This window comes from Mytilus trossulus, chromosome 11 (genome assembly GCF_036588685.1).
Source record: "Mytilus trossulus isolate FHL-02 chromosome 11, PNRI_Mtr1.1.1.hap1, whole genome shotgun sequence".
Classification (NCBI taxonomy): domain Eukaryota; kingdom Metazoa; phylum Mollusca; class Bivalvia; order Mytilida; family Mytilidae; genus Mytilus; species Mytilus trossulus.
Window position 1 is genome coordinate 67,929,176 of NC_086383.1, and position 52,870 is coordinate 67,982,045.

General features: G+C 31.5%; 1 protein-coding gene across 1 annotated transcript; it reads left to right on the forward strand.

The window, feature by feature from the left end:
* The first annotated feature begins 28,710 nt into the window (after nucleotides 1-28,710).
* Nucleotides 28,711-50,889, forward strand: LOC134691460 (translation initiation factor eIF2B subunit delta-like). The gene is made up of 12 exons (XM_063552000.1): nucleotides 28,711-28,828; nucleotides 32,622-32,962; nucleotides 34,970-35,048; nucleotides 37,414-37,600; nucleotides 39,178-39,292; nucleotides 39,647-39,723; nucleotides 40,100-40,202; nucleotides 41,121-41,254; nucleotides 42,221-42,312; nucleotides 48,241-48,326; nucleotides 48,740-48,920; nucleotides 50,643-50,889. Exons 2-12 carry the CDS (start codon nucleotides 32,630-32,632, stop codon nucleotides 50,849-50,851), a joined length of 1,596 nt encoding a protein of 531 aa, XP_063408070.1. The 5' UTR covers nucleotides 28,711-28,828; nucleotides 32,622-32,629; the 3' UTR covers nucleotides 50,852-50,889.
* Nucleotides 50,890-52,870: the final 1,981 nt, after the last annotated feature.

Consider the following 52,870-nt stretch of genomic DNA (forward strand, 5'->3'; position numbering starts at 1 on the left):
CACACTGTAAAAGTTTCTTTGAGAAAGCGCAGGTGGGATTTTTTTTATTTTCATTTATGTTCTAAAAGAAATGCACTACGAATTAATTGTGTTCTCGGACCTAAGAGGTGAAATCTGTAAATATAGAAATTGTACTCTGGCAACTTCCCTAAATGATTTGATGGTATCAACTTGTCAAATAGCATGAAACTAAAGGATTTAAACTTTTATTTTATAGAATTTCTGCAAAAATGACAAATTTTGGCATTTGATGGTCAAAATAGGCATTTTATAACTTTTCCAATATTGATGCATAAATGGCATCCTGACTTTCTATCTGACAGGTTTTTATGTGTCAATATTTGTGTTTCTATGCCTTTATCTGCTTCTTTTACTTATTTATGAACTCTGAATCTACAGAAAAGAAGTTTATCTCAGATAAAATGTGCAAAGTGTGTTGTATAAATGACCCTTGTCTAACGCCTTGTTTGGATGAAGTCAATAGTGGGAAGCTTGGTATATAAAATTTGATGTCCATATTAGAGACCTCACTAAATTTGTATCAAATGCACTTTACAATGTCTATTGTACCTGTTCCATTTCACATAATATATTTCTTTTCTTCTGTAGGATAGCAAGTGGTTTAAATATAAGCCTGTTGAGAATAAATTGCATGCAAGTTTTTCCCTAAAAAGGCAAAAATCTTTGTTTCAGCCCATACTGCTTGTAAGAAAAGTTAATTGTAAGAGTCTTTTTGTGCTCAGATTTGTTGTATCATGTCACATGAGTATAGAAATGATAAAAAAGACACAAATTTTTATTTTTTATAGCCTCAATATGCATTTTTTAATGTAAATATGTGGCACGGCCTAAATTGACCCTAATTTTTTTCCAGTCTTACTTGGCCTAAGACCCTTTTAAACTAATATGATATGTTATTTGTAACTTTTCTTTCCATTTAAAGTACTTTAAATACATATGTGAGGATTATTTATAACCAACAAGCTTCACAAATTTAAAATTGCTGGAAAATATTACATCTTTATGTAAGGTCCCCCTTCATTGAAAAACCTAAATTTTTAGGCGCGGGCTGATATAAATTTGACTTTTGAATAATTATGCCAAGTCTGATAAATCAAATGAGTACTCTATTGCTTTTAGTACATGATAAGTTATATATGAAGGCATTTAAAAAGAATTTTTTTGCAATATTTTAATTTTTACCCAAATGTTGATAGTTGAAATTTTTCAATTTTAACGTCAAAATTTTACACGCAAAGATGAGTATAGAACTTAACTGAATGTCTATAATATACATCCTATTGTCATGAAACTTTGTAAGCAGTGTTATAATACATTAAACTTTGTTCATACCAAGTTTTTTTAAGATTTGTCAACTCTTTCTACCCTATTAAATAGGTCCGGGACCACCATTGTCGTCCCTTGATTTTCGTTGTTCACAAATATAGTCCCTAGTGTTGACAGTGGGTTACTTGCCATTAATTTTTATACCCCTTCCAAATTTATTTCTCCATGTTCAATGCCTCAAATTGCAAGTAGGGGGATGAAATTACACTGTAAAAAAATTTGGGTCCAGAATTTTAAAGGAAAGTAGTGATTTGGTCCAGCTGAAAAAGGTTGAAAATGAGCACTTCGGAAGCTGTCAAAAGATTTCAAGACGCCCTAAACATAAAATTGTCCATATTTTGAGTTAGAGGCGATGAAGTTTTCTATAAATTTGATATGATTTGTCCCAAAAGTAGTACAACACACTGTAAAAGTTTCTTTGAGAAAGCGCAGGTGGGATTTTTTTTATTTTCATTTATGTTCTAAAAGAAATGCACTACGAATTAATTGTGTTCTCGGACCTAAGAGGTGAAATCTGTAAATATAGAAATTGTACTCTGGCAACTTCCCTAAATGATTTGATGGTATCAACTTGTCAAATAGCATGAAACTAAAGGATTTAAACTTTTATTTTATAGAATTTCTGCAAAAATGACAAATTTTGGCATTTGATGGTCAAAATAGGCATTTTATAACTTTTCCAATATTGATGCATAAATGGCATCCTGACTTTCTATCTGACAGGTTTTTATGTGTCAATATTTGTGTTTCTATGCCTTTATCTGCTTCTTTTACTTATTTATGAACTCTGAATCTACAGAAAAGAAGTTTATCTCAGATAAAATGTGCAAAGTGTGTTGTATAAATGACCCTTGTCTAACGCCTTGTTTGGATGAAGTCAATAGTGGGAAGCTTGGTATATAAAATTTGATGTCCATATTAGAGACCTCACTAAATTTGTATCAAATGCACTTTACAATGTCTATTGTACCTGTTCCATTTCACATAATATATTTCTTTTCTTCTGTAGGATAGCAAGTGGTTTAAATATAAGCCTGTTGAGAATAAATTGCATGCAAGTTTTTCCCTAAAAAGGCAAAAATCTTTGTTTCAGCCCATACTGCTTGTAAGAAAAGTTAATTGTAAGAGTCTTTTTGTGCTCAGATTTGTTGTATCATGTCACATGAGTATAGAAATGATAAAAAAGACACAAATTTTTATTTTTTATAGCCTCAATATGCATTTTTTAATGTAAATATGTGGCACGGCCTAAATTGACCCTAATTTTTTTCCAGTCTTACTTGGCCTAAGACCCTTTTAAACTAATATGATATGTTATTTGTAACTTTTCTTTCCATTTAAAGTACTTTAAATACATATGTGAGGATTATTTATAACCAACAAGCTTCACAAATTTAAAATTGCTGGAAAATATTACATCTTTATGTAAGGTCCCCCTTCATTGAAAAACCTAAATTTTTAGGCGCGGGCTGATATAAATTTGACTTTTGAATAATTATGCCAAGTCTGATAAATCAAATGAGTACTCTATTGCTTTTAGTACATGATAAGTTATATATGAAGGCATTTAAAAAGAATTTTTTTGCAATATTTTAATTTTTAAAGCCCCAAATGTTGATAGTTGAAATTTTTCAATTTTAACGTCAAAATTTTACACGCAAAGATGAGTATAGAACTTAACTGAATGTCTATAATATACATCCTATTGTCATGAAACTTTGTAAGCAGTGTTATAATACATTAAACTTTGTTCATACCAAGTTTTTTTAAGATTTGTCAACTCTTTCTACCCTATTAAATAGGTCCGGGACCACCATTGTCGTCCCTTGATTTTCGTTGTTCACAAATATAGTCCCTAGTGTTGACAGTGGGTTACTTGCCATTAATTTTTATACCCCTTCCAAATTTATTTCTCCATGTTCAATGCCTCAAATTGCAAGTAGGGGGATGAAATTACACTGTAAAAAAATTTGGGTCCAGAATTTTAAAGGAAAGTAGTGATTTGGTCCAGCTGAAAAAGGTTGAAAATGAGCACTTCGGAAGCTGTCAAAAGATTTCAAGACGCCCTAAACATAAAATTGTCCATATTTTGAGTTAGAGGCGATGAAGTTTTCTATAAATTTGATATGATTTGTCCCAAAAGTAGTACAACACACTGTAAAAGTTTCTTTGAGAAAGCGCAGGTGGGATTTTTTTTATTTTCATTTATGTTCTAAAAGAAATGCACTACGAATTAATTGTGTTCTCGGACCTAAGAGGTGAAATCTGTAAATATAGAAATTGTACTCTGGCAACTTCCCTAAATGATTTGATGGTATCAACTTGTCAAATAGCATGAAACTAAAGGATTTAAACTTTTATTTTATAGAATTTCTGCAAAAATGACAAATTTTGGCATTTGATGGTCAAAATAGGCATTTTATAACTTTTCCAATATTGATGCATAAATGGCATCCTGACTTTCTATCTGACAGGTTTTTATGTGTCAATATTTGTGTTTCTATGCCTTTATCTGCTTCTTTTACTTATTTATGAACTCTGAATCTACAGAAAAGAAGTTTATCTCAGATAAAATGTGCAAAGTGTGTTGTATAAATGACCCTTGTCTAACGCCTTGTTTGGATGAAGTCAATAGTGGGAAGCTTGGTATATAAAATTTGATGTCCATATTAGAGACCTCACTAAATTTGTATCAAATGCACTTTACAATGTCTATTGTACCTGTTCCATTTCACATAATATATTTCTTTTCTTCTGTAGGATAGCAAGTGGTTTAAATATAAGCCTGTTGAGAATAAATTGCATGCAAGTTTTTCCCTAAAAAGGCAAAAATCTTTGTTTCAGCCCATACTGCTTGTAAGAAAAGTTAATTGTAAGAGTCTTTTTGTGCTCAGATTTGTTGTATCATGTCACATGAGTATAGAAATGATAAAAAAGACACAAATTTTTATTTTTTATAGCCTCAATATGCATTTTTTAATGTAAATATGTGGCACGGCCTAAATTGACCCTAATTTTTTTCCAGTCTTACTTGGCCTAAGACCCTTTTAAACTAATATGATATGTTATTTGTAACTTTTCTTTCCATTTAAAGTACTTTAAATACATATGTGAGGATTATTTATAACCAACAAGCTTCACAAATTTAAAATTGCTGGAAAATATTACATCTTTATGTAAGGTCCCCCTTCATTGAAAAACCTAAATTTTTAGGCGCGGGCTGATATAAATTTGACTTTTGAATAATTATGCCAAGTCTGATAAATCAAATGAGTACTCTATTGCTTTTAGTACATGATAAGTTATATATGAAGGCATTTAAAAAGAATTTTTTTGCAATATTTTAATTTTTAAAGCCCCAAATGTTGATAGTTGAAATTTTTCAATTTTAACGTCAAAATTTTACACGCAAAGATGAGTATAGAACTTAACTGAATGTCTATAATATACATCCTATTGTCATGAAACTTTGTAAGCAGTGTTATAATACATTAAACTTTGTTCATACCAAGTTTTTTTAAGATTTGTCAACTCTTTCTACCCTATTAAATAGGTCCGGGACCACCATTGTCGTCCCTTGATTTTCGTTGTTCACAAATATAGTCCCTAGTGTTGACAGTGGGTTACTTGCCATTAATTTTTATACCCCTTCCAAATTTATTTCTCCATGTTCAATGCCTCAAATTGCAAGTAGGGGGATGAAATTACACTGTAAAAAAATTTGGGTCCAGAATTTTAAAGGAAAGTAGTGATTTGGTCCAGCTGAAAAAGGTTGAAAATGAGCACTTCGGAAGCTGTCAAAAGATTTCAAGACGCCCTAAACATAAAATTGTCCATATTTTGAGTTAGAGGCGATGAAGTTTTCTATAAATTTGATATGATTTGTCCCAAAAGTAGTACAACACACTGTAAAAGTTTCTTTGAGAAAGCGCAGGTGGGATTTTTTTTATTTTCATTTATGTTCTAAAAGAAATGCACTACGAATTAATTGTGTTCTCGGACCTAAGAGGTGAAATCTGTAAATATAGAAATTGTACTCTGGCAACTTCCCTAAATGATTTGATGGTATCAACTTGTCAAATAGCATGAAACTAAAGGATTTAAACTTTTATTTTATAGAATTTCTGCAAAAATGACAAATTTTGGCATTTGATGGTCAAAATAGGCATTTTATAACTTTTCCAATATTGATGCATAAATGGCATCCTGACTTTCTATCTGACAGGTTTTTATGTGTCAATATTTGTGTTTCTATGCCTTTATCTGCTTCTTTTACTTATTTATGAACTCTGAATCTACAGAAAAGAAGTTTATCTCAGATAAAATGTGCAAAGTGTGTTGTATAAATGACCCTTGTCTAACGCCTTGTTTGGATGAAGTCAATAGTGGGAAGCTTGGTATATAAAATTTGATGTCCATATTAGAGACCTCACTAAATTTGTATCAAATGCACTTTACAATGTCTATTGTACCTGTTCCATTTCACATAATATATTTCTTTTCTTCTGTAGGATAGCAAGTGGTTTAAATATAAGCCTGTTGAGAATAAATTGCATGCAAGTTTTTCCCTAAAAAGGCAAAAATCTTTGTTTCAGCCCATACTGCTTGTAAGAAAAGTTAATTGTAAGAGTCTTTTTGTGCTCAGATTTGTTGTATCATGTCACATGAGTATAGAAATGATAAAAAAGACACAAATTTTTATTTTTTATAGCCTCAATATGCATTTTTTAATGTAAATATGTGGCACGGCCTAAATTGACCCTAATTTTTTTCCAGTCTTACTTGGCCTAAGACCCTTTTAAACTAATATGATATGTTATTTGTAACTTTTCTTTCCATTTAAAGTACTTTAAATACATATGTGAGGATTATTTATAACCAACAAGCTTCACAAATTTAAAATTGCTGGAAAATATTACATCTTTATGTAAGGTCCCCCTTCATTGAAAAACCTAAATTTTTAGGCGCGGGCTGATATAAATTTGACTTTTGAATAATTATGCCAAGTCTGATAAATCAAATGAGTACTCTATTGCTTTTAGTACATGATAAGTTATATATGAAGGCATTTAAAAAGAATTTTTTTGCAATATTTTAATTTTTAAAGCCCCAAATGTTGATAGTTGAAATTTTTCAATTTTAACGTCAAAATTTTACACGCAAAGATGAGTATAGAACTTAACTGAATGTCTATAATATACATCCTATTGTCATGAAACTTTGTAAGCAGTGTTATAATACATTAAACTTTGTTCATACCAAGTTTTTTTAAGATTTGTCAACTCTTTCTACCCTATTAGGTCCGGGACCACCATTGTCGTCCCTTGATTTTCGTTGTTCACAAATATAGTCCCTAGTGTTGACAGTGGGTTACTTGCCATTAATTTTTATACCCCTTCCAAATTTATTTCTCCATGTTCAATGCCTCAAATTGCAAGTAGGGGGATGAAATTACACTGTAAAAAAATTTGGGTCCAGAATTTTAAAGGAAAGTAGTGATTTGGTCCAGCTGAAAAAGGTTGAAAATGAGCACTTCGGAAGCTGTCAAAAGATTTCAAGACGCCCTAAACATAAAATTGTCCATATTTTGAGTTAGAGGCGATGAAGTTTTCTATAAATTTGATATGATTTGTCCCAAAAGTAGTACAACACACTGTAAAAGTTTCTTTGAGAAAGCGCAGGTGGGATTTTTTTTATTTTCATTTATGTTCTAAAAGAAATGCACTACGAATTAATTGTGTTCTCGGACCTAAGAGGTGAAATCTGTAAATATAGAAATTGTACTCTGGCAACTTCCCTAAATGATTTGATGGTATCAACTTGTCAAATAGCATGAAACTAAAGGATTTAAACTTTTATTTTATAGAATTTCTGCAAAAATGACAAATTTTGGCATTTGATGGTCAAAATAGGCATTTTATAACTTTTCCAATATTGATGCATAAATGGCATCCTGACTTTCTATCTGACAGGTTTTTATGTGTCAATATTTGTGTTTCTATGCCTTTATCTGCTTCTTTTACTTATTTATGAACTCTGAATCTACAGAAAAGAAGTTTATCTCAGATAAAATGTGCAAAGTGTGTTGTATAAATGACCCTTGTCTAACGCCTTGTTTGGATGAAGTCAATAGTGGGAAGCTTGGTATATAAAATTTGATGTCCATATTAGAGACCTCACTAAATTTGTATCAAATGCACTTTACAATGTCTATTGTACCTGTTCCATTTCACATAATATATTTCTTTTCTTCTGTAGGATAGCAAGTGGTTTAAATATAAGCCTGTTGAGAATAAATTGCATGCAAGTTTTTCCCTAAAAAGGCAAAAATCTTTGTTTCAGCCCATACTGCTTGTAAGAAAAGTTAATTGTAAGAGTCTTTTTGTGCTCAGATTTGTTGTATCATGTCACATGAGTATAGAAATGATAAAAAAGACACAAATTTTTATTTTTTATAGCCTCAATATGCATTTTTTAATGTAAATATGTGGCACGGCCTAAATTGACCCTAATTTTTTTCCAGTCTTACTTGGCCTAAGACCCTTTTAAACTAATATGATATGTTATTTGTAACTTTTCTTTCCATTTAAAGTACTTTAAATACATATGTGAGGATTATTTATAACCAACAAGCTTCACAAATTTAAAATTGCTGGAAAATATTACATCTTTATGTAAGGTCCCCCTTCATTGAAAAACCTAAATTTTTAGGCGCGGGCTGATATAAATTTGACTTTTGAATAATTATGCCAAGTCTGATAAATCAAATGAGTACTCTATTGCTTTTAGTACATGATAAGTTATATATGAAGGCATTTAAAAAGAATTTTTTTGCAATATTTTAATTTTTAAAGCCCCAAATGTTGATAGTTGAAATTTTTCAATTTTAACGTCAAAATTTTACACGCAAAGATGAGTATAGAACTTAACTGAATGTCTATAATATACATCCTATTGTCATGAAACTTTGTAAGCAGTGTTATAATACATTAAACTTTGTTCATACCAAGTTTTTTTAAGATTTGTCAACTCTTTCTACCCTATTAAATAGGTCCGGGACCACCATTGTCGTCCCTTGATTTTCGTTGTTCACAAATATAGTCCCTAGTGTTGACAGTGGGTTACTTGCCATTAATTTTTATACCCCTTCCAAATTTATTTCTCCATGTTCAATGCCTCAAATTGCAAGTAGGGGGATGAAATTACACTGTAAAAAAATTTGGGTCCAGAATTTTAAAGGAAAGTAGTGATTTGGTCCAGCTGAAAAAGGTTGAAAATGAGCACTTCGGAAGCTGTCAAAAGATTTCAAGACGCCCTAAACATAAAATTGTCCATATTTTGAGTTAGAGGCGATGAAGTTTTCTATAAATTTGATATGATTTGTCCCAAAAGTAGTACAACACACTGTAAAAGTTTCTTTGAGAAAGCGCAGGTGGGATTTTTTTTATTTTCATTTATGTTCTAAAAGAAATGCACTACGAATTAATTGTGTTCTCGGACCTAAGAGGTGAAATCTGTAAATATAGAAATTGTACTCTGGCAACTTCCCTAAATGATTTGATGGTATCAACTTGTCAAATAGCATGAAACTAAAGGATTTAAACTTTTATTTTATAGAATTTCTGCAAAAATGACAAATTTTGGCATTTGATGGTCAAAATAGGCATTTTATAACTTTTCCAATATTGATGCATAAATGGCATCCTGACTTTCTATCTGACAGGTTTTTATGTGTCAATATTTGTGTTTCTATGCCTTTATCTGCTTCTTTTACTTATTTATGAACTCTGAATCTACAGAAAAGAAGTTTATCTCAGATAAAATGTGCAAAGTGTGTTGTATAAATGACCCTTGTCTAACGCCTTGTTTGGATGAAGTCAATAGTGGGAAGCTTGGTATATAAAATTTGATGTCCATATTAGAGACCTCACTAAATTTGTATCAAATGCACTTTACAATGTCTATTGTACCTGTTCCATTTCACATAATATATTTCTTTTCTTCTGTAGGATAGCAAGTGGTTTAAATATAAGCCTGTTGAGAATAAATTGCATGCAAGTTTTTCCCTAAAAAGGCAAAAATCTTTGTTTCAGCCCATACTGCTTGTAAGAAAAGTTAATTGTAAGAGTCTTTTTGTGCTCAGATTTGTTGTATCATGTCACATGAGTATAGAAATGATAAAAAAGACACAAATTTTTATTTTTTATAGCCTCAATATGCATTTTTTAATGTAAATATGTGGCACGGCCTAAATTGACCCTAATTTTTTTCCAGTCTTACTTGGCCTAAGACCCTTTTAAACTAATATGATATGTTATTTGTAACTTTTCTTTCCATTTAAAGTACTTTAAATACATATGTGAGGATTATTTATAACCAACAAGCTTCACAAATTTAAAATTGCTGGAAAATATTACATCTTTATGTAAGGTCCCCCTTCATTGAAAAACCTAAATTTTTAGGCGCGGGCTGATATAAATTTGACTTTTGAATAATTATGCCAAGTCTGATAAATCAAATGAGTACTCTATTGCTTTTAGTACATGATAAGTTATATATGAAGGCATTTAAAAAGAATTTTTTTGCAATATTTTAATTTTTAAAGCCCCAAATGTTGATAGTTGAAATTTTTCAATTTTAACGTCAAAATTTTACACGCAAAGATGAGTATAGAACTTAACTGAATGTCTATAATATACATCCTATTGTCATGAAACTTTGTAAGCAGTGTTATAATACATTAAACTTTGTTCATACCAAGTTTTTTTAAGATTTGTCAACTCTTTCTACCCTATTAAATAGGTCCGGGACCACCATTGTCGTCCCTTGATTTTCGTTGTTCACAAATATAGTCCCTAGTGTTGACAGTGGGTTACTTGCCATTAATTTTTATACCCCTTCCAAATTTATTTCTCCATGTTCAATGCCTCAAATTGCAAGTAGGGGGATGAAATTACACTGTAAAAAAATTTGGGTCCAGAATTTTAAAGGAAAGTAGTGATTTGGTCCAGCTGAAAAAGGTTGAAAATGAGCACTTCGGAAGCTGTCAAAAGATTTCAAGACGCCCTAAACATAAAATTGTCCATATTTTGAGTTAGAGGCGATGAAGTTTTCTATAAATTTGATATGATTTGTCCCAAAAGTAGTACAACACACTGTAAAAGTTTCTTTGAGAAAGCGCAGGTGGGATTTTTTTTATTTTCATTTATGTTCTAAAAGAAATGCACTACGAATTAATTGTGTTCTCGGACCTAAGAGGTGAAATCTGTAAATATAGAAATTGTACTCTGGCAACTTCCCTAAATGATTTGATGGTATCAACTTGTCAAATAGCATGAAACTAAAGGATTTAAACTTTTATTTTATAGAATTTCTGCAAAAATGACAAATTTTGGCATTTGATGGTCAAAATAGGCATTTTATAACTTTTCCAATATTGATGCATAAATGGCATCCTGACTTTCTATCTGACAGGTTTTTATGTGTCAATATTTGTGTTTCTATGCCTTTATCTGCTTCTTTTACTTATTTATGAACTCTGAATCTACAGAAAAGAAGTTTATCTCAGATAAAATGTGCAAAGTGTGTTGTATAAATGACCCTTGTCTAACGCCTTGTTTGGATGAAGTCAATAGTGGGAAGCTTGGTATATAAAATTTGATGTCCATATTAGAGACCTCACTAAATTTGTATCAAATGCACTTTACAATGTCTATTGTACCTGTTCCATTTCACATAATATATTTCTTTTCTTCTGTAGGATAGCAAGTGGTTTAAATATAAGCCTGTTGAGAATAAATTGCATGCAAGTTTTTCCCTAAAAAGGCAAAAATCTTTGTTTCAGCCCATACTGCTTGTAAGAAAAGTTAATTGTAAGAGTCTTTTTGTGCTCAGATTTGTTGTATCATGTCACATGAGTATAGAAATGATAAAAAAGACACAAATTTTTATTTTTTATAGCCTCAATATGCATTTTTTAATGTAAATATGTGGCACGGCCTAAATTGACCCTAATTTTTTTCCAGTCTTACTTGGCCTAAGACCCTTTTAAACTAATATGATATGTTATTTGTAACTTTTCTTTCCATTTAAAGTACTTTAAATACATATGTGAGGATTATTTATAACCAACAAGCTTCACAAATTTAAAATTGCTGGAAAATATTACATCTTTATGTAAGGTCCCCCTTCATTGAAAAACCTAAATTTTTAGGCGCGGGCTGATATAAATTTGACTTTTGAATAATTATGCCAAGTCTGATAAATCAAATGAGTACTCTATTGCTTTTAGTACATGATAAGTTATATATGAAGGCATTTAAAAAGAATTTTTTTGCAATATTTTAATTTTTAAAGCCCCAAATGTTGATAGTTGAAATTTTTCAATTTTAACGTCAAAATTTTACACGCAAAGATGAGTATAGAACTTAACTGAATGTCTATAATATACATCCTATTGTCATGAAACTTTGTAAGCAGTGTTATAATACATTAAACTTTGTTCATACCAAGTTTTTTTAAGATTTGTCAACTCTTTCTACCCTATTAGGTCCGGGACCACCATTGTCGTCCCTTGATTTTCGTTGTTCACAAATATAGTCCCTAGTGTTGACAGTGGGTTACTTGCCATTAATTTTTATACCCCTTCCAAATTTATTTCTCCATGTTCAATGCCTCAAATTGCAAGTAGGGGGATGAAATTACACTGTAAAAAAATTTGGGTCCAGAATTTTAAAGGAAAGTAGTGATTTGGTCCAGCTGAAAAAGGTTGAAAATGAGCACTTCGGAAGCTGTCAAAAGATTTCAAGACGCCCTAAACATAAAATTGTCCATATTTTGAGTTAGAGGCGATGAAGTTTTCTATAAATTTGATATGATTTGTCCCAAAAGTAGTACAACACACTGTAAAAGTTTCTTTGAGAAAGCGCAGGTGGGATTTTTTTTATTTTCATTTATGTTCTAAAAGAAATGCACTACGAATTAATTGTGTTCTCGGACCTAAGAGGTGAAATCTGTAAATATAGAAATTGTACTCTGGCAACTTCCCTAAATGATTTGATGGTATCAACTTGTCAAATAGCATGAAACTAAAGGATTTAAACTTTTATTTTATAGAATTTCTGCAAAAATGACAAATTTTGGCATTTGATGGTCAAAATAGGCATTTTATAACTTTTCCAATATTGATGCATAAATGGCATCCTGACTTTCTATCTGACAGGTTTTTATGTGTCAATATTTGTGTTTCTATGCCTTTATCTGCTTCTTTTACTTATTTATGAACTCTGAATCTACAGAAAAGAAGTTTATCTCAGATAAAATGTGCAAAGTGTGTTGTATAAATGACCCTTGTCTAACGCCTTGTTTGGATGAAGTCAATAGTGGGAAGCTTGGTATATAAAATTTGATGTCCATATTAGAGACCTCACTAAATTTGTATCAAATGCACTTTACAATGTCTATTGTACCTGTTCCATTTCACATAATATATTTCTTTTCTTCTGTAGGATAGCAAGTGGTTTAAATATAAGCCTGTTGAGAATAAATTGCATGCAAGTTTTTCCCTAAAAAGGCAAAAATCTTTGTTTCAGCCCATACTGCTTGTAAGAAAAGTTAATTGTAAGAGTCTTTTTGTGCTCAGATTTGTTGTATCATGTCACATGAGTATAGAAATGATAAAAAAGACACAAATTTTTATTTTTTATAGCCTCAATATGCATTTTTTAATGTAAATATGTGGCACGGCCTAAATTGACCCTAATTTTTTTCCAGTCTTACTTGGCCTAAGACCCTTTTAAACTAATATGATATGTTATTTGTAACTTTTCTTTCCATTTAAAGTACTTTAAATACATATGTGAGGATTATTTATAACCAACAAGCTTCACAAATTTAAAATTGCTGGAAAATATTACATCTTTATGTAAGGTCCCCCTTCATTGAAAAACCTAAATTTTTAGGCGCGGGCTGATATAAATTTGACTTTTGAATAATTATGCCAAGTCTGATAAATCAAATGAGTACTCTATTGCTTTTAGTACATGATAAGTTATATATGAAGGCATTTAAAAAGAATTTTTTTGCAATATTTTAATTTTTAAAGCCCCAAATGTTGATAGTTGAAATTTTTCAATTTTAACGTCAAAATTTTACACGCAAAGATGAGTATAGAACTTAACTGAATGTCTATAATATACATCCTATTGTCATGAAACTTTGTAAGCAGTGTTATAATACATTAAACTTTGTTCATACCAAGTTTTTTTAAGATTTGTCAACTCTTTCTACCCTATTAGGTCCGGGACCACCATTGTCGTCCCTTGATTTTCGTTGTTCACAAATATAGTCCCTAGTGTTGACAGTGGGTTACTTGCCATTAATTTTTATACCCCTTCCAAATTTATTTCTCCATGTTCAATGCCTCAAATTGCAAGTAGGGGGATGAAATTACACTGTAAAAAAATTTGGGTCCAGAATTTTAAAGGAAAGTAGTGATTTGGTCCAGCTGAAAAAGGTTGAAAATGAGCACTTCGGAAGCTGTCAAAAGATTTCAAGACGCCCTAAACATAAAATTGTCCATATTTTGAGTTAGAGGCGATGAAGTTTTCTATAAATTTGATATGATTTGTCCCAAAAGTAGTACAACACACTGTAAAAGTTTCTTTGAGAAAGCGCAGGTGGGATTTTTTTTATTTTCATTTATGTTCTAAAAGAAATGCACTACGAATTAATTGTGTTCTCGGACCTAAGAGGTGAAATCTGTAAATATAGAAATTGTACTCTGGCAACTTCCCTAAATGATTTGATGGTATCAACTTGTCAAATAGCATGAAACTAAAGGATTTAAACTTTTATTTTATAGAATTTCTGCAAAAATGACAAATTTTGGCATTTGATGGTCAAAATAGGCATTTTATAACTTTTCCAATATTGATGCATAAATGGCATCCTGACTTTCTATCTGACAGGTTTTTATGTGTCAATATTTGTGTTTCTATGCCTTTATCTGCTTCTTTTACTTATTTATGAACTCTGAATCTACAGAAAAGAAGTTTATCTCAGATAAAATGTGCAAAGTGTGTTGTATAAATGACCCTTGTCTAACGCCTTGTTTGGATGAAGTCAATAGTGGGAAGCTTGGTATATAAAATTTGATGTCCATATTAGAGACCTCACTAAATTTGTATCAAATGCACTTTACAATGTCTATTGTACCTGTTCCATTTCACATAATATATTTCTTTTCTTCTGTAGGATAGCAAGTGGTTTAAATATAAGCCTGTTGAGAATAAATTGCATGCAAGTTTTTCCCTAAAAAGGCAAAAATCTTTGTTTCAGCCCATACTGCTTGTAAGAAAAGTTAATTGTAAGAGTCTTTTTGTGCTCAGATTTGTTGTATCATGTCACATGAGTATAGAAATGATAAAAAAGACACAAATTTTTATTTTTTATAGCCTCAATATGCATTTTTTAATGTAAATATGTGGCACGGCCTAAATTGACCCTAATTTTTTTCCAGTCTTACTTGGCCTAAGACCCTTTTAAACTAATATGATATGTTATTTGTAACTTTTCTTTCCATTTAAAGTACTTTAAATACATATGTGAGGATTATTTATAACCAACAAGCTTCACAAATTTAAAATTGCTGGAAAATATTACATCTTTATGTAAGGTCCCCCTTCATTGAAAAACCTAAATTTTTAGGCGCGGGCTGATATAAATTTGACTTTTGAATAATTATGCCAAGTCTGATAAATCAAATGAGTACTCTATTGCTTTTAGTACATGATAAGTTATATATGAAGGCATTTAAAAAGAATTTTTTTGCAATATTTTAATTTTTAAAGCCCCAAATGTTGATAGTTGAAATTTTTCAATTTTAACGTCAAAATTTTACACGCAAAGATGAGTATAGAACTTAACTGAATGTCTATAATATACATCCTATTGTCATGAAACTTTGTAAGCAGTGTTATAATACATTAAACTTTGTTCATACCAAGTTTTTTTAAGATTTGTCAACTCTTTCTACCCTATTAGGTCCGGGACCACCATTGTCGTCCCTTGATTTTCGTTGTTCACAAATATAGTCCCTAGTGTTGACAGTGGGTTACTTGCCATTAATTTTTATACCCCTTCCAAATTTATTTCTCCATGTTCAATGCCTCAAATTGCAAGTAGGGGGATGAAATTACACTGTAAAAAAATTTGGGTCCAGAATTTTAAAGGAAAGTAGTGATTTGGTCCAGCTGAAAAAGGTTGAAAATGAGCACTTCGGAAGCTGTCAAAAGATTTCAAGACGCCCTAAACATAAAATTGTCCATATTTTGAGTTAGAGGCGATGAAGTTTTCTATAAATTTGATATGATTTGTCCCAAAAGTAGTACAACACACTGTAAAAGTTTCTTTGAGAAAGCGCAGGTGGGATTTTTTTTATTTTCATTTATGTTCTAAAAGAAATGCACTACGAATTAATTGTGTTCTCGGACCTAAGAGGTGAAATCTGTAAATATAGAAATTGTACTCTGGCAACTTCCCTAAATGATTTGATGGTATCAACTTGTCAAATAGCATGAAACTAAAGGATTTAAACTTTTATTTTATAGAATTTCTGCAAAAATGACAAATTTTGGCATTTGATGGTCAAAATAGGCATTTTATAACTTTTCCAATATTGATGCATAAATGGCATCCTGACTTTCTATCTGACAGGTTTTTATGTGTCAATATTTGTGTTTCTATGCCTTTATCTGCTTCTTTTACTTATTTATGAACTCTGAATCTACAGAAAAGAAGTTTATCTCAGATAAAATGTGCAAAGTGTGTTGTATAAATGACCCTTGTCTAACGCCTTGTTTGGATGAAGTCAATAGTGGGAAGCTTGGTATATAAAATTTGATGTCCATATTAGAGACCTCACTAAATTTGTATCAAATGCACTTTACAATGTCTATTGTACCTGTTCCATTTCACATAATATATTTCTTTTCTTCTGTAGGATAGCAAGTGGTTTAAATATAAGCCTGTTGAGAATAAATTGCATGCAAGTTTTTCCCTAAAAAGGCAAAAATCTTTGTTTCAGCCCATACTGCTTGTAAGAAAAGTTAATTGTAAGAGTCTTTTTGTGCTCAGATTTGTTGTATCATGTCACATGAGTATAGAAATGATAAAAAAGACACAAATTTTTATTTTTTATAGCCTCAATATGCATTTTTTAATGTAAATATGTGGCACGGCCTAAATTGACCCTAATTTTTTTCCAGTCTTACTTGGCCTAAGACCCTTTTAAACTAATATGATATGTTATTTGTAACTTTTCTTTCCATTTAAAGTACTTTAAATACATATGTGAGGATTATTTATAACCAACAAGCTTCACAAATTTAAAATTGCTGGAAAATATTACATCTTTATGTAAGGTCCCCCTTCATTGAAAAACCTAAATTTTTAGGCGCGGGCTGATATAAATTTGACTTTTGAATAATTATGCCAAGTCTGATAAATCAAATGAGTACTCTATTGCTTTTAGTACATGATAAGTTATATATGAAGGCATTTAAAAAGAATTTTTTTGCAATATTTTAATTTTTAAAGCCCCAAATGTTGATAGTTGAAATTTTTCAATTTTAACGTCAAAATTTTACACGCAAAGATGAGTATAGAACTTAACTGAATGTCTATAATATACATCCTATTGTCATGAAACTTTGTAAGCAGTGTTATAATACATTAAACTTTGTTCATACCAAGTTTTTTTAAGATTTGTCAACTCTTTCTACCCTAAGAGGTGAAATCTGTAAATATAGAAATTGTACTCTGGCAACTTCCCTAAATGATTTGATGGTATCAACTTGTCAAATAGCATGAAACTAAAGGATTTAAACTTTTATTTTATAGAATTTCTGCAAAAATGACAAATTTTGGCATTTGATGGTCAAAATAGGCATTTTATAACTTTTCCAATATTGATGCATAAATGGCATCCTGACTTTCTATCTGACAGGTTTTTATGTGTCAATATTTGTGTTTCTATGCCTTTATCTGCTTCTTTTACTTATTTATGAACTCTGAATCTACAGAAAAGAAGTTTATCTCAGATAAAATGTGCAAAGTGTGTTGTATAAATGACCCTTGTCTAACGCCTTGTTTGGATGAAGTCAATAGTGGGAAGCTTGGTATATAAAATTTGATGTCCATATTAGAGACCTCACTAAATTTGTATCAAATGCACTTTACAATGTCTATTGTACCTGTTCCATTTCACATAATATATTTCTTTTCTTCTGTAGGATAGCAAGTGGTTTAAATATAAGCCTGTTGAGAATAAATTGCATGCAAGTTTTTCCCTAAAAAGGCAAAAATCTTTGTTTCAGCCCATACTGCTTGTAAGAAAAGTTAATTGTAAGAGTCTTTTTGTGCTCAGATTTGTTGTATCATGTCACATGAGTATAGAAATGATAAAAAAGACACAAATTTTTATTTTTTATAGCCTCAATATGCATTTTTTAATGTAAATATGTGGCACGGCCTAAATTGACCCTAATTTTTTTCCAGTCTTACTTGGCCTAAGACCCTTTTAAACTAATATGATATGTTATTTGTAACTTTTCTTTCCATTTAAAGTACTTTAAATACATATGTGAGGATTATTTATAACCAACAAGCTTCACAAATTTAAAATTGCTGGAAAATATTACATCTTTATGTAAGGTCCCCCTTCATTGAAAAACCTAAATTTTTAGGCGCGGGCTGATATAAATTTGACTTTTGAATAATTATGCCAAGTCTGATAAATCAAATGAGTACTCTATTGCTTTTAGTACATGATAAGTTATATATGAAGGCATTTAAAAAGAATTTTTTTGCAATATTTTAATTTTTAAAGCCCCAAATGTTGATAGTTGAAATTTTTCAATTTTAACGTCAAAATTTTACACGCAAAGATGAGTATAGAACTTAACTGAATGTCTATAATATACATCCTATTGTCATGAAACTTTGTAAGCAGTGTTATAATACATTAAACTTTGTTCATACCAAGTTTTTTTAAGATTTGTCAACTCTTTCTACCCTATTAGGTGAAATCTGTAAATATAGAAATTGTACTCTGGCAACTTCCCTAAATGATTTGATGGTATCAACTTGTCAAATAGCATGAAACTAAAGGATTTAAACTTTTATTTTATAGAATTTCTGCAAAAATGACAAATTTTGGCATTTGATGGTCAAAATAGGCATTTTATAACTTTTCCAATATTGATGCATAAATGGCATCCTGACTTTCTATCTGACAGGTTTTTATGTGTCAATATTTGTGTTTCTATGCCTTTATCTGCTTCTTTTACTTATTTATGAACTCTGAATCTACAGAAAAGAAGTTTATCTCAGATAAAATGTGCAAAGTGTGTTGTATAAATGACCCTTGTCTAACGCCTTGTTTGGATGAAGTCAATAGTGGGAAGCTTGGTATATAAAATTTGATGTCCATATTAGAGACCTCACTAAATTTGTATCAAATGCACTTTACAATGTCTATTGTACCTGTTCCATTTCACATAATATATTTCTTTTCTTCTGTAGGATAGCAAGTGGTTTAAATATAAGCCTGTTGAGAATAAATTGCATGCAAGTTTTTCCCTAAAAAGGCAAAAATCTTTGTTTCAGCCCATACTGCTTGTAAGAAAAGTTAATTGTAAGAGTCTTTTTGTGCTCAGATTTGTTGTATCATGTCACATGAGTATAGAAATGATAAAAAAGACACAAATTTTTATTTTTTATAGCCTCAATATGCATTTTTTAATGTAAATATGTGGCACGGCCTAAATTGACCCTAATTTTTTTCCAGTCTTACTTGGCCTAAGACCCTTTTAAACTAATATGATATGTTATTTGTAACTTTTCTTTCCATTTAAAGTACTTTAAATACATATGTGAGGATTATTTATAACCAACAAGCTTCACAAATTTAAAATTGCTGGAAAATATTACATCTTTATGTAAGGTCCCCCTTCATTGAAAAACCTAAATTTTTAGGCGCGGGCTGATATAAATTTGACTTTTGAATAATTATGCCAAGTCTGATAAATCAAATGAGTACTCTATTGCTTTTAGTACATGATAAGTTATATATGAAGGCATTTAAAAAGAATTTTTTTGCAATATTTTAATTTTTAAAGCCCCAAATGTTGATAGTTGAAATTTTTCAATTTTAACGTCAAAATTTTACACGCAAAGATGAGTATAGAACTTAACTGAATGTCTATAATATACATCCTATTGTCATGAAACTTTGTAAGCAGTGTTATAATACATTAAACTTTGTTCATACCAAGTTTTTTTAAGATTTGTCAACTCTTTCTACCCTATTAAGAGGTGAAATCTGTAAATATAGAAATTGTACTCTGGCAACTTCCCTAAATGATTTGATGGTATCAACTTGTCAAATAGCATGAAACTAAAGGATTTAAACTTTTATTTTATAGAATTTCTGCAAAAATGACAAATTTTGGCATTTGATGGTCAAAATAGGCATTTTATAACTTTTCCAATATTGATGCATAAATGGCATCCTGACTTTCTATCTGACAGGTTTTTATGTGTCAATATTTGTGTTTCTATGCCTTTATCTGCTTCTTTTACTTATTTATGAACTCTGAATCTACAGAAAAGAAGTTTATCTCAGATAAAATGTGCAAAGTGTGTTGTATAAATGACCCTTGTCTAACGCCTTGTTTGGATGAAGTCAATAGTGGGAAGCTTGGTATATAAAATTTGATGTCCATATTAGAGACCTCACTAAATTTGTATCAAATGCACTTTACAATGTCTATTGTACCTGTTCCATTTCACATAATATATTTCTTTTCTTCTGTAGGATAGCAAGTGGTTTAAATATAAGCCTGTTGAGAATAAATTGCATGCAAGTTTTTCCCTAAAAAGGCAAAAATCTTTGTTTCAGCCCATACTGCTTGTAAGAAAAGTTAATTGTAAGAGTCTTTTTGTGCTCAGATTTGTTGTATCATGTCACATGAGTATAGAAATGATAAAAAAGACACAAATTTTTATTTTTTATAGCCTCAATATGCATTTTTTAATGTAAATATGTGGCACGGCCTAAATTGACCCTAATTTTTTTCCAGTCTTACTTGGCCTAAGACCCTTTTAAACTAATATGATATGTTATTTGTAACTTTTCTTTCCATTTAAAGTACTTTAAATACATATGTGAGGATTATTTATAACCAACAAGCTTCACAAATTTAAAATTGCTGGAAAATATTACATCTTTATGTAAGGTCCCCCTTCATTGAAAAACCTAAATTTTTAGGCGCGGGCTGATATAAATTTGACTTTTGAATAATTATGCCAAGTCTGATAAATCAAATGAGTACTCTATTGCTTTTAGTACATGATAAGTTATATATGAAGGCATTTAAAAAGAATTTTTTTGCAATATTTTAATTTTTAAAGCCCCAAATGTTGATAGTTGAAATTTTTCAATTTTAACGTCAAAATTTTACACGCAAAGATGAGTATAGAACTTAACTGAATGTCTATAATATACATCCTATTGTCATGAAACTTTGTAAGCAGTGTTATAATACATTAAACTTTGTTCATACCAAGTTTTTTTAAGATTTGTCAACTCTTTCTACCCTAAGAGGTGAAATCTGTAAATATAGAAATTGTACTCTGGCAACTTCCCTAAATGATTTGATGGTATCAACTTGTCAAATAGCATGAAACTAAAGGATTTAAACTTTTATTTTATAGAATTTCTGCAAAAATGACAAATTTTGGCATTTGATGGTCAAAATAGGCATTTTATAACTTTTCCAATATTGATGCATAAATGGCATCCTGACTTTCTATCTGACAGGTTTTTATGTGTCAATATTTGTGTTTCTATGCCTTTATCTGCTTCTTTTACTTATTTATGAACTCTGAATCTACAGAAAAGAAGTTTATCTCAGATAAAATGTGCAAAGTGTGTTGTATAAATGACCCTTGTCTAACGCCTTGTTTGGATGAAGTCAATAGTGGGAAGCTTGGTATATAAAATTTGATGTCCATATTAGAGACCTCACTAAATTTGTATCAAATGCACTTTACAATGTCTATTGTACCTGTTCCATTTCACATAATATATTTCTTTTCTTCTGTAGGATAGCAAGTGGTTTAAATATAAGCCTGTTGAGAATAAATTGCATGCAAGTTTTTCCCTAAAAAGGCAAAAATCTTTGTTTCAGCCCATACTGCTTGTAAGAAAAGTTAATTGTAAGAGTCTTTTTGTGCTCAGATTTGTTGTATCATGTCACATGAGTATAGAAATGATAAAAAAGACACAAATTTTTATTTTTTATAGCCTCAATATGCATTTTTTAATGTAAATATGTGGCACGGCCTAAATTGACCCTAATTTTTTTCCAGTCTTACTTGGCCTAAGACCCTTTTAAACTAATATGATATGTTATTTGTAACTTTTCTTTCCATTTAAAGTACTTTAAATACATATGTGAGGATTATTTATAACCAACAAGCTTCACAAATTTAAAATTGCTGGAAAATATTACATCTTTATGTAAGGTCCCCCTTCATTGAAAAACCTAAATTTTTAGGCGCGGGCTGATATAAATTTGACTTTTGAATAATTATGCCAAGTCTGATAAATCAAATGAGTACTCTATTGCTTTTAGTACATGATAAGTTATATATGAAGGCATTTAAAAAGAATTTTTTTGCAATATTTTAATTTTTAAAGCCCCAAATGTTGATAGTTGAAATTTTTCAATTTTAACGTCAAAATTTTACACGCAAAGATGAGTATAGAACTTAACTGAATGTCTATAATATACATCCTATTGTCATGAAACTTTGTAAGCAGTGTTATAATACATTAAACTTTGTTCATACCAAGTTTTTTTAAGATTTGTCAACTCTTTCTACCCTATTGGTGAAATCTGTAAATATAGAAATTGTACTCTGGCAACTTCCCTAAATGATTTGATGGTATCAACTTGTCAAATAGCATGAAACTAAAGGATTTAAACTTTTATTTTATAGAATTTCTGCAAAAATGACAAATTTTGGCATTTGATGGTCAAAATAGGCATTTTATAACTTTTCCAATATTGATGCATAAATGGCATCCTGACTTTCTATCTGACAGGTTTTTATGTGTCAATATTTGTGTTTCTATGCCTTTATCTGCTTCTTTTACTTATTTATGAACTCTGAATCTACAGAAAAGAAGTTTATCTCAGATAAAATGTGCAAAGTGTGTTGTATAAATGACCCTTGTCTAACGCCTTGTTTGGATGAAGTCAATAGTGGGAAGCTTGGTATATAAAATTTGATGTCCATATTAGAGACCTCACTAAATTTGTATCAAATGCACTTTACAATGTCTATTGTACCTGTTCCATTTCACATAATATATTTCTTTTCTTCTGTAGGATAGCAAGTGGTTTAAATATAAGCCTGTTGAGAATAAATTGCATGCAAGTTTTTCCCTAAAAAGGCAAAAATCTTTGTTTCAGCCCATACTGCTTGTAAGAAAAGTTAATTGTAAGAGTCTTTTTGTGCTCAGATTTGTTGTATCATGTCACATGAGTATAGAAATGATAAAAAAGACACAAATTTTTATTTTTTATAGCCTCAATATGCATTTTTTAATGTAAATATGTGGCACGGCCTAAATTGACCCTAATTTTTTTCCAGTCTTATTTGGCCTAAGACCCTTTTAAACTAATATGATATGTTATTTGTAACTTTTCTTTCCATTTAAAGTACTTTAAATACATATGTGAGGATTATTTATAACCAACAAGCTTCACAAATTTAAAATTGCTGGAAAATATTACATCTTTATGTAAGGTCCCCCTTCATTGAAAAACCTAAATTTTTAGGCGCGGGCTGATATAAATTTGACTTTTGAATAATTATGCCAAGTCTGATAAATCAAATGAGTACTCTATTGCTTTTAGTACATGATAAGTTATATATGAAGGCATTTAAAAAGAATTTTTTTGCAATATTTTAATTTTTAAAGCCCCAAATGTTGATAGTTGAAATTTTTCAATTTTAACGTCAAAATTTTACACGCAAAGATGAGTATAGAACTTAACTGAATGTCTATAATATACATCCTATTGTCATGAAACTTTGTAAGCAGTGTTATAATACATTAAACTTTGTTCATACCAAGTTTTTTTAAGATTTGTCAACTCTTTCTACCCTATTAGGTGAAATCTGTAAATATAGAAATTGTACTCTGGCAACTTCCCTAAATGATTTGATGGTATCAACTTGTCAAATAGCATGAAACTAAAGGATTTAAACTTTTATTTTATAGAATTTCTGCAAAAATGACAAATTTTGGCATTTGATGGTCAAAATAGGCATTTTATAACTTTTCCAATATTGATGCATAAATGGCATCCTGACTTTCTATCTGACAGGTTTTTATGTGTCAATATTTGTGTTTCTATGCCTTTATCTGCTTCTTTTACTTATTTATGAACTCTGAATCTACAGAAAAGAAGTTTATCTCAGATAAAATGTGCAAAGTGTGTTGTATAAATGACCCTTGTCTAACGCCTTGTTTGGATGAAGTCAATAGTGGGAAGCTTGGTATATAAAATTTGATGTCCATATTAGAGACCTCACTAAATTTGTATCAAATGCACTTTACAATGTCTATTGTACCTGTTCCATTTCACATAATATATTTCTTTTCTTCTGTAGGATAGCAAGTGGTTTAAATATAAGCCTGTTGAGAATAAATTGCATGCAAGTTTTTCCCTAAAAAGGCAAAAATCTTTGTTTCAGCCCATACTGCTTGTAAGAAAAGTTAATTGTAAGAGTCTTTTTGTGCTCAGATTTGTTGTATCATGTCACATGAGTATAGAAATGATAAAAAAGACACAAATTTTTATTTTTTATAGCCTCAATATGCATTTTTTAATGTAAATATGTGGCACGGCCTAAATTGACCCTAATTTTTTTCCAGTCTTACTTGGCCTAAGACCCTTTTAAACTAATATGATATGTTATTTGTAACTTTTCTTTCCATTTAAAGTACTTTAAATACATATGTGAGGATTATTTATAACCAACAAGCTTCACAAATTTAAAATTGCTGGAAAATATTACATCTTTATGTAAGGTCCCCCTTCATTGAAAAACCTAAATTTTTAGGTGCGGGCTGATATAAATTTGACTTTTGAATAATTATGCCAAGTCTGATAAATCAAATGAGTACTCTATTGCTTTTAGTACATGATAAGTTATATATGAAGGCATTTAAAAAGAATTTTTTTGCAATATTTTAATTTTTAAAGCCCCAAATGTTGATAGTTGAAATTTTTCAATTTTAACGTCAAAATTTTACACGCAAAGATGAGTATAGAACTTAACTGAATGTCTATAATATACATCCTATTGTCATGAAACTTTGTAAGCAGTGTTATAATACATTAAACTTTGTTCATACCAAGTTTTTTTAAGATTTGTCAACTCTTTCTACCCTATTAGGTGAAATCTGTAAATATAGAAATTGTACTCTGGCAACTTCCCTAAATGATTTGATGGTATCAACTTGTCAAATAGCATGAAACTAAAGGATTTAAACTTTTATTTTATAGAATTTCTGCAAAAATGACAAATTTTGGCATTTGATGGTCAAAATAGGCATTTTATAACTTTTCCAATATTGATGCATAAATGGCATCCTGACTTTCTATCTGACAGGTTTTTATGTGTCAATATTTGTGTTTCTATGCCTTTATCTGCTTCTTTTACTTATTTATGAACTCTGAATCTACAGAAAAGAAGTTTATCTCAGATAAAATGTGCAAAGTGTGTTGTATAAATGACCCTTGTCTAACGCCTTGTTTGGATGAAGTCAATAGTGGGAAGCTTGGTATATAAAATTTGATGTCCATATTAGAGACCTCACTAAATTTGTATCAAATGCACTTTACAATGTCTATTGTACCTGTTCCATTTCACATAATATATTTCTTTTCTTCTGTAGGATAGCAAGTGGTTTAAATATAAGCCTGTTGAGAATAAATTGCATGCAAGTTTTTCCCGAAAAAGGCAAAAATCTTTGTTTCAGCCCATACTGCTTGTAAGAAAAGTTAATTGTAAGAGTCTTTTTGTGCTCAGATTTGTTGTATCATGTCACATGAGTATAGAAATGATAAAAAAGACACAAATTTTTATTTTTTATAGCCTCAATATGCATTTTTTAATGTAAATATGTGGCACGGCCTAAATTGACCCTAATTTTTTTCCAGTCTTACTTGGCTTAAGACCCTTTTAAACTAATATGATATGTTATTTGTAACTTTTCTTTCCATTTAAAGTACTTTAAATACATATGTGAGGATTCTTTATAACCAACAAGCTTCACAAATTTAAAATTGCTGGAAAATATTACATCTTTATGTAAGGTCCCCCTTCATTGAAAAACCTAAATTTTTAGGCGCGGGCTGATATAAATTTGACTTTTGAATAATTATGCCAAGTCTGATAAATCAAATGAGTACTCTATTGCTTTTAGTACATGATAAGTTATATATGAAGGCATTTAAAAAGAATTTTTTTGCAATATTTTAATTTTTAAAGCCCCAAATGTTGATAGTTGAAATTTTTCAATTTTAACGTCAAAATTTTACACGCAAAGATGAGTATAGAACTTAACTGAATGTCTATAATATACATCCTATTGTCATGAAACTTTGTAAGCAGTGTTATAATACATTAAACTTTGTTCATACCAAGTTTTTTTAAGATTTGTCAACTCTTTCTACCCTATTAGGTCCGGGACCACCATTGTCGTCCCTTGATTTTCGTTGTTCACAAATATAGTCCCTAGTGTTGACAGTGGGTTACTTGCCATTAATTTTTATACCCCTTCCAAATTTATTTCTCCATGTTCAATGCCTCAAATTGCAAGAAGGGGGATGAAATTACACTGTAAAAAAATTTGGGTCCAGAATTTTAAAGGAAAGTAGTGATTTGGTCCAGCTGAAAAAGGTTGAAAATGAGCACTTCGGAAGCTGTCAAAAGATTTCAAGACGCCCTAAACATAAAATTGTCCATATTTTGAGTTAGAGGCGATGAAGTTTTCTATAAATTTGATATGATTTGTCCCAAAAGTAGTACAACACACTGTAAAAGTTTCTTTGAGAAAGCGCAGGTGGGATTTTTTTTATTTTCATTTATGTTCTAAAAGAAATGCACTACGAATTAATTGTGTTCTCGGACCAATTATTTCTTAAATATTCGGAGCAGACTCCATTGTACCAATCTGATCTATTTTACCGTTTGGACAAATAAAATGTTTTTCGTTCATTGTTTTACATAAATATGGCCGTTAGTTTTTCGTTTGAATTGTTTTACATTGTCTTATCGGGTCCTTTTATAGCTGACTATGCGGTATGGGCTTTGCTCATTGTTGAAGGTCGTACGGTGACCTATATTTGTTAATGTCTGCATGTGTCATTTTTTGTCTTGTGTGGATAGTTGTCTCATTGGCAATCATACCACATCTTCTTTTTATATTAACCAGAACTGTAAACTTAACTTTTATTTTTAGCAATACTTACTAAGTTTATGTGCTTCTGTCTGTCTTTGTTTGGAAGTTATGAAGTTGGAAGACATAAGTCAAAATTAAAACGTAAGAATGCACGTTTTTACTATGGCTTTCTAAAAACGGACTTTATCAGCGCAATACCTTAAGAACTTAAGATTCTCATGTTTCTTAAATAATATAGATATTGTGCTTTATTTCATTAATAAATTAAAAATAAAAATGTAAATTGAATAGAAACCATTTGTTTAATTACATTTTAATTGCAAAAGCAATCGGTTTTCTTTTATAATAATCCTACTCTATGCACTGCAAATGCACTAGCTCATATATATACATTCAGTATGGCGAGGCGAATGGACTACTGTATTTCTAGCATGTCAGTGTTCAGTGGCGGATCCAGAGGGGTCCTGGGGTTGACCCCCTTTCTTGGACGATCAATGCATTTGAATGGGGACATGTGGTTCTATTAATTTGTGTTGTAGTGGATCAGCCAGTCGATTATTATAATAAAGACTAGAAAACGTGTCAGTTCCGTAAGGAAATCTTGACAATTCCCACAAATCGATAGAGCTTTTATTCTACAACATTTAAAATTTCTTAACATGCATAAACAAGAAATATTTCGAATCGTCTGTGAAAACCACAATAATCACAATTCTAAAGACGCAATGTTTTGCATATTTTGTTATATAACGTCAAAATCGTATGTAGGGACATTTTATCGGACATTATAGACTAAAATTTTATCTGAAACTGTTTCAGTCACATTAAAATCATGAAAAAACAAAATTATGTATTAAACCCTACGTCAAATAAGGTTTGAATGGGACAAAATGTAAAAAAAAAACCTGATTATTGCATGAGGCAAAAGTGTGAGCTTTATACAAAATACTAACTAGAATAATAATTATTTTCTTACATCATAGTGATTACTCGGTATTCCCTTTTTTGGGGGACAATTTAGAACAAAACAGCTGCGCCATGAGCGCATGATACGCCAGTCTCATTTCATTCAAAGAATAAATTTCAATAACTTCTCCATTTCATATCAGAAATTCATAATTTTAAATCAAAAGGAATCTTTAAAACATCAATAGATATATATATAAACCAAAGTTTCATGAGAACTAAAGCATTTTTGTTTAATTGTCCAAAAACAGGGAAGTCTCCCCTTTTTAAATGGACAAAACGGCCGCAATTACTCGAAAACATTATGATGTAAAAAAAAAACAAAAAACATTGAGTTATAAAGTACGAAATGCTGACGACGACGGACGGACGGACAATGGTATACCGTGCCTTTAATATGTACCGTAAACGCCGGACATATAAAAAAGACGGAAAATTTTCGTGCATGGAACACATAATTTTATATCATCTTGATCTCTTTTTATCTGCCCTTTCCAAGAAAAATCGAATTATGACGTGCTTGTTCTAAACGAAACTATTATATTATTGGTGGAATTTTTATATATGTTTTACGGTATTCAGATTTATCCAAAACTTAAAGTGTAACGCGGGACAAGGACGATCCACATATGTGGCGAGTTATAATAATTCACTAGTTACGTCAAAGTGAGAACGTGTCTGAGGAGTAAATAAAATAACATATTCATAACTATAAAAAAATTAAAAGCACTCAAGCAGTAAATTGTAAAAGATAATTAATCAAATTCACCACCATGATTTTCATGTTATTTGAAACATACTGGCAGTTCATAATTCTAACAAGTTGACTGTTCATTACAATCAATAGTATCATAAACGTACGTTTCATTTATGAATGTTAACTAATTTTCGGTATTCAACGTTTAGAAACTGTTCAGTGTTTACTCGTTTATTTCATCAGGTTGAATTTGACTTTGCAGAAAACAGGTAACTATAAAATAGTTGATTATTTCGTTCTTGGTCTAAATAAAAAACGATATTTTACGGGTAATAACGGAGTGGGGTGAAAGATTCCAACTGTCAGACGAGACATACATATGATCACATATTGCCATTTGGTACCTCATTTGGACAGCAAACATTTTGCACCAGTATGCTAGTAGTCCCCAGTACAATATACATTTTTTTGTTATACTTTTCACAGGATATTCTGAACAGAGCTGTTCAAATCAATCACTTAATATTAAATTAAGGTTCATAATAACAAATGAGGGGAATAGGAATTATTAATATCATAATCAGGGGGGTCTCATTGGGGGTTCTGTTTCGGATCCTGCTTACTGTTTTGTCAGATTCCCTTATCCCGTGTACACTATGTATGTAAGCAATTGTCTTTCCTTTTATATTATTTTCCGTTTAAATTTTCACAGCACAATAATTGGACTTTAGATTTATGTGTCACGCTTTCAAAAAATTGTCAATCCCATATCACGCTTAGACCCCAATGACTCCCGGATCACATGCTTTTAGGCTCTGGATTTTCAGATTGATGCTTTGAAGTCTGGGATGAATTCTTTTTTCGAAATTTGAGGATATCAGGATTTAATTTTCTTTAAATTCTAGATCTTGTGATGCCATGTTTTTAAGCTTTGGATTTCGGGAACAGTACCCTTCCTACCCCCCCCCCCCCCCCCTTTTTACAAATGGACAAATATTTAGATATAGGATATGGCTGTATTTACACCTCATAAACCACTCTGTGTACAGACTAACCTGTGCAGTTTTGAAAGTTGTATTAAGGCCTGGCATCCATATATATATGTAAAAGTTGAATGCATTTTGTGTTTCAGAAAGATAAAATCAAGATTCTGACATTGTTCTGATCGGCTTTTTTTTCCTGCAGAAGGAGTAAAAATTTATAACTATGATAACAAACATCTAAATAGCATTTGATACTGTCTGTCCACTTAGTTACAACCTTTAACTTGCCTATAGTTGTTTAGAATTATATTGTCTGTCCATAATTGTCCATGCCAAACAAGACAATCAACATGATCAATACAAACTAAATATTTATTACCTGAGAGGGAGGATCTCAAAGTTGTATCCCATTTTTTTTTACACTACACCTTCTGCAGGAACTAAAAAAATTGCCCATAAATTTGAGTTAAGCATTTTAGAAGTTGTTGGACAAGTTGATTTTCTTGCAACTTGTCCATCTAAAGATGATGATGTATAGGCCTGAATCATATAATGACTTTTTAATTTAAGCAAATGCGAAGAAAATTTAGATTTAAACATGTTAAAAATAAAATGTAAATTCAATTACAAAGAAAATGTTTAACAAGTTCAACACATGTATGCTAAAAAATTGTCAATTTATGCAAATGAATAACACTCATTTTAAACAAGGGCAAGGTTTTACTCTTAATCGTAAACCCGAACATAATTTCATGCCAAATACAAATAATCAACACAGTACAAGAATTCAAGTTAACATTTTGGCATGGTTGGCCACAGCTTAAATTTCGTAGACAATATATTTAATTTTATACTAGAAAAGTAGAAATTTCTGTAGCCCACACAAAATTTTAGGGGCCAATGATGAGTCAGAGCCCCTGCTAATTTCATACCCTGCAATAATCAACCATATTCAATGAATCACTTTTGTAGTTTAAAAGTTATTACTCAAATATTAACTGCAGCTTAATAATCATGGTAATCTGAAGAAATTTTGTATCCTAATTTCCAAATTGATTATTTAGTTTAAAATCAAATCTATACATTTGGCTTTACCGCTTATTTTAAAATCAAAGATCTCTGCATGTTGCATGATGTAATATGAGGCAGGTGTTAGATGTGAAAGGGGATGATGACAGTACTCTTTTAGAATACTTCTGATTTCCCATTTACAACAGACTTATATTATATCTTTCTTTTGAACGAAAGAAACAGTTAGAAAATATCATTGTAGTTTGTAGATATAGAAAAGTAAAAAAAATATATAATAAAATCAATCAGGAGTTGTCTCCCATACACTTAGGACTATTTTGTAATTTTTCCAGGTCACAGTGGCTCTCAAAATAACTTTTTTTTGTCAATAACATGGTTAATAATTGTTAAACTCAGATTGTGAATATATCTTTTACATCATTTACATTGTATTTAACATGTTTAACTCATGTAACGTGTAACCAGGTGTTTATATCCAAAACGTCCGTTCCAGTCAATACTTTAATCCAAATTGTCCGCAAACAATACGGGAATTCATACTAAAAACTACAACTATCTACTTTACGCACAATGAACTAAAATATACACACCTGACTCTTTGTCGAAATAAAGTAACAATGGACAATTATATATATATATACAAATATAATACAATAAACCAGCCTGTCCTCAAGATAGAACGATGTGTCACCTAGAGACAATATAGCTGGTACAACTTGTCCTCCGAATGGGACAGTCTGTCAATACAAGACAGAGCGGTCTGGTACAACTTGTCCTCCGAGTGGGACAACCTGTCACTAACAGACAGAGCGGACTGGTACAGCCTGTCCTCCGAGTGGGACAGTCTGCCTTGTCAATCCATTCAACTTGTACGTTTACTTTGTACCCAGTGCAAAGTGTCCTTTGAATATTAAGGCTCTTACTAGCGCTTAATATAACCAACGTACATGTGTTCGCTCTGTTGACTTGAGACGTCTCATCGACAGCCAACCGACAGCCTCGAGTGCTGTTTTTCACTCTCTTATATACCCCACGGTGACTATACTATTTACTTGATAGGGGTGTTCTCTAAATGTTACCCTAACAGACCATAGAGAGTCCCTTACCATTACCCCTATAACTTTCGACCCTGCCACTAATTTTTCGCCAAACGTCTAGATCTGCCTAACCCTCTGCATAAAATATGATTATACATGTATAATACAAAAAAAGTCTCCAGAATCATAACGATAACGACGAATAAACATTACACTCTTTTAACTACTTTTATTTTCTAAATCACTTCTCTAAACTTGTGTTTTTTTTTATTTTAATTACCCCCACTATTTTCAACACCCCTAAAAAGTGAAATTTTGGTTGCTAACAGTAAAATTTTATTACATAATCTGTAAGATTAAATCTTGAATTTTACAGGGAAAAAATGCCAATACTGGTATTCATGGTATTACTGGGAAAATCTGTTATGAAACTGGAAGTTTATTTTTCATGTAAAGCTTCTGACAATATTGCATAAGGCATTAACTTTGCTACAATAAACTTTCATAACTTAAACATGTTAAAAGAAGCTAAATGTTCATTGTTTTCAATTTTACTAATAATTAGATAAAAGCTAAACATGCTAAACCTGTATGTTTGAAATTTTGGTATAACTACAAAATCACCAATCCTAATTTTTATCCCCTACCCTAAAGATTTTTTTCTACCATTTTTTATCAAGCTCTGTATAATGGTTAAAGTAACAATGTTGCTGCCATATAGTCTCAAAGTCTCAAATACCTACCCTATTTTTCAGCATGTAACAGCCAACACACATACTTTTTTGTTTGGCCTTACTTTTATAATTTTATACAAGACTTGAAATGCTTGGTGTTCATGGTGTTTAAAGATTTGAAATTTCAAAAGTACAAATTAGGGGTCTCTATAACAATTAACATTGTGAAGGCAGACCAGTATCACCAGTTATAATGTTCTTCAAGTTCCCTATGGATGGACCTTTATAAAATATGGAAATGTAACACAGTTTTTACAGGCAATTATCTATTTTTAGATTGAATCATGTCAGACAAATTGGGAGCATCCGGTCAAGATAAAGGAAAAGATCAAGGGTCAACACCAGGTAAAAAGAAAGACAAAAAACAAAAAGGTGGAAAGGGAGGTAATACAGCTGGTGATGGTAAAGGTCAAGTTCAACAGAAATCATCTGATGTTAGCAAATCTCCTAGAGTGACGACAGAAGATAAGCCCTCAGATGTAACCAATCAAACAGACCCAAATAAAGGACAAAAACCTAAAGGACCACCGAAAGCCCCAAATAATGGTAATCAGATAGATCCAAACAAACCTCAGAAAAGTAAAGCAGAATTAAAGGCAGAAAGAAGGGCATTACAGGTATATATAAATATAAACAAGATATAGTTAAAAATTCTGAAAATCTTGTTAATGTCTTTTACATGTTTTATTTTACGTAAAAAAATAGAAAATTCAAAGGCTTTGCAATCAGGGGTTAAAAAATCCACTAGCCCGACGCCCGGGACTAGATCATTTACGCCTCGGACAATTAAAATGTGTAATTCGATATGCCCGACGGACTAGTAACAAAAAGTTCTTGACGTTTCCAAAATAGAAAGTGAAAAATCCCTTCATCACTATTCTATGTTAGCCATTTCGATTCAATTTAGTCATCCGGGATTCCAAGAATTTGAACTGGTTTGTACAGGTCCTGTTGTACATATTATTAAAAATAGAACAAATAACTCTGGCATGTCTTGGTGGCCTGGTATCATGTGTTGATTGCACTTCTCGTACTTTAAATATCGATTTCTCATACCATGGCTTGCGGGATTGTACATTGCTTATCGTGCCGGGATTTTCAATTAACGGTATTTGGGGGTATGATGTATTGATTGGTATTGACCTGTCTTGTTGCACAGCTCTTGAGCACGAAACCATGCAACAAAATATTTCTTAATATTTTAGTACGGGAACCGCAGGAAATTCGTCAGTTTCAAAACGAAAAACAGTAGATGAAGGGAGTAAAGAGGCTGAAAATTCATCCCCCCAAAATGCTAAATATGACAGGGAAAAGCCGCGGAAAAAGTAATAATAGTGTCCAGGACAGAAGGGCTGTCAAGTCTTTAGTGCGAGACTCACACATGTTCATGCTTATTTGGCGGCATTTTCCTTAAATCTATTGTTTTTTCTCTTTGATCTTTACAATTTGGCCAAAAAATCATGCATTCACTTCCTGAAAAGTTGGCAGAACAGGGACACAATGATTCCCCTGGCAAGGTTGGCTGTTGCTGATGAAAAAAAACAGACAATGCTCTGTGAATATTGCCGTTAGTTGCCCCAAGCACGCCAATAAAAAGTCTGCTTTGAATATGGGAACAACTTACTTAGGTTAAGCACCAAAAGAATAAATAACAGATTAACAAAAATTATTAAATACAGTGTATAATGTCTCCTTCAAAACAAAGGACACCCACTTTGTATTATGCAGCAAACTCTTGATTTTTAAGGCATACTAGGGCTAGCTGGTCAGTTTTGATGGACTAGCAGTTCTTCCAACAGGGCTAGTAAAATCCTGCTGCCAATAAGTCCTGGGCTAGTTAGCTGTAACAACATTTTTTAAACCCTGGCAATAATATTAATCTGCCTTTTAATTTTGAATGCCATTAAATGTACGCAAAATTTCATAAAACCAAAACAATAATTGTTTATATTACTGGAAACTAACTATGGACACATGCCATATTAAAAATGCTGTTATGACGATTTTTTTTTTATATTCAATTTTATTTAGTTATCTAATAGATAAAAATAATTCTATTTATATACATCCCTGAAATAGTTCACAAACATATACTCCATCACCACAATTAAGTGAATGAAATTAACTCCTTTAGTCTAATACTAATACGTTATACACACATTTTTGCAGAGTTGATTATAATAGCGAAAAAAAATAGAACATTAATTATCAAATAATAAATTGAAATTTACCTTTTGTATTTAATTTATATTTTTCAAGGAACTCATCTGCAGTATATTATATTATTGTATAGCAATATGATATTTCCAACAGAACATAACCAAAAGTTAGCGTGCAATAAATACTAATATTGCACTAGTGCAATAAATCTTCAAAATTCATTACGTCATCAACGTTTAAATCTTAGTTTAAACCAATTTTTACTTTCAAATATTATATTGCTATACAATAAATGGGTTATTGCATGAATATTGGGGGATATTGTCCCTCTTAGAACATATATTGCACTCGCAAGCTCGTGCAATATAAAATTCTACTCGGGACAATATTCCCCAGTATTCATGCAATAACCCTATATTATTTTATGAATTCACCATTGATTATATATCATGTTATACTTGTAGGAACAACAGAGGGCTCTAAAGGATCAGAAAAAAGAAACAGGAACTTCTGGTTCAAGCAAGGATTCCAGCTCTGCTTCAGGTAAACAAGAGGATACTAGCTTTGACTTGTAAAAAATTCATAGTATACAGCGTTCTAGCAAGGATTTGAAGTGGGTCAAGTGCTAGGTAGGAAGAATATATATGTCATTTGAAAAAGTGCACATGTTTAAACCACAAAATGTATTAGCATATTAATATGTCATAAAATACATATGTACATAAAATTACAAAAAAAAATTGGTGCACACGGTTTAATAACCGCTACACGCGTTATTCAGTTTGCATCAATTTTTTTATTTTATTTCTTCATAGACAGAAAAAATATTACAGTCATTCCTTAATGAAATGACATTTGACATGTTTGATATTCTGTTGTACAAGCATTAACACATTTCCAGGGAAAGTATTTGGTCCTGCTCCCTCAGTCATGGTCTATTGACTAGAAATTTTGAATAGTTTACATGTTTAAGTTGTTGATTAGGTGAGACTATGGGAAACTATTTATAGTTACTGGATGATATACATGATATATTTGATGTATTAGCACAAAAAGAGGGACGAAAAAAACCAAAGGGACAGTCAAACTCATAAATCTAAAACAAACTGACAACGCCATGGCTAAAAATGAAAAAGACAAACAGAAAAACAATAGTACACATGACACAACATAGAAAACTAAAGAATAAACAACACGAACCCCACCAAAAACTAGGGGTGATCTCAGGTGCTCCGGAAGGGTAAGCAGATCTTGCTCCACATGCGGCACCCGTCTTGTTGCTTATGTGATTACAAATCCAGTAAATAGTCTAATTCGGTAGGTCAAATTCATGAAAGGGAAGAAGATTGTAGTTACGAGGTAAGGAACATATCCGATATCATTTGAGAAACGGTTATTCCATAACGGTCAACCAACTCGTGATGGCGTCCGTAAAATTTACGAAGGGATGATTTCAACTTCACCATTTGGAACTCTTGGTTTAATAGCTTCCTTGTGAGCAGTTACCCTCTATCAAGAAAATCATGATAGGAAATGCAAGCACGGGAATATTGTATCAATTGGGAGATATATACCCTGTATGCAGGTGCTGCTGGAATGTTGCTACTTAGAAATGGAAAGTTCACAATTGGAAAGCTGATATCATCTCTTTTGTCGTAAAGTTTGTCTTCAACCGACCCTCATTGTCAATTTCTAGACGTAAGTCAAGATATGAAGCCGACTTAACTGTATCTGTAGTATCCTTTATCTCCAATTCGATGGGATAGATGCGATCCACATAGTCACCAAATTTTGAATTGTTTAGTGAAAGAACGTCATCTTTATAGCGGAAAGTAGAGTTAAAGGATATTGCTAACTTCTTATCTTTCTTCATAAGAAGTTCCTGCATGAAGTCAGCCTCATAATAATAAAGAAACAAGTCAGCAGGTAGAGGGGCACAGTTTGTTCCCATTGGGATGCCGACAGTCTGTTGAAAAACACGTCCTCCGAACGTAACAAATATGTTGTCAATCAAGAAATCAAGCATCTTGATAATATCGGTTTCAGAGAATTTTTTGTTTGAATCAGAATGGTTCTTTACAAAGTAGGATTTATCCCTCCCTAAGACAAGATACTTGTATCTACATTGGCCATTCTTTTTTATGAAGCAAAGTAATACCAACTCTTTTAATTTGTCTTTTAGTTTGGAATGTGGAATACTTGTGTAAAGAGTAGAAAAGTCAAATGTTTTAATACTGTTACAAGATGAAAGAGATTTAGATTGTATGTACTCTAAAAGATCTTTGGAATTTTTAAGTATCCACATCTGATTCACGCAACCTCTAGAATAGGCAGTTTCACAATAACTTTGAAGCCCGTCTTTGATTGCTGATAAAATGGATGTTAATAATTTAGAAAGGGGTTTCGTGGAGCACTTGGAAGACCCAGCAATATACCGTAAGCACAAGTGCAATCAGGTTGTTTAGACTTGAAGTCGTCAATATCGAGATCCTGCAAAACGCGTTTGTAATTGAAAATTTTAGTTGCAATAGGTTTGGTATAGGTATAAGAAATTATTGGTACAGACTGGTCTTTGAAATAAGGCGGTATTTTCGATTGAACTAATTTATGATGAAGGATATTGCCTAGGTTGACGCCATCGAGACCTTTGTTGGCAAAGGAAAGATTTAGAAAAGATCTTTTCTCTTTTTCATCTTTTCCAATGCGAACTGGCTTGAAAAGTCTGTGACTAGCAATATCCGAAATTATAGCTTGTAGTTTGTATTGGTTTGAATGAGGGTTTGTAACAGTGGATTCCAAACTTATATCTCATTAAATCAGTTTGAGAGAACGAAATGCTTCATGTGTTTCTTAGACACATCATTTGATATTTCTTACCCTAAAATATATATATATTTGCCTTTTTTAGTTGCTAAGATAGAACCTAAGAGAGTTCCAGACCATTTAATGGCAGATGATGTTCAAGCACAGAAAAAGATGGCTAAGAAATTAGAGAAACAGAAAATACCACAACGCACAAAAGTTCAACGTCAAGTCAGGCTGTTTGAACATCTGCATCAGTATGAGAGGGAGGTGTCACTTACACAAAGTTTATCGTAAGTATTAATAGCGTGTTAGTGAGAGGTCTCACTTACACAAAGTTTATCATAAGTATTAATAGCATGAAAGTGAGAGGGCTCACTTACACAAAGTTTATCGTAAGTATTAATGGCGTGATAGTGAGAGGGCTCTCTTACACAAAGTTTATCGTAAGTATTAATGGCATGTTAGTGAGAGGGCTCACTTACTCAAAGTTTATCGTAAGTATTAATGGCGTGTTAGTGAGAGGGCTCACTTACTCAAAATTTATCGTTAGTATTAATGGCATGTTAGTGAGAGGGCTCACTTACTCAAAGTTTATCGTAAGTATTAATGGCATGTTAGTGAGAGGGCTCACTTACTCAAAGTTTATCGTAAGTATTAATGGCATGTTAGCGAGAGGGCTCACTTACACAAAGTTTATCGTAAGTATTAATAGCGTGATAGTGAGAGGGTGTCACTTACACAAAGTTCATCGTAAGTATTAATGGCATGTTAGTGAGAGGTGTCACTCACACAAAGTTTATTGTAAGTATTAATGGCATGTTAGTGTGAGGGCTCACTTACTCAAAGTTTATCGTAAGTATTAATGGCGTGTTAGTGAGAGGGCTCACTTACTCAAAGTTTATCGTAAGTATTAATGGCATGTTAGTGAGAGGGGTCACTTAATCAAAGTTTATCGTAAGTATTAATGGCGTGTTAGTGAGAGAGCTCACTTACTCAAAGTTTATCGTAAGTATTAATGGCATGTTAGTGAGAGGGATCACATACTCAAAGTTTATCGTAAGTATTAATGGCGTGTTAGTGAGAGGGCTCACTTACTCAAAGTTTATCGTAAGTATTAATGGTGTGTTAGTGAGAGGGCTCACTTACACAGAATTTATCGTAAGTATTAATTTTGGTGTGTTAGTGAGAGGGTGTCACTTACACAGAGTTTATTGTAAGTATTTATGCCTTATGAGTGAGAGGACTCACTTGCACATATTTTTCTGTGAGTTTATGACTGACAGGTTGTAGTTGTTAAATTAAGAAAGGAAGGTTTAAGTGTTTGGCTGATGAGTGTGAGTGCTCACTCACTTATTTATTGTGAGTATTTATAGCTTATTAGAAAGCGTTATCACTAGCACAAAGTCTTGTACTCAGAAATCAGGTTCTTAAAAGTTTTATTTTAAGATCAAAATCTCAGAGTAGTCAACAAATGGTCAAATGAATCTTGTACACTTGTTCATTATTGATTCAGCTGTTAACATATATATACCAAATAATATAAGTGTTTTGACACTTCACTAAACATGGAATTAAGATTGTGAGACCGGAGGGCATTTTACTGTGGGTTTTATGGGTTGAAGGAAACCACGAATTGAAATGTTAAATGAATTTAAATTTGATGGATGACTGAATACAGACTTTTTCATGTTTTTTAAAACCACGATATCAAATATCCATGAAAATGCAACTTTTCTTCAGTCCATAAAATTGATACCCACGAAAAATAAATGAATCCATAATATACTTTTAAAAGACCAATAAAGTGAGCTCAGTAATTATTCATCATGTACATGCTATATTAAATGTTAATCATCTTCTTTTTCAGGTTTAAAAGTTGCACTATACATCCAGCCATAGTGAGGCTAGGGGTCCAGTACGCTGAAGGTGTTATTTGTGGGTCTAATGCAAGGTGTCTTGCCATGTTAGTAGCGTTTAAACAGGTATGTGGTTAAACAATCTTTATTTCTAAAAGATAGAACCTTACCTCTCAAATATCTAACCTGTACAAGTAAATAGAAAAGCACCATTGTCTGTTAAAAAAGGTTGTATGCTTGCTATATATTTGGTCATGTACATGTATGTTGCATTTTTTACAGGACACTTTATTTTAAGGTCCACAAAGACTGACAGATGTTGGTCTATTCCTTGATATTTGGGCATGCTACATGTAGTTGAAGTTAAAGCAATGCTTTTATTTTATTAATGTTTAATAAGCAATAATTAAAGGTTATATTAAAAGTTAAATGTTAGGCTCAATGTGATGTACCACCATAATATTATATATATATTTATAGGTAATAGCAGATTACACAACACCAGCACATAAAGAACTGTCAAGAGATTTAGAAACTAGAATTAAACCATATATAAGGTAAATCTATCATGTCTATAAAAACACTGCTGCTTTAATCCCACATGAACATGTTATATATGTTATTGGATGTTGGAACTTTAATCAATCCTTCAGTATCAATAAAATCTGTTGATCTTGGTATAAGCAATGGTAGAACTTCCATTATTGACCTGATGGAGATAAGTTGCATATGCATGATATGTGCTCAGCATGTTCAGGTCTCAAAAAATCCAATTAATGATTCCATCAGGGGAATTTTATCACTATCATGAGAAAAAAGAAAACTGAAGATTTAAAATCTCACCATAAAAACTGTTATTTAGAATCACCACATGCAAGGTAAAAAGAATTTTACACTTTTAAATCATAATAACATAATTTTTTTCTGTTGTAGTTTTTTAAACCAGTGTCGACTAATGTCTGTTAGTATGGGAAATGCCATAAAATATCTAAAATATAATATATCATGTGGCACCAGAGATCTGTCTGAAACTGAGGTAAGTAAAATTGTTTATTATATAGTCCTAGAAAACTGTGGGTCTGTGATTAATCAATTATAACAAAAAAAATGTCATCTCATAATGCTTCACAGATATTTATTAACTGTCAATAATTTTTGTCAACTAAATAAACATGATGAAGGTCAAATTCTATCATGTATTTTTTTTTTCTCAACCTAGTGTTTTTTCTTGTAACACCAAATTGTTGATGATTGCAATAAAAATTAATTCATATTCTGCCAATTGAAAAACAGCAACAAATACAAAGCTCTATATACACTTTATAAAGTAACCCAATTTTATCCCCCATTTACACAGGGGCTTTAAAAATTTTGCTATGGCCAAGCAATCTTGTTGTTGAAAGAGGGCAAAAACAGTTCAGATTCATGACATTGTTCTTTACATTTGTAGTTACTTTGGTTTATATAGAGTAAGAGAGGCAATAGATACCAAATGGGACACTCAAACTCAACAAGTTAAAAACAAACTTACAAGGCCCTAGCTACAAAAAGAAAATGACAAACATACAATAGTACACAAAATTAAACATAAAAATCTAAAGACTAAGCAACAATAACCGAGGGCAAGCATATCCTACTCAAGCTCCACGTGTGACACCTGTAGTGTTGAGATATAGAATAGAAATAAACTGCATGAGAGTGCATCCAATATACATGATGTACATGAATAAACTGTTATTACTTTTGGACATTCAAATATGAAATAAAAGATGACTTGGTGTATTATAGATTTTCTTATATCATCTCAGAAACAGACTCTCCACAGACCTGAAATAAGCTTAAGTTAACAGATATTTATTTACATAACTTCAATTTCTATGCCATATTTATTGGTATACAATATGAAAACAAGGTTATTGCTAGTGAATGCAGTTTACAATATTTTGTTTTTCAGGCAAAACAGAACTTAATAGACAGTATTGATGAATATATAAAGATTAAAATTATCCTCCCAGCAAAGGCCATCTCTACATTTGTTATAGAGGACAAGAAGATAGTTGATAATGATGTCATTGTAGTATATGCTTGGTGAGTTATGTCCCTTTGACTATTTAATTAATAATCCTTGAAGATTTCAATGTATTGTATGACTTGTTGAATTTGTATCATTTGTAAAGATACTGTCAATCACAAAGTCACATTTTTCTCCTTAGTAAAAGCCTTACAATAATTTCTAAATTCACAGTAATCATCATAGAAGATGATAATGAATTGTATTACTTCGTGAGTTATGTCCATTAGATTAGATAACCATTCTTAAAGATGTCAGTGTTTTGTATGACTTTGTGACTTATGTCCTTTTATATATATATCCATCTTCATGCCTTATATATCATGTACTGTAGTACGCCGCTAGATTAAAACTGACGTGGAAAGGTAACATATGGCCACCGAAAGCTCTTTTTTTGAGAGCCCAGGTGGTCGTGTGGTCTAGCGGGACGGCTGCAGTGCAGGCGATTTGGTGTCACGATATCACAGTAGCATGGGTTCGAATCCCGGCGAGGGAAGAACCAAAAATTTGCGAAAGCAAATTTACAGATCTAACATTGTTGGGTTGATGTTAAGACGAGTTGTATATACATTATGTACACAGCCATGTATCACCATCATTGATGGCGATCCGATGGATACATCTGTTGTAGGGTTGTCACTGACTCAGACGTACTTTTATATATATATATATATATATATATGTACTTAGATCTCTCTGTTATTGGAAGCAACTCTCCAGATCTGCAAAGGTACAGCAGAATCCATGTATTCTCTCAATCAGTATTTGATTAGATAAACAAATGTTGTGTATGAGTTAGTGAGTTATGTCCCTTAGATAATGTTATTTTTCAGAATTTAATCTTGTTTTTTAATCGATGAGTTCTGTCCTCTATATATTTATCCAACCTGCTTTATAATGTTTAGTCACCAAATTTTAATTTATATTTTTCTAATTACATATCATTCCTGTTAAGTGTTTTATTACATCTTTTCTCTTTACAGTTCGTCATTAGTGTTAAGAGTTTTACGTACAGCGCATGAACATGGAATAAAATTCAGAGTTATTGTGATAGATGGGCGACCTAGAATGGAAGGTAACAAGACAATATTTTTTTTTAAGGTTTAAATATTTTATTGAAATCTTTACATTTGTTAGTTTAAAACATCGATTACCAGTACCTTATCCCGGCCTCATTAACATTAGTAATGACATTTATGTATACAGGAGTTAGTGGTTATTATAAGTAATATTCACCGCTATCAAATAAAAAGATGGTTAACATAAATGTCTAATATAACAAACAAAAAATAAACAATTTTTCATAAATGACATATTATTTAGTTTTTGATTTTAAGGAATTAAACAAAGACAATATTGATGCTTTCTTCTTAGTTTACCTGGCCCAAAGGGCCAAATGAGCTTTTTTTCATCACTTAGCGTCCATCGTCTGTCATTGTCGTCGTTGTCGTCGTCCGTTTTTAGCTTTTACAAAAATCTTCTCCTCTGAAACTACTGGGCCAAATTAAACCAAACTTGGCCACAATCATCATTGGGGTATCTAGTTTAAAAAATGTGTGGTGTGACCCGGCCAAGCAACCAAGATGGCTGCCACAGCTAAAGATAGAACATAGGGGTAAAATGCAGTTTTATATTTGCTTATAACTCAAAAATCAAAGCATTAAGAGCAAATCTGACATGGGGTAACATTGTTTATCAGGTCAAGATCTATCTGCCCTGAAATTTTCAGATGAATCGGACAACCCGTTGTTGGGTTGCTGCCCCTGAATTGGTAATTTTCAGGAAATTTTGTCTGTTTTCACTTATTATCTTGAAAACTATTATAGATCATTGTAGATAGAGATAAACTGTAAGCAGCAATAATGTTCAGCAAAGTAAGATCTATGAATAAGTCAACATGATCAAAACCCTTAAGGAGTTATTGTCCTTACAGGGATGATTCCACTATATAGTTTAGGGCCGCTGAGCGGCCCTTAAATTGGCCAGCGGCCCCAAAAAAATGTACATGAAAATTAATTCCCAATTCAGGAAAATAAAAGAAAAATAGATATTTCCAGAAAAGTCTGTCACCGATTAAGGCAACTATAATTTTTCATAGTTTGTTGTCAAAACGTTTTAAAATCCAGATAAGAATGCTGTTTACGAAGGCATCTTAGTAACAACGATTTAATTATGTCAACATGTGGGAAACAATTTTAGCAGACGAATACAATTGATTAATATGTTATGGGAGTATTGGATCTTGTAAAAGCAGATCGCCCAGCAGGTTGATAAAAATAGGTGTCAAAGCAGACCTCGGCAGAGAGCAAATTCAAATTTTTTATATACAATTGATGGATAAGGTTTAATGGACGCCGATCTTGTAAAAGCAGATCGCCCAGCAGGACCGGTTATATAATATGATGAAAACTTGTTTTGTAAAAGAAATTATTTCCTCAAAAGACAAAAGTTTGAGCGTTTTTTGAAAATAATGTTGATGATAGACCATTCATGAAATATGATGTCATCATTATTGAACTATTTCAAAAGTTTTGAATATGATCCAAATAATTTTAAAGAACACTGGTTCAATGCTTTAAATATCTTATCAATCAAGTATATGAGCTTTTGTAATTGCTTTTCTGAATTCGACCATTGACCAGTTCAATTTGAAATCCATTTGAATTCAGGTAAATTTATAGAGATGACCTGCTGTTGAAAAAATACCCAATGAATGATTTTTTTCAGTGGTTAATATTAGCTGAAATATTTGTTTTTGTAATAGGCCTAGGTAACTATAGCTAAGATGATAGACTAGTGCATCATGTTCAATGATATTCATGTAATGACAGTAGCCCATCCAGAATTATTCAAAATGTAACAACTTACATGAACATCAGTGTACAGGTTAAACTTAATAATATACATTTTCCGTTTTTCAGGAAAATAATGTAATTTCGTCTTAGATTTTATGCTTAAAATATTCCCAATTAGAATAAAAAATTTCAATTTGATGTTCAAGGGACCCATTTCAAAACACCTGGAATCATCCCTGCCTTAAAATAGTCATTTTTTACCAATTTTGTGTAAATTTTGTAATCTTTTACAAAAACCTTCTCCTGAAACTACTGGACCAAATTTAACCAAACTTAGCTACAATCATAATTTGGGTATCTAGTTTAAAAAATGTGTGCTATGACCCAGCCAACCAACCAAGATTGCTGCCATAGCTAAAAATAGAACATAGGAGTAAAATGTAGGTTTTGGCTTATAACTCTGAAACCAAAGCATTTAAAACAAATTAAACAAGGTTTTAACTTGTTTATTTAGTAAATATCTATCTGCCCTGAAATTTTCAGATGAATTGGACAACTGGTTGCTGGGTTGCTGCCCCCTCCCCCCCCAAAAAAAAAAAAATTGGTAGTTTTTAAAGAAATTTATCTGTTTTTGATCATTATTTGAATACTATTATAGATAGAGATAAACTGTAAACATCAATAATGTTCAGCAAATTAAGATCTACAAATAAATCAACATGACCAAGATGGTCAATTGACCCCTTAAGGGGGCTCGCGGGTCTAAATCATTTTTTTAATTTAATATAGGATTTCTCTATATTTTTCAATAAACGAACTTTATCTTATACTTAAAAGTAAAATGAAATAAAAAAATGGGGTCACCATTCATTTACGCTCACAATCTGCCTTCGAAAGAAGCATACATTTTTGTGAATGTCCTTTTTTTCTGTTGAACTAATAGGAGAAATATCAGTAATATCGAAATAAAAAAAGAACTAAATTACAGAAATCGCTTAAATGTTACAATTATTTCGTTTATGTACAGCTTATTCGAAAACAGCAATAAAACATATAGGTCACCGATGAGTTAAAAAAGATATTTCATATTTAATGCCAAAAAATGGCATTTTTTCACCAAAGGGAGATAATTTGGAGCTTTTTCAATGATATCACTATTTTAAAAGTCAGCTGGGGCCAAAACGTATTGAGTTTTTGGAATGATTTGTAGATCATATAATAAAGTAACAACTACTAAAGGTAATAAATAAAATTTGTAATGAAAAATTAAAGTTTAATTTTTTTCGGAAAATCTTATACCCGCGAGCCTCCTTAAGGAGTTATTGCCCTTTATAGTAAATTTTTAACAATTTTCATGAATTTGGTATATTTTGGTATGTTTTGAAAAAATATTTTCCTCTATAACTAAAGGGCCATGTTTATTACAGATAGAGAAAATTGTTAGTAGCAAGAATGATCAGTAAAGTATAATCTACAAACAAATCACCATCACCAAAACACAATTTTGTCATGAATCCATCTGTTTCCTTTGTTTATTGTGCACATACACCAAGGTGAGCGACACAGGCTCTTAAGTGCCTCTAGTTAAGGCTGTTCCTTTCACTGTGAAAATTTCAAGAGCCATGCTTTACTTTGTGATGGATTTTCACATTCATCACTCAATTAACTTCATGCAATTATTTTTAGACATAATCATCTTGTATGAAAGTTTAAATGTATTTTTGTTTCTTCACAAACTACCACTTTGAATTCAGAAATAATTGGCTGTATTTATTTTTTTTATTTTAAAATAATTAACAAAAAATATGCAATTTCAAAAAATGCTGTTGTCAGATAAAGCTATCAAAATTTAATATGTGAGTTTCATTTTTATGACACTTATTTCATTGCAAATTTTACAAATTTAAAAGACAGAGTAAAAAAATCATAATTGACAGTTCTACTTAATCAAAGAGGGCCAGTAGATACCAGAGGACATACAAACACATAAACAACTGGTTGTGTCAAAGCGACACGAATTGCCCCGTCTCAAAAAGTTGAAAAATCTGAAATTTCAATAACACATGTGGATACAAACATGATGGTAGTCTCACATTAATAGGGTCATAATTTTAAATTAACTGTTAACAAAACACAGCTCAAAATGCTGAAAAAAGTCTGTCTAACTGTGATTTTCAACAATTTTCAAAGTAGTAAACCCTTTATTTTGGCAAAAATTAATGGAGCGGAACAAAACTTTAACTTTATCTGTAACTTATCATGAGTAACTCACATACTAAAAATCAGCCCAATATCTGAAAGCATTTAGAAAAAAAGTCCGTATAACTGTGATTTTCATCAATTTATCAAAGTTCAAAGCCCGTAATTTCGGCAAAAATTAGCGGAGCAGAACGAAACTTAAACTTGATCTGTAACTCATGATGGTTAACTCACATACTAAAAAGCAATGTCTGAAGGCATTTAGACAAAAAAACTCCGTATAATGGTTTGTTGCAGAATTTCGAACAAGGGTAAAACTATATTGCACTGACAACTTCATTGCAGGGCCATAAAAATAAATTGGGCTTTGATCATTGTTAAAGGCCGTACATTGACTCAAATTTGTTAATTTCTGTGTCATTTGGCCTCTGTGGAGAGTTGTCTCATCGGCATACCACATCTTTTTGTTGAGCCTTCGACTTTAGTAGAAAAAAGCGAGACTAAGCGATCCTACTTTCCGTCGTTGTTGGTGTCGTCGTCGGCGGCGGCGTCCACAAATATTCACTCTGTGGTTTTTGAAATTTTAATAACTTTCTTAAACTGTACTGGATTTCTACCAAATTTGGACAGAAGCTTGTTTATGATCACAAGATAGTAACCAGAAGTAAATTTTGTAAAAATACAATTCCATTTTTTCCGTATTTTACTTATAAATGGACTTAGTTTTTTCTGCGGGGAAACATAACATTCACTCTGTGGTTAAAGTTTTTAGAATTTTAATAACTTTCTTAAGCTATCCTGGGTTTGTACCAAACTTGGACAGAAGCTTGTTTATGACCATAAGATAGTATCCAGAAGTTAATTTTGTAAAAAAATTAATTCATTTTTTTCGTATTTTACTTTTAAATGGACTTAGTTTTTCTGCGGGGAAACATTATATTCACTCTGTGGTTAAAGTTTTTAAAATTTTAATTACTTTCTTAAACTATCCTGGGTTTGTACCAAACTTGGACAGAAGCTTATTCATGTTCATAAGATAGTATCCAGAAGTAAATTTTGTAAAAAGATAACTCCATTTTTTCTGTATTTTATTTTAAATGGACTTCCATTTTCTTCCAGTTAACATATTATACATACAGTCTGCAGTTAAAGTTTTCAATTCATTAACTATCCTAGATATTTACCAAACTTGGACAGAAGGTTCTTACAATCATAAGATAGTATCAAGAGGAATATTTTTATTGATTTTTTCTCCTCATTGTTGTTGAGCCTGCAATTTACAGCAAAAGTAGGCGAGACACTGGGTTCCGTGGAACCCTTACAAATTTTTTTATATATGGCTAAAAAAGAAAAAAAGACAAAGATTAGTACCCATAAAGTTCCTTAAACTTGATATAAAGCATGTTTTGTGAGATCTCAACCCTCCCTCTTTACCTTAAGCCAATGTATAATAAAGAAATACACAGCAATATGCACAGTAAAATTAAGTCACACCTCTCCTAAATTTTCAATTGATAAATAAGTTACAAACTAAGGTTTCAATTGCCTCAGCCCAGTTGATTTTGAATAGATGGTATGAGGTCTTTTTTGTTCGTATAGCTGATGGAGTATCTCACACTAAAGTTGCTTAAAAAGTATATCAGAAGCACCTAGTGTACATAATCTTATTATCATTTCCTGTTAACTGAATACTTTTAACGGAGTATCATTACAGCTTATTGTTCAAGATTGTTCTGCTGGAGGAGATTTATTTCCTAGAGAGTATCACTAGCCCAGTAGTCAGCACTTTTTGTGCTGTTATGAATTATCATTGATATGGTTATATTTAAAAATTAACTGGTTACAAAATTTTGAATTTTTTAAAAACTAAGGCTTTTCTACCTCAGGCATAGATTACCTTAGCTGTATTTGGCAAAACTTTTAGGTATTTTAGTCCTTAATGCTCTTCAACTTCGTATTTTATTTGGCCTTTTGAACTTGATAAAATTTATATGTGACTTTAATTTCAGGTAAAGAGATGTTAAGAAGACTGGTGCGTGCAGGAATTAAATGCTCCTATATGTTGATTAATGCAGTATCATATGCCATGCAAGAGGTTTGTCTTAATAAAAGAACAAATGATATTAACAAAACAAAAATTTTACTATGATTATACACCATGTACATGTATGTGAGGTTAAAAGTGGTGACTATAACTTTGCTTCTGATGAATATTCTGTTTTATTCAAATCACATAGACATTGATAGATATACCTACTAAAACAATATCAATATGGAATAACAATGAATTAAAAAAATCACAAACTAATATATACCAATATATTGTTAATGCCATTGCTTTAAAAAGCATGCCTAAGTTAGACCAGATAAAATTGAGAATGGAAATTGGGAATGTGTCAAAGAGACAACAACCCGACCATAAAACAGACCTAAATTAAAATAACCAATATGGAATATTAAAGATGTGTATTCTTTACTGTTATTTATTATTCTATTGTATTTGACAAGGCTACCAAAGTGTTCTTAGGAGCTCATGCCTTGCTAGCCAATGGATGTGTGATGTCTAGGGTTGGAAGCTCACAACTGGCTCTTGTAGCAAAATCATTTAATGTATCTGTACTAGTCTGCTGTGAAACTTATAAATTCTGTGAAAGAGGACAAACAGATAGCTTTGTATTGAATGAACTTGGTATGTATTTTTTTACTCTGGAAATAGTTTCATATCTCTTTTAAATATCCTCATACCTCTTATATTTTTCTTTTGGTATACTGAAGATGAGATAATAAGCCTTCATTTCTTTTATTTGCATGATTCTTGTACTTAATTATTGGCAAAATAACTTAAGAATAGAGAATAATGGCATAAGAAATAATGGATTCAAAGTGAAGATCTAGACCCTCCCACTTTTCACCCTCTAAAGACCTTCTTATATTTGCACTATGACTCAAAAGACTTCACCCTAAATGTCCTAAAGTTAAAAGGATGAAGAAAGATTGAGTTAGTATATCAGTATTAAAGAGACAAAGTGAAGACCCTCCCTTTTTATTATACCCCGGCTTTAAAAAAAGGGGGGGTATACTGTTTTACCTCTGTCTGTCCTTCCGTCAGTCAGTCAGTCCGTCCGTCCGTCCGTCCCATGAATATTTTTTGTCGCATTTTTCTCAGGAACTGCAATACAAGGATTTCTTAAATTTGGTTTCAGGGTTTATCTAAGTCAGCTATACCGTGTGATGCGTTTTCAGATTGATCACTTGACAACTTCCTGTTTACCGAACACTTGTAAGATTTTACACATGATAGCCAAGTTGAAAATTTTCGTCACATTTTTCTCAGGAACTACAATACAAGGATTTCTGAAATTTGGTTTCAGGATTTATATAAGTCAGCTATACTGTGTGATGCGTTTTCAGATTCATCACTCGACAACTTCCTGTTTACCGAACACTTGCATATTTTTACACTATTAATATTATCCACTTGCGGCGGGAGTATCATCAGTGAGCAGTAGCTCGCAGTTTCACTTGTTACTCCTCCAAAGAACAGTATATCAGTATTAATGACCCCCCTTTCCTCTTCCAAAGAACTTCTTATCTTTGCACCATGACCCTGAAGACCTACATTTAAATGTCCAAATCTACAGAGAAAATGGATACAATTTGAGTTATCCTTCTTTATGTTCAGAGGTGCTCTTACAGGCGGAGGCTTATTCACGGTAGAAGTGAATATAAAATGACGTCGATTAGAAAATCAGAACTGGACAAAAACACTTCGGATTTCAATATTTTAAATGGATTTTAAGATAAACGCTGCTTTCAAATGAGTTCATCACAGTTACTTCTTTCAGTTAATTACGATTTTGTCTTAAAACTACGGTAAATGTTGCAAGTTTGTGATTGTATGATGATGAAATGCTGACTGACCAATTCTGTTTACAAATTAATTAATCTAGAAGATTTTTATGACCCATTAGATAAGGGTATTACTTAAAACAACAAATAATGACACCTACTGTGATTGTTGATTAGCGTAAGGGCCTTATACTTGTCATAAATATATGGCCAGGTAAAATTATAGATTCATGGAAATTGATCATAAAAACTTCAAAATCAAAAATCAATATTTTTGGAGGGTAAATTTTGTAAAAATCGGGTTTTTGACTTTTGGATTTGGGTTGAGGCATGAAAATCAGGATGATACGACCAAAATCGGGATAGTTGGCAGGTCTAAGCCAGATGGGAAAAAATGAATGGGTCTTCAACACACAGAGTAAATCCCACAAATGAAGTGGGCTTATAAGCAGCCCTTTAAACTATAATGTATATTAGTTCAGTTATTTTGCATTTATTATTTTTCTTTGGCTTCTGAAATTAAATTGCACCTTGAAATAAATGAATAAATTTGATGTTTTAGGTGACCCAGATGACCTAGTCAATATTGGAAACAAGACAGCCTATTTATCCGACTGGAGAGACTATAATTCTTTGACATTATTGAATCTAGTTTATGATGTAACCCCACCAGAGTTTGTATCCGTGGTAATCACAGAACTTGGACTGATTCCCTGTACATCTGTTCCTGTTGTGTTAAGGATGAAGCAAGTGGAAACAGCAGAAACATAATGTCAAATGATAGATTAATAATAAAAAGATTAAATAAATGGTTATTTTTGTAGAGCCTGCAACATTTTATTGCAGAAGTCAACACATAACAATCCTACATTTAAGTCATCGACAACATTTTGCTTCAGTCTACAGTTAAAGTTTTATATAGACAGCAATACATTTTGTCAAACCTACATGGAATTTTTGAGATTTGGACAAAAGGTTTTTGGAACAAAAGACTATCCATGGTATCCAGAGCACATTTAAAAAAAACATATTTTTCATTTCTCTTATTTTACTTAAAAATGAACTTTGTAGATACAGTCTGCCATTAAAGTTTGTTTAACATCAATTTCTTTGTCAAAATTTCATAGATATTTATAAAACTGTGGCAAAACCATATTATTATAAAAAGAGATAAATTAATGTTTGCAGTAGAATTTTTCAAATATTGTTTTTTTTTATTTTTCAAAATATTACTGATCATCATGATCATGCTGATAGATGGACTTCAGTTTTTACAGTTAAGATTTAACTGAGATTAATTTTTTTTAACATACTATATTTGTTAATCTTCATGAATTGTACTAATAAATGGACCAACTTTTTACAGTCAATATTACAATTTTACACTGATTGTCCTCAATTTGATCTGGAGGCCTAGGTAATATTGAAATAGTTCGTCTACCATCCCTAAAATTATCAGATCTACCATAAAATTGCATAAATAATCAATTCTATATAATTAGATGAAGTCGAAAGGGGACTTTAGGGTTGCACTCCATCTGTCTGTCTGTCCATCCGTCAGTCTGGCAAAACATTTTTCCACACTTTTTTTTCTTTTTTTCTTGAAAATATTGATTTAATATTTGTATATAGTTTTATCATGACAAGTTATTGATCAAGTTTAAATTTTGTACTGGTCTGATGAGTTATGGTCTATAGAAAATATCCATGTGTTAAACCATATTTCCATACAAAGTGAGATAACTCATTTTTGTGAAGAAATTCTTTAGTACATTATTTGAAAAATAGACCAGTTTCACATAAGCATCTCATCAACGCTGATCTCGAAATCCTATGCACGTTCCTATTCCTAATTTATGGCGAATGTGACGTTACAAATGCCAAACAACTCAAATCTATGGCAGATTTTTGTTTTCTCCAAATCTATGGCAGATCTGGGGAAAAGAGAAACATATAAAGTCACAATTGAATAACGCAATATTTCATCTTCGCCGCCTCTAACGATGGCGGAACCCATAAATTTGAACACCATTAAAGTTGACAGTATTTCCCTGACAACGATTTGAGGCTGGTTTAAAGGAAGATGTGACCTATTATCCCAAAGAGGGACAAAACGTGCTGTACCGGTCGATACCCGCGATGAATACGGGCACCGCTTTTTTCAGCACCGCATATTTTAGAGTTAAAGTTTATAAAGTGAAAGTTAAATTACTTGATACAAATTTGATTTAAATCGTCATTAAATAATAAAGAAGTTTTAATGATATTGCTGAAATTTTGTTTCTTGGGGGGGGGGTTGTGTTTGACCATTATTGAATGTTTATTTCACAAATGTTAATAGACATGCTCCTGTTGTCGTATATTTCCTACATTTGTAATTGCCTGTACCAAGTCTGGAATATGACAGTTCTTGTCCATGTTTTATGGTTAAGGACTTTCCGATTTTTGTGATTTTACTTTCCACTTGCTTAAGACAAATGATTGTTAGAAAATGTACTGCTTTGTTTTCTGTTTACACAATATTTGCCATAGATTTGGAAACATCCAAGAATCCGCCATAGATTAGGAAATTGCAAAACTTGCATAGATTTGGAGAAAACAAAATCTGCCATAGATTTGAGATGACATGACGTCACATTTACCATAGATTAGGAACCCACCATAGATATGAGTTCTACAGAATAAATAGTTTGACCGTTTATACAGAAAATAACATAAATTTAAATTAAAAAGATGTGTATGATTGCAAACCAGACAACTATCCATCAAAGCCAAATGTCAGATGAAAGC

Excerpts from the sequence above, each read along its gene's own strand:
- LOC134691460 (XM_063552000.1), top strand. The coding sequence starts at position 32,630 with ATGTCAGACAAATTGGGAGCATCCGGTCAAGATAAAGGAAAAGATCAA. Across the intron at positions 35,049-37,413 it reads GGATTCCAGCTCTGCTTCAG|TTGCTAAGATAGAACCTAAG; the intron begins GTAAACAAGAGG and ends TGCCTTTTTTAG. Across the intron at positions 48,921-50,642 it reads CTTTGTATTGAATGAACTTG|GTGACCCAGATGACCTAGTC; the intron begins GTATGTATTTTT and ends TTGATGTTTTAG.